This window comes from Nuphar pumila, chromosome 10, assembly GCF_984573655.1.
Source record: "Nuphar pumila chromosome 10, dmNupPumi1.hap1.1, whole genome shotgun sequence".
NCBI classification, from domain to species: Eukaryota; Viridiplantae; Streptophyta; class Magnoliopsida; order Nymphaeales; family Nymphaeaceae; genus Nuphar; species Nuphar pumila.
In genome coordinates, this window is record NC_143258.1 from 117,354,621 (window position 1) to 117,426,709 (window position 72,089).

The following is a 72,089-nucleotide window of genomic DNA, read 5'->3' on the forward strand; positions in this document are numbered from 1 at the left end:
CTGTTTTCTGACAAAGCTGAAATTTTGTCAGACTTGCTGAAATTTCCCAGCCCAAATCATAAATCATCTGAGTCTAAAAATTTGACCCAAACTTCCTTAGAATCTCTAGTTCAAACCCTCCAAAAATCTTGATTTTATCGTATCTCTGTATGGAGATATAATTTTTGCAAACCGGGCATGTTTTCCCTAAACTCAGTCCAACCTGCAGAAAACCCTATCTCGACCTGAAAGTTGTCCAAATTATTTATCCCAATCTATAGATCCTTTGACCCTGAAATTTAGTTTGTACATTCCTTAAGGTGTATAGATTAATCTCTTAATTTTATGGATTTTTCTGTCACACCATTTGGGCGTACCAGATTTTGTGCCAAACCCTGTCAGACTCGGCCTAATATGTTACATGATTTTGATTTTGACCCAAACTCTAACCTAACCTAACCCACCTAAACCCTAAACCTTGAACCTAGGCCCATAGGAACATGTGAAGTGGTATTGGAGTGAATGATCCTCGTTCCTCTATTTTAAAAAAAATGAATTCCGCAAGCATCCAAGTCGCCAAAGAAAAAAGACAATGCCAAGCTCGTTTGTATAGGAAACCGTATGACAGATGTTGCAGAGAGCTTCCAACATATGTCGAATCTACTGTAGCAAATGCAGGTGGAACTCCAAGTTGCACATCAGCAACTCTGACATGTTGCCTGTGATGGAGATGTCCACAAGAAGTGTGTTGAAATCTCGATACGTGAATAGATAGAGTGATCTTGCCATTATCACCAAGGTGAAGAAGGTGCAAGAACCCATTTATGGATTGCGATTAGATAAGCATGAAAATGACAAGTGCATGCAAATTGGTGTCACTCTGCTACCGAGGATGGTAAAAACTTATGCTCCCATTCTCATGGAAAGGAACTCACATGATGAGACATAAGGCCTAAAAGCCAAATGCAAACCAAGTGAATCCCTCTGAACTTAGACTAGGGTGCGCCAAGGAATTTCTCAATGAAGAAGTTTTAAGGTGGGACCAGTGGCACGAAAAATGCCATGGGATGCCTATTAGGCTTAATCTAGAAAAAGAATGCTAAGAGAGTTTGGACCCTCAATTTACAAAGACCCATATATCGAGAGCGATGACTGGTCCAAAACCACCCCAATAAAAGCGTTAGTTGGAGGAACTAGGGAAGAAGTACGAGTCAAGCTCATGGCTTGAGACTCCCAAACTCTAGAGGAAGATTTCGTTAAGGCTGAGATTGAGGAGGAATGATTGAAAAGTCATCCTTCATAAGGAGACCTAGTCGACCCTCTGATTGACCAAAAGACCGCAAATCGAATAAGGGGGAAGAAGCCAATCTAAAGGCCGACTTTAAGGTGAAACCCAAATTTACTTAGAGGATCCAAATGGCTGGAAGCGATGAAGTAGAATCGAATAAAGCTCTTGGAATCTCTAGAGCTACACAAGAGGACCTATCTTGAGTAATCAAGACAAGGAGTCAAGTGGGTGCCAAAGAAGTTGTGGTGGTTCTTCCCAAAACAAATAATATTCTCATCAGGTTTGGAAAAATGTTTGATTACCTCCTCAAGATACCCAAGATACTCGTAACCTCTTTGAGGAGCGCAAATTCATGACCTTATGGACCTTCTGCAAATTAAGACACTCTATAATGTTCTATCATGACTATGTTGCGAACAAACGAGGCAAAGGTGTGAATCTTGAGAAGATCGAGGCCATGGCCTCTTGGCCTAAGCCCACACCCTTCGAGGCTTGAAGAAGGTTCATTGGACCCATCGTGGAGGGTCAAGAATGTGAAGTGGACAATGGAAACAATGTTGCCCCCTTGGAAGCAAGGATAAAAGGGGACATCATCGTTTGATTGGAAGGATTCAGACTCACCCTCATGGCACTCAAGCAAGCCATATGCAAGGCTTCCTTGCTCACCGTGCCAAAAGTCTCCAAGGTGTTGGTTGTGGAGTCTGATGTGTGTATCATCGGGAGTCGAGCCCATTTAATGTTAGAAGACCATTAAATGGCTTCAGTAACCCTCGTCAACAGTGCCAAAACCTTGTTGATGTACGTGAAAAAAGTGATCAATTTGACACTTGAAAGAATGAGATCGTATCTTCTAGGAAAGCACTTTGTGGTCCGCACCGACCACAAGAGCATTAAGCATCCCATGAAGTAAGGTGTTACGACTCCTTGTCAGCATAACTGGTTCGCCAAGATGATGGCGAACAAATTTGAATTCCAATACGAGAAGGGCCCAAGAATTTGTGTCACCAATGCCTTACCCTAACGAATTGAGAAAGCCGACTTGAATATAATTTTTGTAAATTGTAATTTGGGAAGCAAGGCATATAAGAGGAACTATAGAGAACAAGTAGAAGAGCGGAAGAGGACCATTGAGGAGGGTCCAAAAGCCTACCCCCATTGCCAAGTGTTAGGTGAAAAGAGTTTCCATACAAGAAGATTCTTCCTAGCAATGTCGAGATTGCCACCTATCTCCTCCACCACTCGTCCCTTTTGAGTAGTCTCGAAGTGGGTCCCAAGACCCTACAAGGAGCCAAGGGTGAGTTCAGCTAGCCCAAGAAGGTATTTTGGGTCATAGACCCCAACTCAAATTAGCATGAGTTGCACAAAGGTGAGGACTTGTCTCAAATTGATGCCCGAAAGATCGTTAAGGGTCGTGTGATGGTGAATGCGTCCAAAGCTCTAAAAAGCTTGGAGTAATGGGTGGTATGAGAAATAACTCAAAAATATGAGAAAATGAGGATGGTAATAAGAGAACGATTCAATCATGGCCTCCTCCACTTGGGCAAGCACACATCAAAACACAAGTTCATATCTCAATCAAAGCACCAACAAGAAAACGGTCAATTGTATTATGAGAACGTAGCTCCTAGTATTTGGAATGGATCCATACACTAGTTTTTATCCTGGTAGAAGCCAATAACGGATTCACCACCGGCGAAGTGAGCTCTCTCCTGTAGAGGCTCACATGTGCAAATGGGAGCCGAGTGGTGCTAAAGGCAGGAAGACAACCTACCAACCAATGCGAAAGATCGCACCAACAATGGAGATGGACCGCAACCTTCGTGCTGAAACCTTGCCTAGTGAGATAGGTAAATCTCAAGGGAGAGGGGTTGATCCAGATCCAAATTTTGAAGACCTTGTTTTGGATCCATTGCCCTAAATACTATATGCTAATCAAGTTGTGAGAGACCCAAATCCGGCTCCAAGGGTGCAAATCTTGTCAAAGGATCCAAGTGAGACCAATCCGGATGCGAGATTCGAGCTCCAAATGCTCTAAGTCACCTCAGCCAAGTGAGACCCGCCAAGAAGTTTTCATATCAACCTTGTGGGACCCACCCTTAGGTGCCCTCTTGTTTTATGAGTGCATTGAATGCAAGTGAGACCCACATTGGACATCCCCTCTAGAAGACACCATGGAAGGATGTGTGGCCCCACTTCCCTTGGCACCCCAAGGTATTTAAGTCCTCTAAGGGACTCATGCAAACTTCTTGGGGTCTCTCCTTAATGAAACTTGAGGAAGCCAAGTGAACGTTATGAATTGGGCTGAATATGAATGAGCAAAGGGAGGTTCCATCTAAGGAGTTTTCTAAATTAATATGCTTTGTATATATATAAGGGGCTCATTTTGTAGTGTGTAGGATACAAAAAATTGAATTGAAATTTTTCTCTCAAATTCATCTCCCACTCTCGCTTTTCTCTTTCTTTGGTTCATGTCCCCCTCGGTGGACTCTCTCTCTCTCTCTCTCTCTCTCTCTCTCTCTCTCTCTCTCTCTCTCTCTCCTCCTTGCAAGTCCTTGCCCCGACTCGTCTCACCCTTTCTAAGGGCTCTTTTTGACGATTGAAGGTGTTTAGATCCTCATTAGTTCTGAATAGACTAATGACCAAGAACAAGCAACCAACCAACTTCATTCAATGCGTGCGGACTGCATCAACTACTTAGAGGATTCAACCATGCCCAGCCTAAACCGCAAAACCCCAGCCAACCCTTAACGATCTAGACCTTCGCCAGCCTTAGCATACCTGGACCAAGTCTTGTAAGTCGTTAGAACCTCATGCTTAAGCCTTTCCTAAGTTCGGAACCGCCTAAACTCAAGTTTGTCCATAACCTGGCTGAAATTTTGTCAGACTTGCCAAAGTCGCCCAGCCTAAACTGTAAATCATCCGGGTTTGAAATTTTGACCCAAACTTAGGATCCCTAGTTCAGACCCTCCAAAAATCTCAATTTTATCATATCTCTGTACAGAGATATAAATTTCACAAACTGGGTCTATTTTTCCTAAACTCAGTCCAGCCTGTAAGAAACCCCATTCCGACCTGAAACTTGTCCGAATTAATTCTCCCAATCTACAAAGCCTTTGACCCTGAAATTTGGTTTTTACATTCACTAAGATGTATAGATTAATCTTGTAATTTTTAGATTTTTTCTGTCACACAATTTGAACATACCAGATTTTTTTTACCAAACCTTATCAGACCAGACCTAAACCTAAATTACTACCTGATTTTGACTTTGACTTAAACTCTAACCTAACCTAACACACCTAAGCCCTAAACATTGAACCTAGGCCCATTGGAACGCATTATCTTCAGGCAGAGAGGTAGAAGAAAAAGAGGATTAGTCAAGGAAACAAGCATTGGTAGTCCATGCAGTTTCTTAGCTTTCAGGTAGATGGAAACGAGGACACTTGCACAATCATTTACAGGTCATAAATACAAGATAACAATCTAAAAAAACAACTTTAAGTGTGATCAGTAAAGCATTTGTTCTAAAGGCAAGAATACAATGCAAAAACAGCAACAATGAGAAACAGTTGCAGAACATCTGCAGGTATAATACATGGCTTTCAAAGGAGGTGCATAAGTTCAGATGTGGTCCTTCATCTTCTGCAAGACTTTCCAGTACCTCAAGCACGATGGATTCAAATGTATAGCATGGAGGATCCATTTATATGGAGCTCGAGCTGACTCGGGTCCAGATGCTTCTTTAGACTGTCTTGCAAGTAAATACATTTGAAAATACAGCTCTGCAGGCCTAATTTCTGTTGAATGAGTCAGAAAAAAGAAATTAGAAAAGAAAAAATCACACTTGCATGGGCCTAGCTTGAGATTGAACGACTGTAAGCCAAATTCCAACCAGGTCCAACATCATAGATTATGCCAGATAGCACTACCAACCTGCAGGCCAAGAGTACCATTCCAAACGCAGGTCCCTCTCCCACTTAGTTTTGGCACCTAGGCTGGCCTCTGCCTGGGCTAACAAGGCTGAAACGATGGGCAAGGGGAAACTGTTCACCTCTTGAGCCCTGGAAAGACTATCTACAGCACGGGATAAGAAGTGTGAGCCTGACTGCTTCTTTGCAAGCTCCATGCAGATCACACCTGTCAAAATCCATGCAATCAGCAAGTTACAGGATCGTGAACACATGATGTTTAGGTCATGTGGATACTCCATTTTGATTTCCGTTCCTTTATCCCCTTGTATACCAGTCATATTAGAAATTTAATAAAAATGGAAGTATCCCCCGCTCAGCAGCTGCATCCATGTGACATAGATTGATGTCCTTGAAAAGTAAAATGGTGGTGGTGCCAGAAACTGGGGTATGATAGACAAGGAATGTGAAATTGACAACCCAGCTTCCCGAGGGGGATGTGGGTTTAAGAATATCTTGTACATGAGTTTTCCAAATATTTTAGTTAGCATTGCTTAAATAAGAAACAAAAATCCAATCTATCTAAAAGTTCATTCAGTATCCCCAAATCAACTAATAGTGTCACTAGTCTTTCCTAGTATGCTGGATGTAAATACAATGATAAATTAGTTGCATAGCAGTAACAAAAGGGACCTTATCTTACATTTATTATGATTGCATATCATCAATGACTTGAAGTAATATGACAGGGAAACTCTTGAAATGTGTATGTGTGTGTGCATGCACGCGCTTGTATGCATCCAGTGTCCACATTTGTGACAAGTGTACGTGTTTATGAAAGGTATGAAACCCATTGGCTCCATTATTTTCTAGCATTCTGCACCATGGCTAGAATGATGACACTCTAATATGCACATTAAAAAGAAAATTTGATTGTCAATGACATATTACGTAGGAATCAGGATATGATCGTCTGCAAGTCATAGGACCACATCCTACAGAAAAGTTGCTAAACACTAACCAAAAACTGCCTAATGTGAAATAATAAACAAAATGAAGCAAAGAATAACAAGCTACGGAACAACTTAGCCAAACACTTTTGCACCATGGAAGACAGAAGTAAAGATGGAGGACAATGAAGAAAGGAAAAGAAAATACGCAAGTTAAATTTATTCATTCTAATATTCCTTTATTGTCTACATTATTATTTTTAGTATATTCTTAGAATAGTCTTCCTTTTCAATTTTTCATGAATCAAATAAAAGAGCAAGAGAAAAACCAACTTGAACTTCTCATGAAAGATTTTCTAGCTGTTGCCATTTAAAACTCTTAGCCACTGACGGCATAGAGATCCTAATCTACAAAGTGTGTATATATATGGAAAAGTGGTAGCTGCCTCTCACTTTTCTGGCCTACCGCAAGCGAATAGGTGTTTTGGAGTTGTTTTTCGCAAATCTGGCCCTGCAAATGTGTTCGGCATGGTTGATTTGCTAAGAAACAACACTTGGATCATGTTTTTTCGATTAAAAAAACATGAATTTTTAAGCCTTCAATATTTATAAGAATCTTATACCGTCAATTTGTAAACCTTATAAAAAACTACCTCCATGTCGAATTCAAACTATCCAAGAGTTTATTCCTATATGTAGAACACATCTATACAGTCAGATTTAAGGAGAACATGGAAACCGCTTAAAAAAACGGTAGGCCAGAAAAGTGGTACGTAGCTACCACCTACTCTCTCTCTCTCTCTCTCTCTCTCTCTCTCTCTCTCTCTCTATATATATATATATATATATATATATAATCAAAAAAGAAAAAAAATATAGGGTAATGTTACAGTAATAGCGTTATTACGTACAAATGTCTCTGGATCCATGTGCGGGTTGTTTTGATCCAATCCAACCTCATGGATGGATTAAGCATGTTGAAAATAGTGGGAACCAGATCATGTTTTTTCGATGAAAAAGCATGATTTTATGACCTGGGAAAGTATCGCACATTGTCAGCTGTTGATTTTTAAAGCCCTACAAAAAACCCGCCGACGTGTCGTAATAGGCTGATTCAAAAGCCAATTCCCACTAAACAAAACATGTAGATCACATTTGTAAGGTTGGTTTCATGAAAAACAACCAAAAAATTTAAAAAATTGAAAAAGATGGTGTTTGCAGGTAATGGCGACAGTAGCAATATATATATGTATATACAGCACAGACTCTTCTAAGAGGGCAATGCACCCACACCGATGCAGGTGCGACACTTGGACACAGCTACCTTTGTGTCAAGTGAAGTCAACTACACCAAGGCCTATTTTTGTCCAAAAATATATTCGGTTAACCCTAATCAAGTCCAGTTTTATCTAAATATTATATATAATAAATACATAAAAACATACACATACACGTATATATATATATAAACCATTTCAATTTTGGAGTGATAACTACGAACCCCAAACTCTACCCACAGCTTTCATGAATCTATATTCCCTGTTAACCATCTATTTCTCTCTACTAGCATGTCACCGTGTTAGCTTAAGCCATTCACTTCCATTTTCGGATTGGATAAGCAGTAAGATGCCTTGCAGCTGATCTACTGTAAAACATATTTATATGAAACAAAGGCAATGACATCCTTCTAGTCTTTTCAACTGCAGGAAGTAAACTCAGATTCATAAAACAATTAGACAAGGAAAAAAAAACTTTTCTTGTTGGCAGATTCTAATAGTACATCTAGAGAAAGATCAATATATGAAATTCATCACTTAAAGCACATACCATGAATGAGAAAAAGGCAACTATCAGCATTCCAAGATGAACAAGCACGAGCTAAAGCAGCTTCTGCAAGGGGAAAATCCTGATCTGTAAGAAGGCTCTGGCCACGCACTAGATCAAGAAGAGACATCCACATGTCCCAGCAGCTCCCCTTTTCCCTCAGACAAGCCTCAAAACTCAGATCAATTGTGCTAGAATCACACTGTAGTCTGAATCTACACTCAAGGAACTTGAGTAACAACCAACCAATTTCATAGTCTGTGCCAATCTGCAGGCATTTCTGATAATGAACTTGAAGTGAGTCCAAATCACCATTAGATGCATAGGCACGACATAACTGCAAATGTGCAAAGAAAAGAACACCATTCGGAACAGAAAGTTCTAATGCATCTGCAGCATTGCCAAGACAACCAGAAATGTCTCCACATTGAAGACAGATCTCAGAAGCACAAAGGAGAAGCAGAAACTTCTGATATTGAAAAGGCTGGCAGTTTTGAGCATAACTCTCACATGAGAGAGAAGACAGAACTAGGCGTTTAAGCATGTAACAAATATGATGAGGAAATTTCTTTTCACGGGCTTTCTGATAAAAAGTTAGTACAAGTGAATATTGTGCCTTATGGTTCCATGGCTCTTGACGATACCACCTGGGAAAAGTTTAGAAAGTTAACATCAATAGCAGAAACAACATGAACCTAAACTCGTGGAAAAATAAAATCAGCAACTTAAATGAAAGAATCTATATACTTCTGCAACTTGTGTATTGCTCTTATGCCATATGTATGCTGATCTTCACATGTAGAGAAAGACGTACTTCTAGAACAGCAGGCATAGCATGCAACTGCTGCAGATCCAAGACTCTCGTATGCAGGTTTTGAAACTTTAGATACAAGGTCCACATGTGTGCCCATGTCAATGCATTTTGTTACAGAATGAGCAGCTTTCCAGTTTTTATCACGCAACAAAAGCGAACTAAGTTGGTTCCTGTTATGTATTTCTGATCAGAAACAAGAGATAATACAACCAAAAAGAAGAAGAGGGAAATCTATTTGTGCAAAAATAAGATTTACAGAAGCACTTAAATAAATGTTAACCCAATCAAACCTGAATTACAAACATAGGATCATTGAAATAGTCTGCAGACTGAATGGTAAATATGAAAAAGATTGCAGTAAAGAGGCAAATGAAACAAGCTAAATATCACACCTGTGTAAGCATGTGACTATCACTTGGCATATGACAATTGATGACAGAAGTCACTTCATGAATACCCATGGGTCTCAACAATTTCAGTTTTTAGACCATGGAGCCAACTGCATATGAAGCAGCAACAATATCCATCACATTAAGCATGCCTACTTTTGGAGAGTAAGAGTTCATTCATAAAACTCTACTGGCATTGAGTAAGGTTTTACCTTTCACACAGAAGTGGTCAAAGACTCTAAAACTATATACAAATATTATCAAGAATAATGAAGTATTCACCAACTTGTTGGAACTAAAACTCTACTCTTTCCTGCAGTGAAACTTTATTGATAGGGTGCCTGTAGATGCCTAACTAATTGTCATGTATATAGACTTATCTAGCTAACAAAATGCACATCTGAATAGATGGACTGATGAAGCTAAAGAGAGACTTTATTTTCACCCGTTTAAGAACGTCTATGGTGAAGAAAGCCCCGAAACTCAAGGATTTGAAATATGCTAGCTTTCAGAATGTCACCATGAGCCGAATGTTACCTTATCAAAACACTATGAGGATAAATGTGAAGGACCTTCTTCAGATATTCTATCGCATAGGAGATCCCCAATTGTCTATTTGATCCACATGAAAGCTGACAATCCAAAAGATAATAAATTTTAAACACCAATGCAAATGCATTAACAGTTGATCAAAATTAATGGTATACCTGTTTCCCCATGGCAACCAAAGAATGCAGTTCAGAAGCCTGTTCGAGACACACCACAGACCGAATGCCAGTCAAAACAAATGCTTCAAGATTCTCAGTGTAGTCAAGTGCATTAATTGAAGCAACAAGAAAAATATTTCTTGGGCTCCGTAATAGAGTCTCATTTTTTTTCAAAATCACAGCTTGGACATATTTCTGGCCAGAAATGTGATAGAGCAATTTGCAAATGAACCCTAAGGCATCAGCAGCAATTTTCTGATCCAAACTTGATGCAATGGCAGCTGAACGCTTTGCAACGGAGAGAGCTTGATCACTTCTACCAAGTTGCCACAGCACAACCGCATATATCTGCAAGCCTCTGTAATCCAGGCAACCTAGAAAACCGATGCTACATCAACACTATCATCATATATGACTACTGTGCAACAAACATGACACAATTCATAAATCTGCACTTAGACCACAATTCAAACATAAATTTCCCCTAAGGCCAGAAAGTTTGTGACACATAGGGGCGTCTATTGAATAAATGCAATGAATGGTAAGCTGTGGTTGTATTGGTAAACTTGCAGAAGGTTATCCCAGGAAACTAATATTTTCTTTCTATGCATCTAATACAATGCAATTTAAGCAAAATACAACACACAAATAAAAAAATACCAAAGACTAATGGGCTCCTATGTCACAGGGACTCGGCATAGAGGCTGCGGCACCCGCGTCGATGCAACGCGATGCGGGTCCGCGTGCAGGTGCGGCACCAGATGCGCTCAACGTGACCCTGGGTGCGGTCAACCCACACCCAGGATTATTTAAAAATATTTAGAATTTTGTCCCAGCATCAACCATGCATTTTACAAAGTTTTTGAAACGTTATGCAATATATGCTTTGAGCCGCGTACATTTTTTTATTGTTTTTACAAAGCTTTGCCATAAAAAGCTGAGTCATATACATTCTTTTATACTTTTTACAGAGAGTTATAAAAGATGCTTCACTTTAAAAATGTCCCAGCATCACTTAAAAATGTTGTGCATTAAATGCTCTGAGCCATGTACATTATTTTACTGTTTTTACACAGCTTTGTCATAAAAAGTTGAACCATGTACATTCTTTTATACTTTTTACAGACCTTTGTCATAAGTGCATTAATAAAAAAAATAAAAACTGCATTGGAATGGATTTCTACATTAAATGGGGAGAGGTCTGCTCTAATTTCAAGCAATTATTTTATTGTTGAATGGCTGAATCTACTGGTAACCCGATTAACTAATCGGATCCTGATTCGTTATGAATTTTCTGCATCTGAATTTGGATTCTAATTTTTATTATTTCTGGTGAAAAACAGATTTTTTCATTGGGATCTTGCTTTATATATATATATATATTAAAAAAATTATATATATACCCTCCCGCACCCAAGTTTTTTTAAAGTGCTGCATAGCTACACCCGCACCTCTATGACATAGATGGGCTCCCATTCATGGCAAGCTATGTCACATAGGTGTGGATGCAGCGATGGGACACTTTAAAAAAACTTGGGTGTGGGGAGGGTATGTATATAATTTTTAAGAGTTTTAGGTTAACACTACGTGTATGTGTGTGCATTTATGTATTCATATATATATAATATAGATAAAACTGGACTTGGTTAGGGTTAACTGAATCTACTTTTGGACAGAAATGGATCTCACTGTAGTTAACTTCACCTGACACAAAGGAAGGTGTGTCCAAGTGTCGCACCTGCATGAGTGTGGGTGCAGTGCCCCTGTTAGAAGAGTCTGTGTTACATAGATGGCAAGAGATTGTTGATATTCTCACTTATAGAAGTGATGGCACCAAACTACTGCACCTTTCAATAGAAATTTTCACACATTTAGAAACACCTGATAAGGAAAGACAGCAATGATTTTAGAGAGCGGATCCTGTCAAATGCTGGGTGAGTTCAGCAATGTCACCCAGTGTTTACAACCACAAACCCCACACCTATTTACTGTAGTTCAGTACAAGTGGGACCCACAGAGGGGTGGGGTTTGTGGTGGTGAATGCTGGGTGACATTGCTAATCTCACCCAGCTTTTGACAGGATCCACTCTCATGATTTTATAGGCTCGCTCTGGCAAAAAGACAGCCATTGACATATGCCTGATTCTTGTCCTATGTCCTAGCGCAGGTCTTAAATTAGCCACACCTAAAGAAGAGAGCAACATGTCTAGGTCCCTTTTTCCCCCACCCACTAGGAACAGCTACAAGAAAAGATTTAACAGTCAGACGACTTCAACTTCTCAAAAAAAATTTAACGAAAGATTGATATCCTAAATGGATAGGTCCAGTTGCAAAGGTTTACACAAATAAAGCCTTGACGACCAGTTCCAATCTTCCACCACAAGAGGGAAAACAAGAGAGAGAGAGAGATGCAGGCAAACATATGCTCTGCACTCTGCACTGTTCTAAAGGATTTGGGAGTAACATAATGCTTTATTGAGTTTGTGGTTTGCACTAGTAACCATTCTACTGTTGTTAAACAATGCGCCCCACGAGAGTCAAGTATAGGAGATTATGAGCAAAGCTTCAAGTAATTGTAAAGTGTTCAACATAGAGAAGCACCAAGAGACATCGCATATCAAAATACATATTCCTAGTAAGCAAAGATGCAGGCCCAGAGTCCTGTATGTACCTTCTTTTTCCAAAACTTTGCATTCGTGTGCAGCATCAAGCATATGTCTAGCCTGCATCAAGCAATAGCTGTGAGATAAAAAAACACAACAAACAAATGACAAATAAAAAATTTATAATTATTGAAGATATAATGCACAATAAGCAACTATAATCTTTAAAAAGGTTCAAGAATCTTGATATTGGACCAGAAGTCATCACCTTATATGGTTAACCAAGAAAACACAAGAAACAATAGAAGAATATCACCTTGATTGACAAAAAACTACCTGACAAAAAGACCTTGCAAGATTAACTGTTATGTCAGATATGCAAGAACTAGGTGCTGTCCTCATAAAAACATTGACAGCACATCTTGCACGCCTATAAGCAGCAATTGCAGACTGAAAATCAGATCTGGCTTCACAAATTAGCCCATACAAATTATGGCCCTCAGGATAGTAGGGTGCACGCTGAACTGCCTGCACAATTGCTGCAAGTACCTACATAACCAGAAAGACAATGGTTTTAAACAATACTGAAGGAAGTCAACTTTAATAAGCATTGAAAGTAAAATACATAATTAAATAGTAAGTTTGACAAGAATATGTCCCCCATAGACAATGATGAAAACAATAGCATACATAAATTTAACTAATCATAGGTTATATTCATCTGCTGTCATCGTACTTTCACATGCTTCTCAAGATGAATATAGGCTGAGACAGCATATCTGGCTAATGGATATAGCTTTAGAGTAATTTTTTCAAGCTTGATACCTTGCAACAAATAAAGCAGGAACAACCCAAATAGAGGTTGTTGATGCTGTTGGATTTCACGTCACTGCTTTCACAATCCAGTTACTAAAGATTAATTTGTTCAGCCATTACAGAAAGTTCAAGGTGCTGAAAAACATAGGTATATCTGCAATCTTTTTTATATCAATGCCACTAATTGATCATTTTTTTAGCACTCAACTCTTGCCACAATCAATTATGTGGATGCAGCACTCCATTGAGATCCAAACATGTGATTTTCAACATCTGAATATACATCTAGTGCTTAGACCAAAATGCCTTCCAACCTGCACTTCATTTAACATGCATCCCATGCCAACACAACACAAGAACCAAATATGTAATATCGTGTATTTTCACACTTAGTTAAATTTGGGATTTTTCAAAAATTTGGCTAAGTATAGAAGAAAAATCATTTAATTCTCGATTTTAGGCCGATGCTTTGAAGTCTAGGCTTGGCCCAGGTCTCATTGTCAAGGCCTAAACGAGCCACTCAAAACGTGAGAAAAGTTTTATTATCGACGTTTAAATTCATGCGAAATTTGAGTGAAATTCCGGTTATTTTTCGAGCGAGTTTTGGAAGCAAAATTCGATTTATATATCGTTGGATGCGTCTTAAAAATCTGTGTAACGATATTTTATTTTCCTTGATTCGGGCCACGGTTGGCCCGAAAATCACATTTAAAAAAAATGAGCAATTTGTCGGTTCACATCCGGATTTGGATCAGACCAGATCTGATGGATTTGATTTAAATTAATATGGATTCCATCCAAGACCCATATTAATTTGGATTTGATCCAACTCAAGACCTATTTGGATTTTTGAGATGGATTTGAATCTTAGATTCGAATCCAGATCCAAATCCATGCCCAATGATTTTCCAACTTTAATTTCATCAGAAACCTTTAAATTAGAGTTACTTACTGTTAAGAAGCCTCCCAAATTAATTTGATAATTTTTGAAAGCTTCTAAAAATTTATTTATTATTTAATATTAAATAAATAAATAATGTAATTCCAAAAATTTAATTTGATAATTGTTAAAGACTCTAAGTAGAGCCCTTAAACCCATATAAAATCTTTTTAGAAGTGTTCTAGTTCAATAATATAATTTTTGAAAGCTTTTAGGTATTTATTTATTAATAAATAATAAATAAATAAATACTTTTAATTAATTCCGAGATTTATTTTTAGAGAGTTTAGGACTCTTTATAGAGCCCTTGTTCATGCCTTAGAAGCTTTAAGAAAGATTTTTTTTTTAAATAATACTCAAATTTGAAAAGTCAACACTTGAAGAGTTTCAAAATTTTCGAAACTCTAAGAGAGAAGAGAGTTTCAGCTAGGGCTGCACTCTTTTCTCCAGCCCATCTAGAGCTCTAAAAAATAGATCAAAAAAGCGGAAAGAAAGAAAAAGATAAGGAAAAAGAGAGGAAGAGAGAGAAAATTAGAAAAATAGGAAGAAGGTCACCTTCTTCAATCATCTATCGTTTTTCACCATTAATCTTGTTTCTTTTTCGATCTACGGTAAAGGTACGGGTCTTTCTTTTGATTCGAATAGGGAAAAGAGCTTAAATCTGATTTAGGTGATATTTTTTTTAAAGGAACCATGAATATGATCTGGTTTCCTATGTATGAAATAGAGAAAAACCGAAATATTCATGGTTGCTAGGTATATTTCAGATTTAGGATTGAATTTCGCATTGAAAGCATATTTTATTCAAGCATGCAAGCATGCATGTGTGTATATGTGTGTGTGTGTGGGGGGGGGGGGCATACATACAAAGGTATGGGCAGGTACACCGATTTGTTTACAAATAAATATGTCTTTTTTTAATGAGCCTATTCGCGTGTATAGGGTTGTGTTTATAAATGTGTTGATCCATGTGTGTCATGAATCTGCATATTTATATGAATAGGTAAGTCCATACTGCAGTGTAATTTACAAGAATTGATTTTTTTTCTATTAAATGATCTAGCATTAATTACTTAACAGTCAAGATGTGTTTGTCATGTCTCTTCCAATCTGTCGGAAGTGGAAAACTAAAAGAATGCTTATCATTGATTTGAATAAACTAGTGATGTGATGTGATTTCCTCAGTGAAAATCATTAGAAATGTTTTCAATCCATTTTCACTCTTATAGTGTTCTTTTGGCCATTCCTTAATAGACGTTTTCACATCCTTAAGAGATTTGGACGTACTGCATCTTTATATCCTTTCTTTGTGTCACAGTTCTTGGTCTTTTCAGTTTCCTTTTGAAAAGTTGATCCTAATCTGTGTTGAATGCTCTTATCTGTTTGCTTAGTTACTTAATTTGCTTGATGTTTCTTCTACTCTTTTACAAAGTTAACTGAATGTAGAGACTAAGTTGAGGCTATTTGTATAGTATTAGATTACTGATCTAGATTTTTTTTTTTAAACTTTCTTTCCTCAAACATTGCACATGCTCTATTCAGCCTTTCATTCTCTTTCACGGTCTCTCACCTCCATCATCTATTGCTTTAATGTGCTAAGAGAGCCTTGAGCTAGAAAAGGGAAACACAATCATTATGCAAGTAGCCCTTATACTGTCATAAGGGAGAAGCATTGAAGAAAAGAATGAGAGCTTTACCAGAAAGGGCATCAATTACAATTGGTACCATGAAGTGGAGGATTTGTTGTTTATTGTTCTTAGTTTTTCAATGAAAGGAAAGAAAAAAAGGAAAGTTTTGTTTTCACAAAAACAAAAAAAGGAGCTTTAGTCATGGGGCAGTGGGGGACTGATCCAACCGACTGGGTCGGCTGGGAGGGTTTGGTCGTGTGCAAGATCCAGCCGACTGGGTCATATGCTTACAAAAAAAAGATTTGTTTAAGCACAAAAATTTTTAAAGAAAAGGGTTTTTATGAATGTTGGAATATCCAGATTTTTTTTATGCTTGCAAGATCAGTTATGAAAGGATGATTTCAGATTTTTGTTTATAATAAGTTTCTTTCCATGTACACTAGTTGCGCTCAATTGAGCTTGAATAAAAAGTTTCAGCAGGCATGATAAATTTCAGAATCTTTCTATTGGTAAAGGATTTGAATTTATGCATGTAAAAGAATGAGATATTCACATGCTTATACTTAGAAGATCATGCTTTAAAAAAAAAGAGTTTATGCAGTCTTGGCATGAATAATTCCAAAAATTTTCTCTATTGAAATTAGACTTGGTTATGCATGCACATGAGCAATAGTTTGCACATGTTTAAGATTCGTTATGTCATGTATAATCAAAGTATTATTGCATAATTGTCTCATGTACATGTGTGCACTTGAAATGATATGTTCTTGCATGTAATAAATGCATGAGTGTGAGTGTGAATTGGAGCATGCACATGAGCAATAGTTTGATTCATAAATGGGAGCATGCATTTGACATGAATATGTGCATTGAATGAAAGCATGCATTTAATGTGAGTGTGAATTCATGCTCATACATATGAATATTATTGTTTCATTCACACCTCTGAAATTTGCATATATGAATGTGCATTGAGAAGCATTAGAAAGTAATGAATAGTGGTATGTTATTCATGATTTTTGCATATGGATGCATTGATGATCAAAAGTTGATCATCGTAGGCCGTAAGAGCCTTGAGCATGTGTTGCTTCTTGTTTACTTGTATATGCATGGTAAAAATCAAATGTAATATTTGTTAAAATGTATATCTTATATATATATATATATAATAGGGGTATTTTTGTAATTTTACATAGTTGTTTTAGAAAACAACTATTTTTGATTTTTTATAAAATGTAATTTTTCTTTTTTATTTTTACAATTCTTTTTTTGTTATTTTTGAGGACCAAAAGGGGCTCCAACTATAGAGTCGTTGGATGGGGGCTCCCAACGACTCTATGGGAGCCCCCTTTTGGGCTCTCCTTTTTAGGCCTTTGGCCTCTCCTTCTCTCCTCCCCCTCTTGTATAAATAGGGGTGAACCCCTTGTATATTTTTTCATTCCGGAGAGCTTTCTCTCTTCTCAATAAGAGGCTTTTTATATTGTTGCCTTCTTAAAGGCTTGTGCTTGTATTGTCCCTTTGTGGACTTGTGATATTGTCTCTTTTATTCATTGTTGTAAGTGCTTGTATGCACTCTTTATATTTCCGCAATATCTCATTACAATATTATTGTTCTTATTGCAATGTTCTGTTGCCACGGGATGTGGTCCCGTGAAAAGCTTCGCATATTGATTTACAAGCTTGTGTTATTAATTCTGCATGTTGAATTATAAATTAAAGAAGATTAATTGATAACATGATAAAAGAAATTAAAGAACAGTGTAATCTACACTTCCTTGATGTCCCTTCGATAGTGTGGGAATCTTGGACATTACGATTTTGAAGAAACCGTGAGGATACTAAAACTCTGTGTGCATTGTTGTTGCCCCAGAACCCGATATTGAGGTTCTTCTCCTAGTCACGGTTTTAAGAAGAATCCGTCACTTTGCCTGGGGATGGTGTGTAGACACATATATTGTTTTAGTATACCAAAACAGTGTCACTTGTGAATGTTGATATCCCGACATTAGTGTTAGAAAATAATACATATATGTACATTTTAATTCTGTAATTTTTCTTTTTTATTTTGTATGTAATCGGTCATCAGCTGAACATTGTCAGCTAATGAGAGAGTGTGTGCAGCACAGTCTGTCAATAGCTGACATATTGTGTGCAGCACAGTCTGTCAATAGCTAATTACAGAGACGTTGGGACTGTACCCAACGACTCCCTCTCTTTCACCCATCTATAAATAAGGGCCTCCCAGCCTATTGTATTATTATTCAAGAAGGGTTTTTATTCCCTTGTGCTTGTTAATAAAATAGTGCATTTTATGCACTTTCTTGCTTTTATAGTGTGTAACATTTGAGTGCAACTTTGTGCTAGCTTGTGTTTGAAATGTCAAGTTATTGTTTGTAAGGCTCTTTACATGGTATCAGAGCTAGGTGTATGATCAACGGTGCATCGGTGGGCTGCCTCGTAAATTGTGCTTGTTCTATTTCGTGGTGGTGATTTCTTTTCCTCCTTTAATTCACCATGGGTGAATCTTTTTCACATAATACAAGCAATTCCAACTTTATTCCGCCGTTCAAACTTGAAGAAAGCAACTATAATATTTGGGCGGGACACTTGGAGACATTCATGAAAGGTCAAGGTTTGTAGGGATTCGTAAGAGGTACTATTCTTGAACCCACTCCCAAAATTTCATTAGGTGAAAATGAAGTTGAGACTAGTCTTGAAGAAAGAAACAAAGCCATGGAAGAATACTACAAGAAATTAAATGAATGGGAAATGAGAAATGCAAAAATTCTTTCATGGATGCTAAGTGGAGTTGAGACAAAAATCGCCTTAAATCTATTATGCTACAAAAAGACAAATGAAGTGTGAGAATATCTTAAAGGTATGTTTACCGAAAAAGATATGGCTCACAAGTATTATCTTCAAGAAAAGGTTAGAAATATCAAACAAGGAGATAAAAATGTAAGAGATTACTTTATGGAGTTATTTTCAATTTGGACCCATCTGGTCCAATTTGAACCCAAATGGGGAGGTAAGTGTATAAAAATGCAAAGAGTTCAAGTTGAAGAAGATAGACTCTTTGCCTTCCTCTATGGTTTGAGACCCGAATTTTAACAAACAAGGGCCTCACTGCTATCATCTTCAACACCCCCTCTTATTCATGAGATTCTCACTAAACTTAGTGGAGAAGAAACTAGGCTAAACATGAGTAAAAATGTTAGTGTTCTTGCTACTTCTATCAATGGTCAAGAAGAGCACTGCGCTCTTGCCACATCAAAACCAGGACATTATATTAAGCCATATAAATCACCCCACTTCAATAGGAATAAAGGTGAATCAAAAATCATTTGCCATAACTGTAATGAGCCCGATCACATTAGGCCTCAATGTCCTAAATACAAATATAGGCCTCAAGAAAAACGTGTTTCCACTGCACCATCAAAACAAGATGAAGATACTCTGAACCTCAAGGACCTCACCAAATCATTATCTCAACTGACGGAGGCATTATAACCATTGCTTAAAGGATCTACGTCAGGAGCGGCCATTGCATCATCTTCTACTCCTGGTATGTGTTATTGGCTTCTAGGTTCAGGAGCTTCTTTTCATATGACTCCACATAAGTCTATATTATCTGAATGTCAATCTAATTCAAATACATCATTTGTTTCCTCAGCTGATGGTACTGCTTTAGAAATAGAAGGTGTTGAAACTTTTAAAAATAATAGCAAATTTTATATTCCAAAAATAAGATTTATACCTAAACTACATCTTAACCTACTCTCAGTTTCGCAAATCTAGAATCATGGATGTGATGTCATTTTCTCATCGAATAAATGTTGGGTGCAGGATCGCCAGTCTCAAAAATTGATTAAGGAAGGTTCTAGGCAAGGAGATCTCTATTATATGGATTTCCTTTGTATTTCAAAGGAATCATTTTGTAATATTGCCCAAACAAAAGATATACGGACTTGGCATCATAGACTTGGGCATCCAAATATAAAGAAATTAAATTTTGTACCAGTTACCAAAAATATTTGTAAGGAAATTTTTGAATGTAAAGAATGTTTACTTGGTAAAATGACAGCCTTGCCTTATGGTCAAAGAACTTTTTATTCTTCAATGTCTTTTGAATTAGTTCATTCAGATGTATGGGGTCCTGCACCCGTAGCTTCTAAAGGAGGATTCTCCTACTATGTTGTATTTATTAATGATTTCACTAGATATTGCTGGATTTACTTTCTTAAGTTTAAATCCGATGTATTCGAAATCTTCAAAACATTCCATAACATGATTAAAAATCAATTTGAAAGTAAACTCAAAATCCTTAGAACTGACTCTGGAGGAGAAATTCTACATCAAAGATCGTGTCCTAAAACTCCACAACAAAACGAAATTTCAGAAAGAAAACACAGGCACATTATGGAAACTACAAGGACTCTTCTTATTGCTAAAAATGTTCCAAAAAATCTTTGGGCAGAAGCTGCATTAACTTCAGTATATCTTATAAATAGGATGCCTTCAAAAACATTGTCCAACGAAATTCCCTTTGAAAAATTATTTAAATATCAACCTGACTATCAAATACTGAAAATCTTTGGTTGCAAATGTTATGTTTAAAATGATAAACTATCCTCTAAGGCTATTCCTTGCGCGTTCACTGACTATTCAGAAACACAAAAGGGATTCAAATGTTATGATATAAAAATGATAAACTTCTCGTATCAAGGAATGTCAATTTTGTTGAAAATGAAAGTGGATTTGAAGAAAACATGTCGGAAGACATAAATTCTGATTATTCATTCTTATTTAAACTGCTGTCTAATGATGAAAATATTTATGTAGAACCTCCTATTGAGAATATAACAACAGCTAAACCAATAGTATACACTAGAAGGAATCGAAATGCAACCAATGAAGGTGTAAATCAAAGTAATCATGAAGCTTTAGAAATTGCCTTACAACAATCAACTATTCGTAGATCTGAACGAACCTCAAGGATCCCAAATAAATTTATGTCTTATGACTCATTCTCTCCTAAACATAGAGCATGTCTTATAGCCATTCATTCCTACTTTGAACCTTCATGTTACAATGAAGCAAAAAATTTACCTGAATGGATAAAAGCTACGCATATAGAATTAGATGCTCTTAAAGAAGCTAATACTTGAGAAATTCTAAATTTACCCATCAGAAAGAAGACCATAGGTTGTAGATGGGTTTTTAAGGTAAAAACCAAAAGTGATGAATCCTTGAAAAGACATAAAGTCAGGCTAGCTGCCAAAGGATATTCTCAAGAATACGGAGTTGATTATGAAGAAACTTTTGCTCTCGTTGCCAGAATGACCACTGTTCGGATGCTTGTAGCTATTTCAGCTATTAAAAATTAGAATATATTTCAAATGGATGTTAAAAATGCCTTTTTGAATGGGCATCTTAATGAGGAAGTATATATGGATGTTCCACCTGGATTGATAATTCCTTTAGGTAAAGTGCTTAAATTGAAAAAGGCATTGTATGGTCTCAAACAGGCACCTAAAGCTTGGCTTGATACTTTTAATGACGTTATTACAAGATATGGTTTTAAACCATGTTATATTGATACAACTTTATTTATTAAGAATTCTCCTGCAGGTATTATAATTTTACTTTTGTATGTGGATGATATGTTGATTAAGGTAGTGACAAAGAAGGAATCGAAATGCAACCAATGAAGGTGTAAATCAAAGTAATCATGAAGATTTAGACATTCCCTCACAACAATCAACTATTCGTAGATCTGAATGAACCTCAAGGATCCCAAATAAATTTGTGTCTTATGACTCATTCTCTCCTAAACATAGCATGTCTTATAGCCATTCATTCTTACTTTGAACCTTCATATTACAATGAAGCAAAAAATTTACATGAATGGATAAAAGTTATGCATATAGAATTAGATGCTCTTAAAGAAGCTAATACTTAGGAAATTCTAAATTTACTCATCGAAAAAAAGACCATAGGTTGTAGATGGGTTTTTAAGGTAAAAACCAAAAGTGATGGATCCTTGGAAAGACATAAAGTCAGGCTAGTTGCCAAAGGATATTCTCAAGAATACGAAGTTGATTATGAAGAAACTTTTGCTCCCGTTGCCAGAAGGACCATTGTTCGGATGTTTGTAGCTATTTCAGCTATTAAAAATTTGAATATATTTCAAATGGATGTTAAAAATGCCTTTTTGAATGGGCATCTTAATGAGAAAGTATATATAGATGTTCCACCTAGATTGATAATTCCTTTAGGTAAAGTGCTTAAATTGAAAAAGGCATTGTATGGTCTCAAACAAGCACCTAAAGCTTGGTTTGATACTTTTAACGACGTTATTACAAGATATGGTTTTAAACCATGTTATACTGATACAACTTTATTTATTAAGAATTCTCCTGCAGGTATTATAATTTTACTTTTGTATGTGGATGATATGTTGATTACAGGTAGTGACAAAGAAGGAATCAAGAAAGTAAAACAACAACAACAAACAACAACAACAACTACGCCTTCATCCCAAAACAATTGGAGTCGGCGATATGAACCAACAAAGAAAATTATTCTGTGTCTTCCACATAAATCATTCTCCTCCAATCATTTCTATCCAATGCCATGTCCTCGGTGAGGTTCAAAGCATTCATATCCTTTCCTATCATCTCCATCCAAGTCTTCCTAGGCCTACCCCGACCTCTTTTAACTAATATATTTTCCCATTTCTCCATCCTTCTAACTGGAGCATCATTAGGCATTCGCTGAATATGTCCAAACCACCATAAACGATTCTCTCTCATCTTATTTTTAATGGATGCAATGCCTACCTTCTTACGTATCTCCTTGTTCTGAATCTTATCTTTTATTGTATTTCCACACATCCATCTAAGCATACGCATCTCAGCTACACTCATTTTTTGAATATGATGTCTCTTGGCACCCCAGCATTCCGTACCATATAGTAAAGCAGGCCTAATAGTCGTCCTATAAAACTTTTCCTTCAACCGCAATGGCATTCTACGATCGCACAGTAGTCCAATTGCACTTTTCATTTCATCCACCCAACCTTTATCCTATAATTTACATCTCCATCAATTTCTCCATCCTTTTGAATGATAGATCCCAAATATTTGAAACAGTCATCCACCGGTATTTCTTGTTCACCAAGCTTCACTACACTCTCATCACTACTTCGTTGTGTACTAAACCGACATTCCATATATTTTGTCTTACTCTTACTCAACGCAAAACCTCTTGCTTCCAATGTCTGTCTCCATAATTCTAACTTAGCATTAACCCCAGCTCTAGACTCATCAATCAAAACAATATCGTCAACAAACAACATACACCAAGGCACATTTTCTTGAATTGATCTCGTAAGCTCATCCATCTCTATAGCAAATAGGAAAGGGCTTAATGCAGATCCTTGATGTAACGCAACCGTTATAGGAAAATTGGTTGTCACCCCTCCACAAGTGCAGACATTGGTTATTACTTCGTACATATCTTTAATTATACTAATGTACTTGAGAGAAAGAACTTTCTTCATCATTGTCCACCAGAGAACGTCCCTAGGTACTCTATCGTATGCCTTCTCCAAATCAATAAAAACCATATGCAAATCTTTGTTCCTCTTTCTATTTCTCTCAATAAGTTGTCTAAGAAGATGTATAGCTTTCATAGTTGATCTTCCAGGCATAAAACCAAATTGATTCTCCGATATCATGACAACCTTCCTCAACCTAGACTCAATCACCCTCTCCCAAAGTTTCATAGTATGACTCATGAGTTTTATACCACGATAGTTTGTGCAATCTTGTATATCACCCTTATTCTTATATAGAGGCACCAAAGTACTTTTCCTCCACTCATTAGGCATCTTATTTGTCCGCCAAATCTTGTTAAAAAGATTTGTCAACCATTCTAAACCTTTCTCTCCCAAGCATTTCCAAGCCTCGATAGGTATACCATCTAGGCCAACTGCCCTTCTTGATTTCATTTTCTTCAAATCCTCTGCAATTTCTTTCTTTTGAATCTTGCGCATGAAGTCACGATTCATCTCATAAAAAAGAATGGACAAGTCTCCAAGATCCTGAGCATGACTTCCATTAAAAGCTTATCAAAATAATCTTTTCATCTCTCTTTAATCTCCTCATCTTTGACTAAAACCCTTTGCGTTTCATCTTTGATACATCTAACCATACTCAGATCCCTCGATTTCCTATCTCTCATCTTAGCAGGCCTATAAATATCCTTTTCGCCCTCTTTGCTATTCAACTTGTCATAAACCTCCTTATATACCTTATCCCTCGCGTTTCGAAATACTTTTTTAGATTCCTTCTTTGCTATAATATACTTCTCCAAATTCTCATTATCACGACTCTTAGATTTTCATAACACTCTCTTTTAACCTTAATAGCTAATTTGACATCCTCGTTCCACCATAATGTATCCTTACCTAGCGGTGCACCGCCTTTAGACTCACCCAATACCTCCTTAGCCACCTTTCTCGTGCAACCCGCTATCTTATTCCACATTGATTCTGAATCCTCCTCGAGATACCAATAACTTCCTTAAATACCTGCTCTACAAACATTCCTTGTTTAGCTCCTTTCAGTGCCCCCCACTTAATTCTAGGATCTATCCTATGTCTATCCCTTTTGCGGCATTTTTTAAATCTAAGATCTAAAATTAAGACTCTATGTTGTGTAGCTACACTTTCTCCCGGTATAACCTTACAATCAATGCAACATCCCCTATCTCTCTTTCTAAGTAGGAAAAAATTTATCTGACTCGTACTCGTATTAACCCCACTTTTAAATGTTACTAGGTGAGACTCCCTCTTCCTAAACCAAGTGTCGGCTAAGATCATATCATAGAACAAACCAAAATCTAAATCCTTTCTCCACTTCGTTTCTTTCTCCTATACCATAGCCTCGATGGATACTCTCAAATTCATCCCTACTAATGCCTACATGTCCATTAAGGTCACCGCCGATGAAAAGCTTTTCTCCGTAAGATATCCCTTGTAATACTCCATCTAAATCTTCCCAAAATTGAATCATCTAAACCTACTTGAGGTGCATAAACACTAATAATATTAATAATATCCGTACTTAATACTAATTTAATAAGTAAAATCCTATCACCCTTCCTACGGACCTCAACTACATTTTCATAAATGTTAAGGCTCATAAAAATTGTATTTTTTCATCAAAACAACATGATCTAACAAAAGATTCCTAGCAAATGGATCACGTTGAACACATTTTTGGGGTCATAGTTGCAAAGCATAGCTTGGAACATCCAAAATTAGCACGGTCAATACCATATGGAAGTAGGGATCCAATTCCTCACATACATACCTACATATGTATATATAGATATATATATATATATATATAATAACAATAGGGTGCTCCTGGAGCATCTATTCCCACCTAATAGAAGCTTTAAATTTTTATAATTCTTGAGCTTTTTGTGTTAATCAAACCGTATAGATATGAACTGCATGCATTTTTTAGTTGAAAATAGAGCCTTTTGTGTTGGCTTTGTTTCTTCTTCAGACGTTGCTTCAGGTTTCAAGGCTCCTTCCGTTTTTTATACTCCTGCGGAGTGTCTATTGTTGTTTTCCTACAATGGAAGTATGGGTGCCCCTAAGAACATCTTTAGTGCAGGTTTGAAGAGAATTTGGTCTCCATGGATCTCCATGTTTCGGTCCCCTTGTTTGAATTTCATGGTCAACTTCTAGAAATCCCACTAAATTGCACACAGGTTTTGCAGCCACTGCATCCTTAATATGAGATCAGCTCCCTTGACAGGAAGCACAAAGGCATCCAAGTTGAGAGTGGTGCCTTGGACGTTGATTTTCAAATTGGGGCATATCGCTTGACACTGCAACTTGCTCTTGTTTCCTACTACTACTTTGAACGGGTTGTGGTTGGACACTTGATCTTTCTAGCAACTTGAGTACAAATGAAGTTGTGTGTGCTTCCTGTATCTACGAGGACGGATATCGAGGTGCCCTAGAGAATGCCACGTACTCTCATGGATCGGGTCATGTCCACCCCTATGAGGGTGTGGAGTGAGATTTCTCTCATTTTCGAGTAGAACCTCATCCCCAAAAATTGTTTCCTCTCCTTCCTCTCCCTCACTATTTTCATTATCACTATTTACAAGATACAGATGCATGGTTTTCAATACATGGTCAGGGCGCCAAACCTCATCACAATGGTAACACAACCCCTTCTTTCGCCGCTCAACCATGGCATCATTAGAGAGCTTTTGCATTGGAAGAATTAAAAGGAGGGTTTAAAGTGGGTTTGGATCCACTAGTATCAGTTGCTACATTGGATCCGTCTAACCCGCTTTGGAAAGGAGGATCATTTTGACTGTTCTAGGATCTAGATTTGAACCCGCTCGAGTGCCTTTGGATTCTAGTTTCTGCAACTTCTCTTCTGTCAAACGTGCTTGCTGAAAGCACTCTAGAATGATAGTGGGCCGGCTGGCATGCACCTCAATCTGAAGCTCGTAATAAAGGCCCACTATAAAAGTCCCAATGAGAGCTTCCTGATACCAATCGACCATCAAATTGTTGAGCCTTTCAAACTCGGCCTAGTACTCCATCAAGTTGTCGGTTTGTTAGAGTTTGGACAACATTACATTGTGGTTCACGTACGGCGAAAGACCAAACTGTAGTACCAGTGGACGTGCGAAAGCTTCCCAAGTAGGTACACCCAGGTTCATTTCGAACCAGTGATAACAATGCATCTTCCTCCAAATAAATGAAGGCAATGGAGACCTCCACTTCTGGGTCAGCATCTCTCAGAAGTAATGCTCAGCCTTGAAGATCCAACTTGAATCCTTGTCGGCGAAGGTGGGAAACTTGATACAGGGTTGCTTCATATGGTTTCCCCCATTGGCCTCACCGGACTGATGGTAAGGGAATTCGGGTCCGTGTTGGTTGGACCCCCCGATATAGCAACCCCTTGGTTGGTCATGAACTCCTGCATCATGGTTGCTAAGTTGTCGATCTTATTGTTCACCTCACCCAACTGGTGTTGGGTCTCAACCCATAATGTTAAAATATGCAATCTCATATAATATCTCATATGTAATCTCATAGACATGTAATGTTTTATCTCCTTTCTAGTTAGGATTTTTCGTTTAATTAATTCTAGTTAAAATACAACTAGAATTAGCCAAACCAGTCCATCATTGGACTTATTTGGCCTTTACCTTTTTGACTAGTCAAAAAGGTACCTTTTTGACCAAGTCAAAAAGGTAAATCCAAAAAGAGTTGTTGAACTCCCCAACAGCTCTATTAGAGTCGTTGGAGAGTCCAACATCTCTCTTTTAAGGCTTCTCTCTACCTCTCTATAAATATGGGGTTATTCCCCTTGTAAATACTCACTCTTGTTTGGGTTTTTATCTCAAATCAATAAAATTGTTTATTTTTCATTTTTATACCCGTTTCGGGTTGTGTGTATTCTTAAGTTCTTTTTGTGAACCTTTGTGGTTCTTATGATGTATTTGTGAGAACTTGTTGAGAGACATTTGTTGTAGCGTATTTTTCACTTTCTTACACTTGGTTGGTCATGAACTTCTGCATCATGGTTGCTAAGTTGTCGATCTTATTGTTCACCTCACCCAACTGGTGTTGGGTCTCAACCCATAATGTGTCTACAAGCTCTTGGGCTCCACGAGTCACCATGACTCTATGCAATATGTTGTCTGCCTGTTGGACAGAATTCTGTCGGTCCGGGGAATGGGTTGGTGGAGAGGTTTAAGCTAGGTTTTAGGCTGGCTCTAGGTCTGGCCTTACGATCAGAGGTATCAGGTATGTAAAACTATTTTTTTAGATTTTTCAGAGTTTTTAAAAGGTCGAAATTAATTTATTTCTGGGACAGGCCAAGGCGTTACAGGTTCACTTTGGTTTTCATGGTTCGGACAGGGCTCAAAGATCGAACCAGATCTCAACAATCAAAACCAATTTTTGAGATCTGCAAGTTGGGTTTAAAAGCTAATGGATGTTGTTACCTGGGATAAAATTTCAGGATTTTATGGCATAGGATCAAACCTAGGGAATTTTTTGAGGTTTAAAAACATTAGGTCATCAGGATCCAAACGTTGGATCTGACAGGTTTTGGTAAAACAGAGATATCTACAGATCAGGATCTGATTTCTTCGATTTATAAATTAGGTTCGATCTAGGACGAGTAGGGCTAACTACAGTGATTTTTTGAGACTTTTTTTGGATTGTTAGAGGGACAACACGAATTTTCGAAGACCGAAATAATAAGCAAGCCAGTGTTGATCCTTCCTAAAATATAAGCAAAATAAAGCCCGACTTCCGAAGGTCGGATCGAAGTCACCAGAGACCGGATTCTAACGATTCTAAACTCAAACTTGAAGTATATGAATCGAAGAATCTGATACCTTCGTGTAGATGCATATTTGATTTCTTTAGCACGATCAGAAGAGAAAGACCCGAATGCAGCTAGTAGCGGTGGGTGCAGATAACCTTTGGCTGCGGTTGAATCGGATGGACGGATACGTGAAGTGCTTGGGCCCTTGCTAGAGGAGTTGAGAGATGTTTTTGGGGTCCCGAGTCAAACCTGCTTTGATACCAAATGATAGCTACCCAAGGGGGGGGGGGAGCTAGACAAGGTTCAGAGGATGCAAAATCACAGAGAATCGACCTAGGAAATCGTGAGAGGAGGGGGCATGAGAGAGAGACGACTGAGGTGGACTCTCTTGATCACTCAAGAGCCTTCTCCTTCTAGGAAGGAGACGTATCCAAACAAGACAATTGGCCAAGAAAGGATGAAACCTGTCAAAATCAAATGAGATTACGGAAGAGATTCCCTCGCCTTTTCCTTCACATTTTCCCCTGATAGGGCACCATCCCTGAAGAAAGACCCCTTGAAAACTCGATAAGTCATAAAAAGTGCTTTTTCTGCCCCCTGCATATCCTCTGAATTGCCTTTGTTGGCCTTATTTACAAAAGACCAAATTATCCCTAATCCTAACCCCAATTTCCACTTACACCCATATGGATCAGCACACCCATTTATCTAACAAGGATATCTAAATCCAATTGCCTATTTTATTCTGGTCGGGATGCTATCTGCTGCATTCCAAAGTGAGGATGAATTGATTGCATGTAAATCCATATGTTCAAGATCCAATTCTGATCACCCCATTGTCGATACTCTTGATTCCTTTATTTGATTAACGGATTCAGGTGCTTCATGTCATGTGACAACAAATGAGTCTATACTTGACTTTATTCTTGTTTCATACTATACTCAAACAGCTAATGGCAATGTTTTGCATGAAACAAAATTTGGTAAAATGACTGAGTATTCTTATTTTTCAGGTAGGTTGTTCTAGTCCCAATGTATGCCTTGTTCCACATTTGGCTACGAACCACATATTAGTTGGCAAGCTTATCAGTTCTAACTGCAAAGCCCTCTTTACATCTACTAGTTGTTATGTGCAGGACAGAGATGCCAAGGATTTTATCCGACATCTGACCTGAATCCAAATCCGATTAGTTGGATCCGGTAGCCAAAGTCAGATCCTCAATTAATAATCGGATTCAAACTCAATATTGAGATTTGCATCTAAATTTTAAGTTAGTCTGATCTGGATTCGGCTTTAGCTGACCCCATCTGACTCCGAATTCCGATTAAGTCAAATCCAATTAGGTCGGACTTGGTATTGCCTAGATCCAACCCCAAGCTGACCCGCTTACATCCCTAGAGTAAGATTTGGCTTTAGGAAAATTAATCAGTATAGGCCACGAAAAGGGTGGTCTCTATTATCTAGATTAATTGTACTTGTCATCACCTTCTATCCATCCTCGTGTTACAGACTTCTTGTCATAAATGAGTTATCATAATTATGGCATTATAGGCGAGGTCAAGTATCTTCTTCAAGACTCAAGTATATGATATCATCTGGATCGCTAGAACCTAGCTTGAAGGTTTCTAATAGAATTGTGCTTTCTGAGGATTGCCAGCTTCAAAAAGCCATGCTTTCCCATTTAGTAGGAGCAAGACATTGTCATCATCGCCTTTCAATATCATTCATTTAAATGTGTGGGGCCCTGCACTATTGCCTCAAGGTAATTTCTCTGCAAGGGTTTTTCTTGGTGATATTTTCAAAAAGTGATTTTTCTCAAAAAGATCTCAGAAGCTTTAAAAGTTGAAAAAATATATTTTTTGAAAATCTCAGGAATATCTCGGGAAAATCTCACGATATTTTCAAAATATCAATGATATCAGTTACTATATATAGAGTTTTTTTAGATATATAAATATATATATGTTTGTGTAGATTTTATTAAGTCTTATACAATTATATATTATTGTAAATTTTGTGTTTCCTTAATCTTTTTTGGGTCCTGACTAGGATGACTGTTAAAATGTATCTCCAAAAATCCTTGTTGTAAGTATAAATATATATACTTATATACATAGAGATACATATACATATAATATATTATATGTATATGTATCTCTATATATATAAATATATATATTTATATACCTATTTTATTTTCTTACCCAAAAAGGGTATTCTTGTAATTTCCTATCTTGCGCATATTCCATTTGGAATATGTTGTAATTTTCCCTTTTATTTTCTTTTGTACTTCTTTTTTATTTTTTCATTTATTTTTTATTTCTTAAAGGTGCATTGGGGGTCCCCCAATAGAGTCATTGGGGACGACTCCTTTGGGAGCCCCCCCTTTGCACCTCTTGGCTCTTGTATAAATAGGGGTGTTCCCCTTGTTATTCTTAAGCTTGAGAGTCTCAAGCATTTGATCTTTTTATGAAATACATGCACTAGTGCATGTTTGCTACTTTTACGCATTTTGCGTATTTTGTTCAAGTGTTGTGAGAGTGTCTTCGTGCACTTCTTTTATAAAGTATTTATGCTTGTATGCGTATTGTCTCTTCATAGACAATTTCACATGGTATCAGAGTTCGGTTGGTGATAGAGGATCGTGGGATTCTTTTCTTTTCGAGTGCCTCGAAAAGTGTGCCTTCAGATCTTTGGAGGTTGAAGTGGTGGATCTTGCTTCTCAAATATTTTAGAAGGATCTTGCGCAAGTTAGAATTTGAAATAGTGTGTTGGTACACCCTTTCTCTCTTCCTCTTTACTTCATAATGGGCGAAAAAGAGTCTCATTTTACTCTTGGCTTCAAATTAAATGGGTCCAACTATAAGGCTCACTAAAAAGGGAAGGGGCTATGGGAATACGTGCAAGGCACAATTCCGGAACTGAAACCCAAAATAACTGTGATAAACGGAAGTGAAATCAAGATTCTTGAAGGAGAAGAAAGGGTCAAAGCTCTTGAAGAGTATTCTAAGAAGCACGATGAATGGGAAATGAAGAATTTCAAGATTCTTTCTTGGTTCTTTTCATCCGTTGAAACTAAGATTAATGCCAACATTATTAAGTTCAAAAAGGCATCGGAAGCTTGACACTATCTTGAGAAAAAATGTATACATCGAGGGATCTATCTCATAAGTATTATCTTCAAAAGAAGGCTTTTTCTCTTACTCAAGGTGAAATGACTATTAGGGAATATTTTGTCGATCTTTCCTCCATTTGGGATGAGTTTGCCATGCTTGAACCAAAATGGAGTGGAGAGACAATTGAACTCCGTCACAAACAACTTGAAGAAGATCGGTTCTTCAATTTTTTAAATGGGCTAAGACCTGAATTTGAGCAAATAAGGTCTTCTCTTCTAACCTCATTTACTCCTCCCTCTCTTGAAGATGTACTCACCAAATTGAGTGGTGAGGAGACTCGTATGAGTTTATGTAAACAAGGATCAAGTGTTCTTATGGTTCCTTGTAATTATGAAGAAAACAATGAGGTCAATGCCGTATCAAGACCCGGGAATAATGTAAAAACCTATCGCCCCCCTCATTTTAAACCATAAAATCAAGGTGAAAATGGTGGGCAAAGAGGAAAAAGAGACTATAGCAAAATTATTTGTCATTTTTGTAAAGAACCCAGACATATCAAACCCATATGTCCCAAATGGAAAAAGTTTCTCGCAATGGCTACCACCGGTGTACCACAAAAGGAGGAGACATCATCAAGTGGGTCACTCTCTATAAATCAAATAGTGGAAGCTCTTCAACCTCTCCTCAAGGGAGCTACCTCTGATGCCGCCGTGTCTACTTCATCCTTTCCAGGTAAAGTCTCTTGGCTTTTGGACTCCGGTGCATCTTTTCATATGTCCCCAAACATGTTTTCGCTTTTCGGTTACTCAAAAAATGTTTCTCCCTCTTTTGTTTCTACTGCGGATGGAATCTCTCTTGAAATTAAAGGAATAGGTAATTTTGAAACTCAAGACTTTTTTATTCCAAAAATTAGATTTATACCTAAACTAAACTTAAACCTTCTCTCTGTTTCTCAACTCTCGGACCATGGTTGCGATATTAAATTCTCTTGTGATAAATGTTTAATACAGGATCGTCGGTCCGGGAAATTGATTGGGGAAGGCTTTAGAAAAGGAGACTTATACTATATGAAATCTCTTCAAGTTCCAAAATCTTTTTGTAATGTTGCCCAAAACAAAGATATAAATGTGGCACAAAAGACTTGGTCATCCTAATATCACCAAGTTGTCTTATTTACATTTTGCAAAAGACCTATGTAAAAGTTCATTTTCTTGTAATGATTGTATTCTCGGAAAAATGCAAAGTTTACCTTTTGAGCAAAGAACTATGTTCTCTTCTAAAACTTTTGAAATTGTTCATTCAGATGTTTGGGGATCCACACTTGTTGCTTCAAAATGAGGCTTTTCTTACTATGTCATTTTTGTGGATGATTTTTCCAGATATTCGTGGATCTATTTTCTTAAGTTCAAATATGAAGTTTTTTCGTGTTTTAAAACCTTTCATTCAATGATCAAGAATCAATTCAACAGTAACATAAAGATATTTAGAAGTGATTCTGGAGGAGAATATCTCTCCAATCAATTTAAAGAATATCTTGAGGATCATGGAATTGTCCACCAAAGGTCTTGTCCTAAAACTCCTCAACAGAATGGGTTGGCCGAAAGAAAACATAGGCACATCATTGAGACCACTAGGACCCTTCTTATTTCCCAAAACATTCCTAAAAACTTTTGGGCAGAAGCAGCTCTTGCTTCTGTTTATCTGATAAATCGTTTACCATCTAGGATATTAGAAAAAATATCCCCTTTTGAGATACTATATAAGCTTGAACCTGATTATAATAGGTTACGGGTTTTTGGGTGTAAGTGTTTTATACTTACGGATAAGAATGACAAACTCTCTCCCAAGGCTATCCTTTGCGCCTTTCTTGGATATTCCGAAACTCAAAAAGGGTTTCGTTGTTATGATATTCGAAATGATAAGTTGTATGTCTCTAGAAATGTAACTTTTTTAGAAAATGAAAGTGGCTTTGAAAAAAATGTTTCTCAACAAGAAAATTTTGATTATTCCTTCCTATTTGACTTATTGTCTAGCAATGATGATATATCTAGTGATGATGATGTTGTAATGAAATATGCGGAAAAGCAAAGAGTGCACTAAGCACTTACAACATTTACTAATGAACAAACAAAGAGGGGCTAATACCCAACCCACAAGAGACAACACAACATAAAAATATAAATGCCTCTTATTGAAAGAGAGAGAGCTCTCAAGAGTAAGAAATACAAGAGGGGAGCACCCCTATTTATACACAAGAGAGGGAGAGGGAGAGGGCCAAGAGGCCTTAAAAGGAGAGCCACCTAGGGGGCTCCCCATGTAGTCGTTGGGAGCCCCCAACGGTCACTAATGTGACCGTTGGAGGCCCCATCGACTACATGGTGGGGCCCCTTTTGAGTGAGCAAAAAACAAAAAATAAAAAATACATTTTACAAAAAATAAAGAGAAAAATAAACTAAGAAAAACAAGTACCCCTATCGGGTACTTGTGAAATGACAAAAATACCCCTATCGGGTATTATATATATATATATAAATATATATATATGAGTTACATATATTTTAACACCCTCCCTCAAGCTTTACGGGGATATAACCGAAAGCTTGTTAAGGAGAAACAAAAACCGAGGAGCCGCAAGAGCCTTAGTGAAGAAGTCTGCCAACTGGTACTCTGATGTGACGTAAGGTAGTGCTATAGTTCCTCTTAGGAATTCATCCTGAACGTAATGGCAGTCCATCTCAATATGTTTAGTACGCTCATGGAAGGTGTGATTGCTTGCAATATAGATTGCGCTTTTGTTGTCACAACACATCTTCGAAGAAGTAGAGATGACAATGCCCATATCACTGAGGAGGCTTCTTAGCCACACAAGTTCCATGGTTGTAGTGGTCATAGCACGATATTCTGCTTCCGTCGAGGACAATGATACTTTGTGTTGCTTCTTGCATCTTCACGAAATCATAGAGTCACCTAAGAAAACACAAAAACCGGTAGTTGAGACACGGTCATTGGGATTTCCTCCCCAATCTGCATCAGTATAAGCAATTAAATCAAGTGACGAGGCAGAAGAAAGAAAAACTCCCTTAGTTATGGTATTTTTGATATATCTGACAATCCTTAAGACTGCACTCATGTGCACGGTTGTAGGTGCATGTTGAAACTGACTGACAGAGTGGACGGCATGAGCAATGTCTGGCCGTGTGATGGATAGGTAGGTTAGAGACCCAACAAGTTGCCGGTAGGGAGTAGGATCCTCAAGAGGTGTTCCATCTTCCAACCTTAATTTTCCATTGATGACTTTTGGGGTTTCTGTCTTCTTGTCATCGGAGATACCCGATTTGGAACAGATGTCAGCAGCAAGTTTCATCTGAGAGAGAATGTACCCTCGAGGAGAGTACGCCACTTCAATTCCTAAAAAATATCTTAAGAAACCAAGGTCAGACATATCAAAATTTTCTTTCAAAACCTTTTTAATATCATTAATGCCTTGCTCATCACTTCCTGTGATGATCATATCATCAACATAAAGTAGTAAAATAACTACAGAAGACCCTGCACTTTTCACAAACAAAGCAGTGTCAGTATAACATGAACGAAAATTTAAACTTGTCATTACATTACTAAATCTATCATGCCAAGCCTTTGGAGCTTGTTTTAAACCATATAATGCCTTTTTAAGTTTAAGAATTTTATTTTTACCAATACATACTCCTGGTGGGGGATCCATGTAAACTTCTTCATTTAATTCGCCATTTAGAAATGCATTCTTAACATCAAGTTGATAGATAGGCCATTTTTTTACAGACGCAATAGCAATAAGAGTCCTAACACTAGTCATTCTAGCAACAGGTGCGAAGGTTTCTTCATAATGTATACCATATTCCTGAGCATATCCTTTAGCTACTAATCGTGCTTTATAACGTTCTAATAAACCATCACAATTGGTTTTAATTTTGAAGACCCATCTACATCCTATTGATTTCTTTCCAGTGGGTAACGAAGTTATTTCCCAAGTTTTTGCTTTTTCAAGGGCACTAAGCTCTAAGTTCATGGCTTCAACCCATTGGGAAATATTTTTGGCCTCATTATAGTGTGAAGGTTCATGAAATGAATGTAATGCAATTAGACATGCTCTATATCTAGGAGTTAGGGACTCATAGGAAACAAACCTATTTGGAGGATTGGAGATCCGACTGGATCTCCTTAAAGATGTTTCTTCAATGTCGGATCCTTGAGAGTATTTTTCTAAGGCACTTATCTGAGTTTGTTGACCACGCCTAACATATGTTTGGATTGGTCTATTATTCTCATCTACAGCATTATCAAGAGGGATTTCCTCTAGGTCATTCAAAGACTCATTAGAGATTTCCTCTTCTTGAGGAGTCTCATCTTCTTGAGATAGAAGATCAAATAAAAAAGTATATTCACTTTCGTCAATATCTTTAGTTTTCACAAAACCATTTTCATTTTCCAAAAATGTTACATCTTTGGATACATAGAGTTTGTTATTTTTCAAGTCAAAACATCTAAAACCCTTTTGATTTTCTCCATAACCCAAGAAAACGCATTCAATAGCTTTAGGAGATAATTTGTCCCGTTTATGAGTAAGGACAAAACATTTACATCCAAAAACTCTTAATCTATTGAAGTCAGGTGTTCTTTCAAATAGTTTTTCGTATGGAGATGTATTTTGTAAGGATGAAGATATCATTCTATTTATTAAATAAGTTGAGGTTAAGGTCGCTTCGGCCCAAAAATTCTTTGGAATTTCTTTGGAAATAAGGAGTGTCTTAGTGGTTTCCATGATATGTCTATGCTTTCTTTCGGCCAAGCCGTTTTGTTGAGGAGTCCTAGGACACGATCTTTGATGACAAAATCTCATTCACTTCTAAATAGTTTTGAAATTCATTTAATAAATATTCTTCACCCGAATCGGATCTAAGAGTAGAGATATTACTTGAAAATTGATTTTTAACTATCATATGAAATTTTTTAAAAAACTCAAAGACTTCGGATTTTAAATTGAGAAAGTAGATCCATACATACCTAGTATAGTCATCGATGAAAGTGACATAATAGGAGTACCCTCCTTTAGACATGACAGGGGAAGGACCCCAAACGTCCGAATGGACTAACTCAAAAGGTCTTTTGGATACAAAAGTCCGGTTTGGAAAAGGAGTAGATTTCATTTTGCCAAAAATACAATTCTTGCACACAAAATGTTTCTCATTACAAAATTTCTTTCCAAATGGAAAGGAGTACATTTTTGAGAAACTTGGATGTCCAAGTCTTTGATGCCAAATATCAATATTTTTATCTTGGACATGGTTACAAAAAGAGTTTATGGGGAGTTTCAAGTTGCTCATGTAATAGAGATCTCCCCTTCTATGGCCTTGCCCAATCAGCTTCCCGGACCGGAGATCCTGTATAGAGCAATCCTTAGTTGAGAAGGAGATTTTACATCCATGATCGCATATTTGAGCAACAGAGAGGAGATTTAAATTAAGTTGAGGTACAACTCTCACGTTTGGCACAAAGAAGTCTTTTGAAAAGTTTAAGGTTCCAAGACTTTTAACTTGTAAAGATGTACCATCGGCAGTTGAAACATAGGAGTTTTTAAAGTTATTACATAAATCGGAAAGCTCATTTTCAAGGGGGGTCATATGAAAGGAAGCTCCAGAGTCAAGGATCCAAAACGACATACCTGGAGGAGAGGAGGAAGCTACGGCGGCACCCGAAGTTGATGGAATCTTGAGTAGAGTTTGTAGTGCCTCCGATAGTTGAGCAAGAGAAAAAGAGTCCGTTCCTTTGATTGCTTCCTCTTTCTTTTGAGTAGCTTCTTCAACGGAAGCAACTTTATTTTTTGGTGCTTCATTCAACTTAGGGCAATTAGGTCTTATATGACCCGGTTCTTGACAATGATGGCAAATGGCTTTTCTGTAGTTGCCATTATAGTTATTTTGTCTTCCAAAATGTGGAGGTTTGTAGGTTTTCATATGGTTGCCGGGTTTGGATACGGCCAAGACATCATTTCCTCCTTTAATCATGCCAAGACGGGTTTCTTCTTGGCATATTTCGGCTATGGCATCTTCCAAGGGAAGAGGCTTTGATCTATGTAGGAGGGAGGATCTCACTTGTTCATATTCGGGCCTAAGCCCATGTAAAAATTGGAAAAAGTGTTCTTTTTCCATTTGTTCTCTCCTTAATTCCACATCTATACTAGAAACCCATTTTGGTTCTAGTAAGGATAGCTCATCCCATAGAGGGCCAAGAGTGCTAAAGTAATCCCTAACACTCATTTCTCCTTGCTTGATAGTCCGGATTTTTTCTTGAAGAAAGAATTGACGAGCAAGGTCTTTTTGTGTAAACATACCTTTCATGAAGAACCATGCTTCATTTGCCATCCTAAATTTGGCAATGTTGGCGCAAATCTTGAGCTCCACATTATTCATGAACCAAGCAAGAATCTTGGCATGCTTACTCTCCCAATCTTCTATTTTAGATTGGTGATCTTCAATGGCCTTTATGCGGGCATCTCCTTCAAGAGCTTTTTCTTGATCGCCTTCCATCTTAGTTAGTTGGAGTTGTGGTTCCGGAATGGTGCCCATAACGTATCTCCAAAGCTTTTTCCCTTTGAGGTTGTTTTCCATGGCGGCGGCCCACATCATGTAGTTGGAACCATTGAGCTTGAAGGAGAGATCAATCTTTTGTTCTCCTTCCATAACAACCACTTACAAGAGAATATCAAGGAGAGAGAAACAAAGAAAACAAATATAGCTACACCACTAGCTATATTAAAAAGAAGAGCATACACAAGGCTCTGATACCATGTAATGAAATATGCGGAAAAGCAAAGAGTGCACTAAGCACTTACAACATTTACTAATGAACAAACAAAGAGGGGCTAATACCCAACCCACAAGAGACAACACAACATAAAAATATAAATGCCTCTTATTGAAAGAGAGAGAGCTCTCAAGAGTAAGAAATACAAGAGGGGAGCACCCCTATTTATACACAAGAGAGGGAGAGGGAGAAGGCCAAGAGGCCTTAAAAGGAGAGCCACCTAGGGGGCTCCCCATGTAGTCGTTGGGAGCCCCCAACGGTCACTAATGTGACCGTTGGAGGCCCCATCGACTACATGGTGGGGCCCCTTTTGAGTGAGCAAAAAACAAAAAATAAAAAATACATTTTACAAAAAATAAAGAGAAAAATAAACTAAGAAAAACAAGTACCCCTATCGGGTACTTGTGAAATGACAAAAATACCCCTATCGGGTATTATATATATATATATATATATATATATATATATATATATATATATATGAGTTACATATATTTTAACAGATGTATCATCAAACCATGATGAGGAAAATGATGGTGATATTGGTGAACATAGCTCACTCAATGAACAAGAAAGTAGAATTTCAAGTGATCCAATAACCTACTCTCGTAGAAATCAAGACACCTTTAGGAGTGTTATTGACCAATATAGTGAGTTTGTTCCTACTCTTGATCACCGAAGATCTGAAAGGAATAGGAGACCTCCAACTCGTTTCGTTTCTTTTGATTCTTTCTCACCCCGATATAGGGCTTGTCTTAGTGTCATTCACTCTTGTTTTGAACCAAAGAATTTTGAAGAAGCTAAAAAATGTATAGAATGGCAAGAAGCTATGCAAAATGAACTCAATGCCCTTAGAAAGGCTGAAACTTGGGATTTTCAAACTCTACTCATAGGAAAGAAAACTATAGGTTGTCGATGGGTTTTTAAGGTTAAAACTAAGAGTGACGGATCTCTATAAAAGTATAAAGCTCGCTTAGTTGCAAAAGGGTATGGGCAAGAGTATGAAATTGATTATGAAGAAACCTTTGCTCCTGTAGCCCAAATGGTTACAGTTAGATGTCTTATTACTATTGCATTTATTAAAAATTGGAATATTTTTCAAATGGATGTGAAAAATGTTTTTTTAAATGGTGATCTTAACGAAGAAGTATACATGGATGCCCCACCAGGCATGAAGATTCCTAAAGATAAAGTTCTTCGTCTTCGAAAGGCCCTCTATGGTTTGAAACAGGCCCCCAAAGCCTGGTATGACAGGTTTACCAGTGTAATGTTGGAAAATGGTTTTTCCTCATGTTATACTGACACTGCTCTATTTACTAGAAAATCTAATGCAGGGATTGTGATACTATTACTCTATGTTGATGACATGTTAATTACAGGTGATAATATTCAAGGAGTCAAGGGTATTAACTATTAAGTCCGTCTTGACTTCAAAATTTGAGATGTCAGACTGGGGTTTTCTGACATATTTTCTTGGAATTGAGGTTGCCTATTCGCAACGTGGTTATTTCCTATCTCAGTCTAAACTTGCTTGTGAGATTATTGACAGATCAGGAATTTATGATGACAAAGTATGCGAAACTCCTGAAGTGGTGGGATCAAAAATGAAGATTGACGACGGTGTTCCTCTAATTGATCTTACTCCTTACAGGCAGTTGGTGGGTTCTTTAATGTACCTTAGCATTACTCGACCCGATTTGTCACATGCTATACACATCGCCAGTTAGTTTCAGCACGCTCCTACAACCGTTCATATGAATGTTGTCCTTCGCATCATCAGATATTTGAAGGGGACAATGAATAAGGGAGTATTTCTATCTTCTTCTTCTGAATTAAAACTACTTGCTTATACTGACTCAGATTGGGGAGGTGACCCTAGTAACCGTCACTCCACCACTGGCTTTTGTGTTTTCTTAGGTGAGTCTTTGATCTCATGGCGATGTAAAAAACAACAGAAGGTATCTCTGTCATCCACTGAAGCCGAATATAGAGCCATGTCATCTACCACCATGGAAATTGTATGGATTCGTCGCCTTTTGGAAGATATGAGAGTGTTTATCAGATAACCAACAAAGCTATGCTGTGACAATAAAAGTGCAATTTATATTGCTGAGAACCACACCTTTCACGAGCGAACAAAGCAGATAGAGATAGACTGCATTATGTCAGAGAAGAATACTTGAAGAAGGTCATTAATCTACCATATGTGACATCTGAGTATCAACTTGCAGACTTCTTCACAAAAGCTCTATGTTCGCCCAGATTTCATTTCCTTCTTGACAAACTTGCGGTTATCGCACCGTAAGTTTGAGGGGGGTGTTAAAATGTATCTCCAAAAATCCTTGTTGTAAGTATAAATATATATACTTATATACATAGAGATACATATACATATAATATATTATATGTATATGTATATCTATATATATATATAAATATATATATTTATATACCTATTTTATTTTATTACCCAAAAAGGGTATTCTTGTAATTTCCTATCTTGCGCATATTCCATTTGGAATATGTTGTAATTTTCTCTTTTATTTTCTTTTGTACTTCTTTTTTATTTTTTCATTTATTTTTTATTTCTTTAAAGGTGCATTGGGGTCCCCCAATAGAGTCGTTGGGGGGGGGGGGGGGGGGGGGCAACGGTCACAAATGTGACCGTTGGGGGCTCCCCAACGACTCCTTTGGGAGCCCCCCTTTTGCACCTCTTGGCTCTTGTATAAATAGGGGTGTTCCCCCTTGTTATTCTTAAGCTTGAGAGTCTCAAGCATTTGATCTTTTTATGAAATACATGCACTAGTGCATGTTTGCTACTTTTACGCATTTTGCGTATTTTGTTCAAGTGTTGTGAGAGTGTCTTCGTGCACTTCTTTTATAAAGTATTTATGCTTGTATGTGTATTGTCTCTTCATACTCCCGCACCCCGTTAGACATCTGCCGCCTAGGCACCAACTAGCACTTTGGACTACACAACATATATGGCAATTGTTTTGCATACTATTTAATATGTTTGAGCTACTATGAATTATGCCTTTCTTCCTTGGCACTCTACACTGGAGCTGAGAGCCTATTACTTAAGAGTTGGACTTTGCAAAATTTCATAACGATAGGCAAACTGCTATTGGATTTTCTATTTTTCTTGAGGTTTCCATGATTGCATGGAAAAGCAAAAAATAGCAACGAATAGCTTTATCCACTATTTAGGTAGAGTATAGACCCATAGCACAAGCTGCTATTGAAATTGTTTGGCACTTTTAGATAACATGGGGATTGTTAGTCCTAGGCCTACCCCCATGTATTGACAATAAGAGTGCTAAAGATATTGCAAAAAATCCAGAATTTCATCAAAGACACCTATTTCAAAAAAGTGTCAACAGGTGAACAGAATCTGGCAAAATCCAAGAAACCAAAATTGCTTGATGCTATGTGTATAAAAGATCATGCTGCAGCAAGTACAAGAGATGCCTTTGAAAAAGTAAAATGACAAAAATGCCAAATGTCAGTAAAATGCATGCATGCCAATAAAAGAACATTTATAGCACCAAATGCATCCAAATGTTTCACGAAGACCAACAGAAAACAACATCATGGCCTTCCAAAGAAAAAGCTTCATACGAACTGAGCACCATCATTTCCCAAATTTTATCCATGCACAAGTGCAACCTGCAGTTTATTTAAAACACTTTCAACTGTTAAAGTCACAGCATCAACCTACCTGTGAAGATTGCAGATGACCAGAAACAACAGCAAGCTTTGCAAGACCAAGTTGGAATTCTGCTAGCTGGCAACAAAAGATTTACCGATCATATGGCTTGCTACAAATGGGAAAACCAGTAAGCACCTTTTCTCAAGGTTCATGCTAATTTAAGTAATCTACTTACATTACAGTAACTGACATATGAGAGAAAGAAGGCCAATAGTTTAACCAAATATAACCAATACCAAACATATAATTCCAAAGCAAAGTCATAGTGGATAAAATCTTTTGTCATCCAAGATACACATAAAGATAAGTCATAATGAATGAAACAGAAAATACAAATGCAGCCAAAACATCGAGTCTATGACACTAGTTGGTCAGTCAAAGATTTCCAAACCTTTTTCTTTATTGATTTATTTTTTATTGATAAAGATACGAATTCTAAAAATATAGAAAACTGGTTAAGCACATTAATATTTACTTATATTTGTATGGACAGGGTCTAATGTGATAGCTGAATTCATAGACTCAGGGTCTTAAGTAAGACGTTTCAGATTAAAAAAAAATCCCCTTGTGGATGCTATTCCTCATATTGCCTATGGATCCAGAATACTATTCATAACCATAGACAAAAGACCAGAAGTACCATTTATAGATGTAAAGGCAATGAATTAACATGCAATAAAAGGTATAGGATTTTACAGGCAATAACTGAACAGCATGAAGACAGCATTCAAAAGCCTCATCTGGTAGAACGTCACTGAAAAAGGAACATTAAACACTTTTTGAGTTTACATGTTGACATATATCTCACATTCAAGGACCAAACAACTACAACCAACAAATCATAACAATAATAAAAAATAAGAAAAATATTTTACCCAGTATAAGAGTTAGTCGACATGGCAGCCCATGGTAAGGCAAGTGAGGGATCTATGCTTCTAGCACGATCAAATGCCTGCTTTGACATGACTCCTTGTCCCTCTTTACGATAGAGCTGCTTCATAATGACACATTCAGATGTTAATGCAAGACCAGATTTTTACCATCAAAAGGTACTTCAACGTTAAAACATTTTTACAATTGTTTTATAATTTGACTGTTTTTTTGCACCATATTTTTTCACTTTTTTCATGTTAAAATAGCATCCCATTTGGAAGATGCTCAAAATAAAGTTTTGGAACCACTTTTTCCTGAAACTTCTTGAATGTGTTTGCCTGATATTTGCCATAAAAATGCATTTTGAAAATGCTTTTTTTTTAAATCCAAAAACCATGTTATGAAAGAACAGCTAGAACCCTTTTTTTCTTTTCTTTTCTTTTTTAATGTAGGTTAGATTTTGAGGTGTTCCTCTTACTCACTTTCTCAACCTTTCCTGGCCCTCCCCATCTCCCTCATCCTCCCAACCTTTGTGGAGGTGTGAAGGTGAGGAGAGGATCAAGAAAATAAACCTCAAGGAGTTTCCAACAAAGATGGTTTCTGCACCATTGCTGAAGTCAGTAGCGACAGGTTCTGCATAGCTGTGTTCTGGGATGAGGGGCAAGAAAATCACTGGTGGTGGTAGCCATGGCTTTTGCACCACCCCTCTGGGTTCAATGGTGAGGGACAAGGCCAGGGGTTCTGCCCTAGCTGCTGATGGTGGATTTTGCACCAACATAGCTGTGATCAGTGGTAGTGGCAGGCAAGATGAAGTGCTCCATAAGAGGCTTGGGTTTGAAGGAGGGCCACAACAAGACAGCAAAGGGTTGGGACAGATGATGGCTGCAAGGTGAGTAAGGTTTTGAAGGGCAGTAATGCGTGCCGTGGCAGAAGAAAAAAAGAGGGAAGAGGTTTAAATTGTCATCCAAATACCATTAGAATCATCAACATAAAAAATCAAGTTATAAAAATTTGTTCTTCAGTAAATTCATTTTCAGAAACTAATGTATAAGAATTAATTTGTCAAAAATGTCAACCAAATGCGGCCTAAAAAGTGAAAATATATTCAGGCATCAATCCTGGATGGTTAAGGCCCATTGAATTGGTTGATAATTATGCTTATTCCCTTACCTTTCCAAGATAAGCCCATGTTGCAGCATGAGACACATCCAACTGCAGTGCCCTAATAAGAGTGTGTTGCTGCAATGCTTTACTATTGGCCAAACACCCTAAAACTACCCAAAACTCATTGTTGCCACCCTCAAGCATCAACCCACCAAGTGACATCTTCTCAGCCAGCTGCCTGATAAATGAATTATCAATTTAGTCAATAAATGTTATCTCAAACTCGCAAAAGCTTTGTGAAAGATTGCCATAAAAAACAACATACCAGTCGGTGTGATCCTCTGATTTGATCTTTTTCAAGGAGCAAATGTAGTCTAAAGAGATCGCGATGTCAGTATAGATATTGGCTTGCCACGGAGTCAAATGCAATGCTTTTTGATAAGAACGATTTCCAGTAATTGCCATCGATTGACACTTTTCTTTCCATGATAGGATGGAAGCTGCAAAAGCTGCCTCATCAATTTCAGAGCATCCACTTTCTGGTGGTGACCATGGCAAACACCTTGCATATGCAATCTGAAAGAGGAAGCAACTTGCTTTAAAGCACTCCACACATTAATTCAACAATATTGTAAACTGTGATAAACTTAAGAGCAGCAAAACTGGTGCAGAAGCTGGTAATTATTGTCTTTTTGCGCAATGAGACACTAAATCAGCAAATAGTATTGCTTGCACACCACCAAAGATGACACACGCACATACACATTTTATAATAACAGAGTGATATACACACGCGCATACATATATATATATATATAGAGATATGGGCCTTCTAAAAAATCCAATGCACTTATTTGCTAGGAAATGTCATACCCACCTGCACTTTTTCATGCAATAACAACTTTTTTTTTGGAAATTTAATAAATTTAACAAGAGAAAAATAAATGGTGACGAGTGGTCAGCAAATACACAAGTCAAAGAAATAAGACATTTTCATGACTTTATGGTTGTGAAATCCTGTAAATATTGGTTGTAATTAGAAATATGCTAAGCAACCAGACCAATTATTTGGCACTAATCTTAGTTGTCAAAACAAATAGTTAGAGCTTAGGCGGAAGACCCTTAAAAGGACTAGTCGAGGCCTAGGCGGGACTAGTCGGCCTAAGCAAGACCAAAAAAATAAAACATCAAGAAAAATAAAAAAATTACAATAAATAGTTAAATTTAGTAACAAAACTATGGATCAAGTGTGTAATTCAGTGTAACATGTTGCAAAATTCATGAAATTCCATAATATTGAACATACATCAAAACTTAGGGCACACCATTAGATTACTCTATATACATCATAGTCACAAATATCAGTATCGGCTATCTCAGGAAAATATAAGGGCTTAAAAAATATAAAAAATAACAAAAAAAGTAAGAAAATATCATGTTTAGAAAAAAAATACATAAATAATAAAAGAAATAAGTAAAAAATGTAAAAGAAAGAAGAAAAACATATTTAAAATGTAAAAAAAAAGAGAAAATATTTGATATTGTCCCGATATTATCGTGATATATATAAATTCCCGATATTTTGAAAATATCGTGATATTTTACCTTTAATATCGTTTTGTCATTGTATCGCAGAAATATTGCAATATTTTCAAAATATCAGCAATATTTGTGATGTTCCCTACTGAGCGACGCGTTGTACTCTATAGGCCCGGAGGCAGTGATAAATGGGCAAGGGTTGCTAGGTCGTCGCCCGGAAGCGACGCGTCACACCGGCGCCCGGGTGTGGTGTCAAATAGGCAAGGGTTCCCTCACTTTGTTGGACGGGTGGGGGTAAAGAAGTTAGTCCAAGACCATAAAATTAGGTTAGCCACTTGGAACATAAGGTCTTTAACTGGTAAGTTGGTAGAGTTAGTAGATGTTATGTGTAGGAGAAAGATTGATATTTTATGTCTACAAGAGACCAAATGGGTAGGTGAGAAAGCAAAAGTGATGGAACCTTGGGGATATAAGATTTGGTATACAGGAATAAATAGGAATAGGAATGGAGTAGGGATTGTTATGAGTCGTGAGTTTATAGATAATGTAGTTGAGGTCCGTAGGAAGGGTGATAGGATTTTACTTATTAAATTAGTATTAGGTACGGATATTATTAATATTATTAGTGTTTATGCACCTCAAGTAGATTCAGATGATTCCACTAAGCGTCAATTTTGGGAAGATTTAGATGGAGTAGTACAAGGGATATTTTATGGAGAAAGGCTTTTCATCGGCGGTGACCTTAATGAGCATGTAGGCATTAGTAGGGATGGATTTGAGAGTATCCATGGAGGCTATGGTATAGGAGAAAGAAACGATAGTGGAGAAAGGATTTTAGATTTTGGTTTGTCCTATGATATGATCTTAGCAAACACTTGGTTTAAGAAGAGGGAGTCTCACCTCGTAACATTTAAAAGTGGGGTTAATAAGAGTCAGATAAATTTTTTCCTACTTAGAAAGAGAGATAGGGGTTGTTGCATCGATTGTAAGGTTATACCGGGAGAAAGTGTAGCTACACAACATAGAGTCTTAATTTTAGATCTTAGAATTAGACAATGCCGCAAAAGGGATAGACATAGGATAGATCCTAGAATTAAGTGGTGGGTACTGAAAGGAGCTAAACAAGAAATGTTTGTAGAGCGGGTAGTTAAGAAAGTTGATTGGTGTCTCGAGGAGGATTCAGAATCTATGTGGAATAAGATAGCGGGTGGCATGAGAAAGGTGGCTAAGGAGGTATTGGGTGAGTCTAAAGGCGGTGCACCGCTAGGTAAGGATACATCGTGGTGGAACGAGGATGACAAATTAGCTATTAAGGTTAAAAGAGACAACAACAACAACAACAACAACAACTACGCCTTCATCCCAAAACAATTGGGGTCAGCGATATGAACCAAAAAAGAAATTCATTTTGGGTCCTCCACATGAATCCTTTTCCTCCAATCATTTCTATCCAACGCCATGTCCTCGGTGAGGTTCAAAGCATTCATATCCTTTCCTATCATCTCCATCCAAGTCTTCCTAGGCCTACCCCTACCTCTTTTAACTAATATATTTTCCCATTTCTCCAACCTTCTAACTGGAGCATCATTAGGCCTTCGCCGAATATGTCCAAACCACCGTAAACGATTCTCTCGCATCTTATTCTCAATGGGTGCAACACCTACCTTCTTACGTATCTCTTATTTCCGAATCTTATCTTTTATTGTATTTCCACACATCCATCTAAGCATCCGCATCTCAGCTACACTCATTTTTTGAATATGATGTCTCTTGGCAGCCCAACATTCCGTACCATATAGTAAAGCGGGTCTAATAGTCGTCCTATAAAACTTTCCCTTCAACCGCAATGGCATTCTACGATCGCACAGCACTCCAGTAGCACTTTTCCATTTCATCCACCCAACCTTTATCCTATGATTTACATCTCCATCAATTTCTCCATACTTTTGAATGATAGATCCCAAATATTTGAAATAATCATTCACCGGTATATCTTGCTCACCAAGCTTCACTACACTCTCATCACTACTTCGTTGCTTACTAAACCGACATTCCATATATTCAGTCTTACTCTTACTCAACTTAAAACCTCTAGCTTCCAATGTCAGTCTCCATAATTCTAACTTAGCATTAACCCCAGCTCTAGACTCATCAATCAAAACAATATCATCAGCAAACAACATACACCACGGTACATTTTCTTGAATTGATCTCGTAAGCTCATCCATCACTATCGCAAATAGGAAAGGGCTTAAAGCAGATCCTTGATGTAACCCAACCGTTATCGGAAAATTGGTTGTCACCCCTCCACAAGTGCGGACATTGGTTACTAATCCTTCATACATATCTTTAATTATACTAATGTACTTGAGAGAAACACCTTTCTTCATCATTGTCCACCAGAGAACGTCCCTAGGTACTCTATCGTATGCCTTCTCTAAATCAATAAAAACCATATGCAAATCTTTGTTCCTCTCTCTATATCTTTCAATAAGTTGTCTAAGAAGATGTATAGCTTCCATAGTTGATCTTCCAGGCATAAAACCAAATTGATTCTCCGATATCATGACAACCTTCCTCAACCTAGACTCAATCACCCTCTCCCAAAGTTTCATAATATGACTCATGAGTTTTATACCACGATAGTTTGTGCAATCTTGTATATCACCCTTATTCTTATATAAAGGCACCAAAGTACTCTTCCTCCACCAAAGGTTAAAAGAGAGTGTTATAAAAATCTAAGTAAAAGTCGTGATAATGAGAATTTGGAGAAGTATATGATAGCAAAGAAGGAAGCTAAAAAAGTAGTTCGGAACGCGAGGGATAAGGTATATAAGGAGGTTTATGACAAGTTGGATACCAAAGAGGGTGAGAAAGATATTTATAGGATTGCAAAAATGAGAGATAGGAAATCGAGGGATCTGGGTATGGTTAGATGTATCAAAGATGAAACGAAAAGGGTTTTAGTCAAAGATGAGGAGAATAAGGAGAGATGGAAAGATTATTTTGATAAGCTATTTAATGAAAGTCATGCTCAAGATCTTGGAGACTTTTCCATTCCTTTTCATGAGATGAATCGTGACTTCATGCGCAAGATTCAAAAGAAAGAAATTGCAGAGGCTTTGAAGAAAATGAAATCAAGAAAGGCACTTGGCCCAGATGGTATACCTATCGAAGCTTGGAAATGCTTGGGAGAGAAAGGTTTAGAATGGTTGACAAATCTTTTTAACAAGATTTGGCGGACAAATAAGATGCCTAATGAGTGGAGGAAGAGTACTTTGGTGCCTCTATATAAGAATAAGGGTGATATACAAGATTGCACAAACTATCGTGGTATAAAACTCATGAGTCATACTATGAAACTTTGGGAGAGGGTGATTGAGTCTAGGTTGAGGAAGGTTGTCATGATATCGGAGAATCAATTTGGTTTTATACCTGGAAGATCTACTATGGAAGCTATACATCTTCTTAGACAACTTATTGAGAGAAATAGAGAGAGGAACAAAGATTTGCATATGGTTTTTATTGATTTGGAGAAGGCTTACGATAGAGTACCTAGGGACGTTCTCTGGTGGACAATGATGAAGAAAGGTGTTTCTCTCAAGTACATTAGTATAATTAAAGATATGTATGAAGGAGTAGTAACCAATGTCCGCACTTGTAGAGGGGTGACAACCAATTTTCCTATAACGATTGGGTTACATCAAGGATCTGCTTTAAGCCCTTTCTTATTTGCTATAGTGATGGATGAACTTACGAGATCAATTCAAGAAAATGTGTCGTGGTGTATGTTGTTTGCTGATGATATTGTTTTGATTGATGAGTCTAGAGCTGGGGTTAATGCTAAGTTAGAATTATGGAGACAGACATTGGAAGCAAGAGGTTTTAAGTTAAGTAAGAGTAAGACAGAATACATGGAATGTCGATTTAGTAAGCAACGAAATAGAGATGGGAGTGTAGTGAAGCTTGGTGAGCAAGAAATACCGGTGGATGATTCTTTCAAATATTTGGGATCTATCATTCAAAAGTATAGAGAAATTGATGGAGATGTAAATCATAGGATAAAGGTTGGGTGGATGAAATGGAAGAGTGCAACTCTTCTTTTTAGCTTTATTATTATTTTACTTGCTTATGTCTCAGACTCTATGCATTTTAATAAATAAAGTATGGTTTGGTCTAATTTGAAAGATGAGTATAAGATCCCTTGTGGTGGTGGTTGTATTTAACTGTAAAGGCCCAAGGTTTCTGAAAATGTTTCCGCACTTGTTTAAAAAAAAATCCATTTTTTCATAGGTACGAGTTGGGGTCGTTACAACTAACGCACCGAGAAGTGCATGTTGATGCAAACGAATGCTAGGGTTGGACAGTTCATGCATGAGGCACACTAGGAACAATTTCTTCTAAGATGATTACACTCCGTCAATGTCACGTGTTATACCGTTTTAGTGTCGGTGGTGACACGAGCTGGACACACTATGAGCCGATGACAAGAGTCTAACACATACAAAGATTATTTTCATATTTTGATAGTTTTTAGTATTTTTAATAATATTTTAATAAAAATCATTATATATATAAAAATATCAAAAAATTTATTTATTAAAATTTTAAAAATCTATGTCATCATATTCTATTTTTCAAAAAAAAATCGAACTTGCATGCCAAACTCAACTCACCTATCATGTCATACCAGAGCGGCAAATTGAGGAAGCGGGAGCGAAAAGCGATTCGGGAAACGGGAAGCGCGGGACGACTTAGAAGCAAATTGGGAATCGTCTCGAAAGCGAGAAGAGAAGCAAATCAGAAGCAACCTAAGAATCGAAGAGGAAACGAAGAAGGAAGCGACCTAGAATTTGAGTGGGAAGCCAATAGGAATAGAGTTTTTCCGATATTGGGCAAAATTTTTTGTTAAAGGCTCCAAGCCCCTAAAAAAAGAAAAATCACTTCCTGATATTGAGGAGTGAGTGGGAAGCGAGCTTCCCATTTAAAAGGGTCAATTCCCTGTGCATTTCAAAAGCGACGCATTTCGCACTTCCTCGAGTCCTATAGCATTTCCGGTAACTCTGGGTCATACATGTATCTCTGTAACATAGCACTCCATATAGCAGACCAGGTTCACTAATGGAAGCTCAATATTTGAACAGCACATGACAATAAAATAGCACTAAAGCATCAGCTCATGGTTTTTGCAGGATCATTCATGAATAATATATACCACAGGTAGCAAGCGTCTTTGAAGTTATACTCCATACCTGGATGTCCCCAAGCAACTTCCAAAGAGATGAGATATTTCCTACAATGAAGGAACTTGCTTTGATAATGACAGATGCTTCCTGCAATATCAGCAATATCGAATTGAATTTCAAGCACAAAATGAATATTAAGTTGGTCGCTAACATCACCTAGAGAACAGACCTCTAATAGAGAAGCTCCCCACCCAAATGCACCAGAATTAATGCAATCCCTTGACAATCCAAGAAGAGCAGAAGCAAGCCCATAATGTGCAGCCACATTATGAGGTGCAATCTTTACAGCATCACGAAACTGATCAACTGCCTACAAAAAGGAGGAATTGCATGTTAATATTTCGCTCTCCTATCCTATGAAGAACAACATGAAAATATGGTTAGGCATAAGTTCCGAAATTAAAACATATAACAATACTATGTGCCCAAACTCCAGTGTTGCTTAGTGTCAAGAGAATTTTTTTTAAAGAATTTGATTCACCTCATACAGGTTAAAAGATAGGCCTCCACTGCTTCAAGATAAATAGATATATAAGCATATGAATGAATAAACTGGTTTTCAAGACCTCAAGGAACATACACTTTGGAGGAAAATTTTACCTTCCTGTAAGAACCAAGCATCATCAAAACATTCCCACTCTCAAGCAATGCAAACACTCTAGTATTATCCAGCTCAGAAGCACGTCCATACGACTGTCACATTCATCTTGGTGACAAAGGATCCTTTATCCACAAACAAAATAAGAATACAATATCATTACAGCAAAATGCACCTTTAACGCTGCAGTGAACATGCCCAAGCGCTGATATCCAAGACCTAAAGCCTAAAAACGTAAGCATGTTATGCAGAGTTCAAATTTCATAAAGCAAGAACTGCCACATAAAAATGGAAACATCATAATGGATAATCCACAGAATTCACATACCTCCCACAAATCTGGACATGTTGGATAGCCTCGAATTGCATGTTGAAGGCTCTGAACTGCATCTGGCCATTTCTTTAGAGTAACCTGCAAATAAGAGCATAATGCACCCATATACATTATTGTTACACTTCAATGTATCTTTTTTGGGGGGAAGCAAATAAAATATTTGATTAAAACAATGAAGATGAAACAGGTGACGAAAAGTGATATTACAAGGAATCTGCAGGTACATAGGTAAATCCAGTGTGCAAACTAAAGATTAATTTAGCCCCAAGGGGTTTGGCGCAGTGGAGGGGGCCTTGGCCACTAGACTGGTGGTCAGGGTTCCATTCCCATGAATGTCAAACCGCTTGAATTAATAAAGGCAAGGCATAAGCCCTTGCTCAACCGAAGCTGGACGACTAACTGGGGGAAAAGGGTATGCCACGGTTTTACACCATCGAGAAGGCGATCGTAAGTATGGCAGGCTGAGCTAGCGCGACTAGGTATCTGATCCCGAGGGTGGTTTCCCCCTCCTTCATGGAAACAACTAAAGATTAATTTGATCACAAGAGGGAATAGCTTCAACTTCTTCCAACTCACATATGTTTTACAACCATCTCACTTAGATCCAATCTAAGCTTCTTAGATAGGTGGGAAGTGCACGATACTCCACATTTTCAAACTTTGATGGGAACCTTAATCTTCCCATATTTCTACTATGTTTCCCCATGCTTCATCCATAATTCCATACATGCTTCCTATATGTTTTTATTGTGTTTCTTTTCATGTTTTTCATGTATTTCCTCTCGTGCTTTCCACTCAAGCCCCCCCCCCAAGTACTTTCTCTAAATTGGTAACCATCATTTCTTGATGTTGACAAAAATTGATTCTTTCCTTCTCGCTTTCTATACATTTTAAAATGCATTGCTTTTCGCTTATACTTCCCATATCATTTCTGACTTCCGCTTCCTAGTTTGGCAACCTTGGTGCTAACAGCCTAGACAAACCCAAAGATGGCAGTTTCTCAGCAGCACAACTCTAACAATTGAAAAACCTGAATACATTGACTAATAGTTCTCCATGCTCACTTTGATCGATCGATCCGATTCACCAGCATATATGCCAAGTTTATCTAGAAGACTTAGAACTTATGTATTCACTACAGTAAGAAATCTTTCCAAGTGGTTTAAAGCCATCAGTAAAAAATACACGGTTTGAACTGATATAGCAGTAACCAGCATCATGCACTTGGCGATGAGGTCATGTTGATGTTTTCAAAAAGTTGCATATTAGCCAGCCAACAATTAATAACAGTCATAAATTGACACTTTATCATTTCGCACAGAGAGAGAGAGAGCTTGTGCATAATAACAAGGGAGAAGAAGGAGTAGAGTGCCGACAATAATCATGAGAAAGTGAGATAGAGGAGACAGAGCATGGGCAGGGGAAAAAAATTTAAATATCTATGTAAAAATATAAAAATATGGACCTATAGAATTTTTTTCATTTGTTTCTTGTTACCTATGATAAGGTCATGATGTCCAAGGATATAGCAAAATAATAAAAACTAGTCATAATCTTTCAAAACAAACTAAAATATATCTTAAGCTTTCTTTTCTGCCAATTTTTCTTTTTATTCATGTGTATTTTTAGATTACAGGTTTTATTGTTTTGTATTTTGCTTCACTTAGTTTTTATATTGGTGATTGATATACTTTTGTTTACGTGTATTGGCATTTGCTTTCTTATTTGATCATTAGGATTTATAAAAAAGAATTAAATTGCATATAACAGTTTTAATATAAAAGATTAATAAGGTTTTGTTAATTAATCATGATTTCTTAGATTTAGTTGATTAATCACAATTAATTGAGGATTTGACCTATCAAGGTTGACCAATTTTTCCTAATTAATTATGATTAACCTAGAACAATCATTTCCCATTAATTACCAAGGACGAGGAGAGCTACTATGGTTACAGCAAACAAAACACTAAATCTCGACAATTTTAACAATCATATAACTGTCATGCAAAAAGATTGAGACTTGGATCAATTTCCTAAAATTAAAAATTAAGTACATTTACTAGAAAAACCATTTTCAGAAATATTTGGATGAAAAATGAAATAAGAGCCGAAATCACTGACAAACACATGGAAAGTGTTAAAATACATGAAACAAACCAATGAGCAGTGGATAGACTTTGACCACAAGAAGTGTGATTTTTTTTAATAATGGTCAGAACAGATAAAAAATTGACCAGTTGGACCTACAAATTAAACAGATTCAACCTTTTTCTAAAGAAATACCAGTCTAGTTAGATGGGATCAGCAGTGTTTGTTTTCTTCATAATACACATATTGATCAGAAATTCAACCTTATAAGAAGGTCATACTAGCCCCTTAATCATAGGATACAAGTTCAGCGTAATGTAAAGGAAGTGCCACTTAGCATGACTAGTCAAGTTGTTTGTCACCACGCTGTCCTCAACCACCTTGGGAAAGGAAGAGCCTCCAAGAAGTTTTGCAACCCACTGTTGGAATTATACGCAATCAAATTTTAAATACAAGAAGTACCAAATCAAGGCTTTCACATAGGACAGACATAATTAAGTTCAGCATTTGTCAGCACTTGAATAGATTTGCTTCTGTGATGCACGCTGCTGTGTTTAGTTGTAAAAGAGAGCTAAAAATTGGATATGTAACTTCGCTGGTGAAATGGGCTAAGAAGCAATAACTCCTAAATGGGGAAAAGATCGCAAGCCAAGAACAGAGAAAGTACTCTAAGGTTTTCAGGCATCTGTATCTAGGTTGGGTTTGCTAGTAGCAAACCGCTTTTGATATGCCATACGCCACGGTGGTATGTAATCATATTACAGAAAGAATTCATGTGATCCAAAACAGAAAAAGATAGGTCGCAATTAATCATATTGGACAAGTACTCAGGCTGTTATGTCTATGCATTTCAAAATCAAGAAACAGGATTCCCTGATGCGATAGGCCATGGACTAGAGAATCATCATAGCACCCAAAAAGGTGTCACTTTCAAAACAAGGCACTATACCATTATAAGTATCTTAAATTTCTGTTTCTGCATTAAGATTTTATGCAACTGACCCCACATAATTTTCAAGGCATCCATCCTGATGCTTCCCAGTTTTATGTAATATTTTGGCTTGCATACTCTCCTTTTGCTTCCCAATTACTAATGCATTAAAAAAATGAATTTTGTTCTGTTTCTTCAGCAGGACGTGGTAATGTCGTTACACTCTTATGGATGGGATTGGTGGATCAAACATGTTAGAAGGAAGGCATGAGTCGTATGTGCCAATAAAAGATTTAAGTTCCAAGTTTCTTCTTTTCGATGAGTGCAGCCATTGTATTGGATTCAAACTCTTGCGAACCATTCTCTCTTTATGAAGGGGGGGGGGGGGGGGGGGGGGGGGGGGGGCGGCGGTGTGGGAGGATAAGGAGAAAAGTGATTGAAGCTAAGCAACAACTAACAGCTGAAAGGAAAGAATAAGTAGCAACCACGAAGATGCAATTCAAAAACCTGCAAGTACCCTAATCTCCGCCACGCCCAGAAAGCTCGCGGCGACTTCTCGGCCGCCTCTTGACAGATGGTGATCTCCAGAGACTCCTTACCTCCTTTGTCCAACAAATCACACAACGCTTCCTACCAAAAAAAGAAAAACACCCGAACCCAAATACATCATCAAAACGAATAGAGACAATAACAACACGAGCATGAACATATCAATAAAGAAGAAACAAGAGGAATCCGAACAAACCCCAGCTTCGCTATCATCAGGGTTAATGGTGATCGCCCTCTGATAGCACTTGGACGCCCTCTGCATATCAACTGATTGGCGGCTGTAGTAGTGCCCGAGGAGGAGGAAAGCGGCGCCGTTGCTAGGGTTTAGCTTAACGGAGAGGACCAAATGCTCGGCTGCTTTCTCCCTCGCTTCTCCTCTCTCCCACAGGAAGTGTGCCTACGGTTTTGCAGAAGAAACGCATCTAAAAATTCCGAAGTGCAGATCAGAGAATACGAAAGAGGAAGATAGCAGGGGGGAAGAACCATGTCGAAATGATGAGAAGGGTTTTGTGGGTCGGATTCCAGCGCTTCCATCAACCGTTTTCTGACGTGCTCTTCAGAAATTTCCTCCTGGGAGGAAGTTCGACGCGAAGACAAAAGAACCAGTTAGGTCCGAGTAGAGGAGATGAGCTCTAGTGTAGAATAAGAGAGGAGTAATGATTACCATTTGCGCTTCTTGTGATTCTCCGCCGAGTCCGCAGAGCGAGAGAGAGAGAGAGAGATGGCCGAAAGGCCCGAGACGTGGTGGCGTCGCCCTATTAACTGTTGTGATCGTGAAACTCGTTATCGGCAGAGTACGAGCGGGAGAGGGGGACGGTAACGAACGAGCAGAGCTCTCTGCTCGCCCTATTAACTGTTGCGAGCCCGAGCTTGCGCGCGTGAGCAATGTTATCAGTGTCAGTGTCGGTGTCGGCCCTGAATCGCTTGGCCACCGATTCATCTGTATCGGCCGATACTGATACTCAACTAAATCGTTCTGTATCAGTCCAAAACTAATAAAAAATATTGTATTAATCATAACGTGACACGTATTGAAACTATTAAAAATAAATTTTAATGTTTTTATATTTATTTTTAAAAAAATTAATTCAGGAGTGAAGCATATCGAATTTTTTCCGATACGCACCAATCCTGATAACATTAATTGCTCGTGAGAAGCCCGACGGCCAAAATCTAACTATGCTCCGAACATGCCGCCTAATTAACTTATTTTACTCTTGGCATAAATGATAAATAAGGGAAGATTTTGGCTACCCTTGAGCATGGTTGGCATTCTCGAAACTCGGCCTAACTCTGATTCGGGTGAGTCAACTAGGTGAGTTGACTCAAGGTTTGTTATTTAATTTATCAAAAATTAATGATGAACATATATTTTATAATTATATAAATTTTTTTTTTAAAATATATCCATTTCAAATATGAATTTCTCATATATATATATATATATATATATATATATATATATATATATATATTATTAAATCTATTATATATTTAACACACCTATATACATACATATATAAATATTTAAATATTTTAGTATTTCATAAAACTTAAAGATATTCTTCTTTAAGAAGGAAAATATTTTATTATCTCCTTAAATATAAATAAATTATTTAATCATCTCAATATCTTATAATATTTTTTGATTGATGGGTTCTATTCTATTTTTTTCCAAGTTAAGAGAGCTTTTAGTTGTTATGATATTTTTAATATAAGATTTTTATTATTCTCATGTCGATGGGAAAGGGTGGAAGACTCATCTAACATGTATTATAAATAGGCTCTCGAAAGTGTGATATTTCTCTTGTCAAGCTAGGCTATCACTTGTTTTCTAACCCAATTGTAATACAATCCTTATGTGTGTGGGGGATTATTTGTTGTATAACCCAATTGTAATATATTACAAATCGATATTAACAAACAAAATAATATCTCACAAATTGATACTAGAAAACACATAATATCTTACAAATCGATATACGACAATTCAACATAATATATTACAAATTGACATTAACAAACAAAACAATATCTCACAAATCGATATACATGTTACTACAACCGCGATTTGCGTTACATTGCATATACTGAGTGAATGGATGATACCGGGTGGGGTAGAGGCCCTTGCTCACATATGTAACCAAGCATTTTTGTCAACAGATCCCACTGCCCTACAAATAGCTTCAAGTTTTCAACCGTCAAAATGATAAAATTTACCTGCAATAACAAAACAATGCCTTAATGACACTCACGACGACATACGTTCTTCAACAATAGCATGATAACATGGAAAGGTACGCACGACGCTTAAATGGCACGTTTTAGAATGTTTATGTGTCATTGCTTTTTTCCATACTGCCTAACGAAAATGAAGAAGAAGAGAAGAGCGTAAAAAGAGATGGCCGACAAATCCCCCTATGACGCCCACCAATGAATATCTCCACGAGGTAGGAACGAACCCGGGAATGTTTTCTATCTAACACAAGGCAGGAACAAGAAGGCAACCATGTAAAACCCGAAAAAAATATATATACAACTTGGATTCGGGTCGGATTCGAACCCAGACCCAATGGAGGCACCGCCTCCCTCGTGCCTTCTAAAGACAGTGAGGTAGGAGAGGGGTTATGAAACAACTTCCCCTCTTTGCTCTCTCACCTCTCTCCCGACCGACCCCCCCTGTCGATCTTGCATTCGACAAGCACGACCACCGGCATCCCACCATCGACGACCCTCCTCCTCTCAGCGACCTTCAGGTATGCACCATTTCCCCTCGTTCTTCATCTCATTTTCCCTCTGTTGTCTCCTCTTCCTCTTTTCTTTTCTTTTCTTCTCCCTTCTGTCGACAGACAAGGGCAAAAGCCCCTTTCTGTCGGTCTTTTACGGCAAGGAAGGGTCGTTTGGCATGGGCTTTAGCCCCTACCAGTTTGTCGACAGGGGTAAAATCCCTGCCACTTGTGAGAAGGGTTCCAGCAGGGGGTTTTGGGGCCCCTGCCTGCCCTTTTGTCTTCACCAATGAGGGTCGAGACCCCTCCCTGTCTCCTTTTTCACAAGGAGGGTTGAGCCCCTCCCTGTTTCCCTATTTAGGTGCGCAGGGGAGGGTTTGACCCTCCTTGCCTCTGTTTATCGCAGGGAGGGGCTCGAGCCTTCCTTGCCTTCGATCTTCACAAGGGAGGGCTCGACTCTCTCTGCCTTCGTAGTACGGATAAGGGGTCGAGCTCCCTCCTTACTTCCTCTGATTTTAGGGAGGGGTCGAGCCCCCTCCCTATTCCATGTGCTCCCTGCGACCAAGGGAAGGGTCAAGCCCCTCCCTGCTCCCCTTTTTACTGCAGGGGAGGGTTCGAGCCTCTCCCTGCTCCCTCTTCTCTGGCGTCAGGCAGGGGCTTCGCCCCCTACCTCTTTTTGTATTCGGCAGGCAGAGACGAAGCCCCTTGCCTCCCCCTTTTTTGATCGATGGGCAGGGGCCTCGCCCCTGCCTCCTTTCATGCTCGATAGACAGGGGCGAAGCCCCCTGCCTCCCCTTTGTCGTTGACAGGCAGGGGGCTTTGCCCCTGCCTCTCTTCTACTTTGTGAGGCAAAGGTGCAGCCCTGCCTGCCCTCGCTTTGTGAAGGCAAGGCCACAACCCTGCCTGCCCTCGCTTTCTGAGGGCAGGGTGCACCCCCTGCCTCCTAGTAGTTTGCTGATGTCAGGTCAGCAAGGGCTCGCAACCCCTGCCCTTGCTTCTTGCGCTTATAGCAGGTGCGCAGAGGCATGATGCCTCTGCCTCTGTTTCCTTTACGTTAGGTCAGCGACATTGCTTCCGACCTTTTGTTTTTGGTGTTAGCTTGCTAAGATTGTCGCTTTTGCAGCTTGTACGATGAATCCCGCTTGTGCCCCGTGACCTGAGCCATCAATCACCTACACCCGCAAACACCAACAAGCTCGCAACTCCCCAAGGTAAGGAAAGATTGCACAGAGAACTTAGATAATTGAATTGAGTTTAATTAATTAAAAAGGACAATTAAATAAATATATATCACATATATTTATACGAGTATACATTTAACTTAAGGATGCGGTTTCTCGATCCATGTCCTTTACTTTCTGTCATGTCTTTCCTTTGTCATTGCGCTTTGTGCCCAAACTCTTGCTTTTACAAATGTTTCGTTATTGCCTTGCCGTTGAAGATGCCACTTATGCTTTTCGCTCATTGCATGTGCTATAAAGGCATAATCATGGATGATGCAAGAGGCATTTACCACTCTTCCTTTTGCGACAAGAGTTGAGTCAAAAGCTTAACGATACATCATCATCTAAGGAGAGGGATCCCTAGCAGGAATCCTATCTTTTCAAGTGAGCAGTCCTGCAAAGTAGACTTGAGATTTTAAGGAGATGCGCAAAAGCATCAAAGACTGCCCAAATTGAAGTATTTGAAAGAATGTGTTTGGTTGGTTTTGTTCGTCTATTTGACATATCTCGGGTAACCCTGAATTGGGGCTTGAGCAAACTTCTTAGGGGGGGTTCTGTTAAGAAACATGTATCTCATTTATCGAGGCCAATATTGAGTCATGCGAGGCATATAGATACCACGATAGCGGATGAGATTCTAGAAAATCGCATGCCAAATATGGCACAAGTTGTTGGTTGTTTCAAAAGATAAAGAATGTCAAAAGTAAAGTTTAAGAAACATTACATCTTTGCGAAACACTTTGGTTGAGGCTCCTATTGAGGAACTATACCCCTTTCGTCCAAGAGTACTTGTAGTCGTGCACTACACGTTAGTACTCCGATGATCGGATGAGACAGTTGTTCGACCTCGAATAGTGCTAAATGCATAATGCTATAAACACATAAAAATGTGATTGTCTTCACAGGTAAGATTCTCATTTGGTCAAAAGACCAGAGCCTATAGAATGAGTCATCAGTTAACTTACCTCTGACACACTCATTTGCTTCTTCTAGTCTGTCAAGAAAGAGGACAAAGCGGTAAACACTCCAATGGAAAAATTGTTAACAACCACCCCGCGGGCAAAGATCTGGCCTGCCCAGTCATTGAAGTTAGGGGAAGGGACTACCATTATCCTAGGTGGTAGATCTCATGGACTTCTGCAGAAATTGGATGCATCTGTTGCCAAGTACCTGCCTTTGTGGAATCCTCTCTCGGCTAAAGTCATACCCTTAGGAGCGGACTCAACTAGCTATTCGGGTTATTAAAAATACATAGAATGACAGACACCTTAACTAGTCTTAGTTGTTTCTATGATTTGTCTGCGTGTACCCGTAGGCATGTAATATCAAAACATAAGTCTGTTTACACCGGTTGATGAGTCATAAGACTTTCGTGTATTTTGGATACATATTTTTTGTCAAGTAAAAGCTTATTGATGAAATTACGTATGACTTTGGTGTCTCCGAGATTCTTATGATTATGATGCTTATGCAGGTAAATGACATGTTACGCCTACATAGTTGTATTGCAGAAGATTGCATTATGATTGTTTGTGTGAATATATCATACTTGTATAACATGATTGATAAGTATCATGAATATTTGATTAAAATGTCTTGAAGATATGTGCGTGAGTTACACGCTAAAAAAGTCGAATGCGATGTGCTTTCAGATAAGAATTGTGAATACATATGATGATGCAATGATTTGAATATGTTCACATATAACTTGAATCCTATGCGATTTGTTTTACCATGTGAAGTGATACGATGCATATTGCTGGTATACATGCTTGTGCCCATATTGGTGGCGACTGATCCCAAGAGCGGTCAATTGTTTAGAGAAGTCGACTGTATTGATGCATATATCACTGAGTATTGTATTTGTTGAGGACCTGATCTCCAAAGGATTAACTGCGAGGGTGTGTATGATCAAGATCAGGTAACTCGGCTAGAGCGTTAGAATCTCTGTGAGGATATACACTGTCCAAGAGCGAGTAGCCGCAAAGACAGTGAACTTCTGTGAGGAAGTGTATTGTCCAAGACCAGGTATACCATCTAGGGCGATAATTCCTTGTGAGTCTATACATTTCCCAGACCAAGTGATCCGGTGTTGATCTTGTTAATTATAATAGTGGCTATCGACCTTGAGAGCGGTCATTTGTGTTGAATCGCAGTCACGTGAATCGCTATCGTCAACACACATATACGACAAATCATTTCCTTTATTGGCATGGTAAGTAACAACTCGATGCATAGTATAAGCAAATAAGAAATCATTGTTGCTTTTATACTGTGATTCATTCAATCGTTTCCTTTACTTGCTTAACCTTATCGGTATCCGTTTAATGCAAAATGATATCTTTCTTATGACATTGGTGAGCTTATCACTTGGTTGCAATGAAGATGATCTATCTCAATCATTGGAAAGTTATGGAGAAGTGAACATGTGCACTAATGATGCATATGATAAGAAGGGTGCAGGCATTTGATTCACTCTTGACTTGAATGTTTCAGCAAAAGAAATGTGATTCGATAATGAGGCAGACGATCATGACAATATACTTGGTAAAGGTACATGCATTGGGAATGAACATGATAGTACACTTGACTCTATTTCTGTAGAAGAAATGTAGTTTAATAATGAGGAAGTTGCATATAAATTTCACAATGATTATGCTTTAAAACTTGGCTTCAGTGTTAGAAGGTATTCTTGGTCAAAAAATGCACAGGGTGTCATGGTTAAAAAGACATGTTTGTTCTAAGGAAGGTTGGAAGAAGTCAAGTCGAAATCCAACAAGGAGCAAGCCAGATTCAAGATGTGCATGTCCAACGAGAATGGTGTTAAAAAGACTTCTGAATAAAAAATATGTAGTTCGTACTTTAATCAGTGATCATAACCATGATGTATCTGCTTCATTTATGACTCCTATGTTTCTGTCCTATTGTCCCTTTCTGTAACGCCAATTCAACTATGCGTCTGGTGGCATCATCTTGGCTCATTACCCACCAGTGACCATTCTGCTGAATCGGGGTCTAACTTATTTAGAGGACCATCTCTTAGAGCTACTTTTGTATAACCTCGAGAGATTGACAGGGGTTGGTATTTGAGCTACACTATCCCTTCCCAACAATCACACTCTTGTTTCGCCTTGATCAAATGCCTACCCAGTTGATTTAGGAGCACAGCAGTTGCAATCATACTTCATAAGAGAGATCTATTTGGATCCAATTTAGTTTAGGGTGGTTTGAGTTTTTTTATTTAGATTTGGATATTTTTTATCATGTAATAGAACGATCTCAAATCCAATCAGGATTAAGGTTTTTGGTGTTCCCTATAAATACTTATTATAGGGATTGTTAGAGGAAGGTTTGATTGATTGATATTTCAGTTATTTCTTTAATTTTTTGAATTAGCTTATTATTGAATTTTCATTATTTTTGTTTTTTGTAGTTGAATTTGCATAGGAGTAGGGTAACAGATTTTTCTACGTCCTCGAATTTGAGAGTGCATTAGTTGGTATGAGAGCGTAGACACCCAATTTTAGACCAAAATGTTTTTCATACAAAATTCTATCTTTCTCCATAGAAAGACAACTTCAATCTGATTTTTTGCCCTAAAAGTAATCGCTTTTGACAAAAGTTAAAGAGGAGATTCTCAACTTTTCAATAAACCAAAAATCAGGTCAATCCGATATCAGGATCAAAAGTTATGGTGAAAAGAACTTTTAAGTCTCTAATGACAACATATGTTGTCGTCAACCCTCTTGAATTGTTGTCATCCTTGCCTTGGTATCACCGTCATCTTGGAATTATCGTCATTGTCCTCAAAGTATCATTAGAGGATCTTCCATTCTAGAAGGATGATGTCATCCACCCTTGACAACACCTTAACTTGTCATCAGGACCACCGCTGATTGTCACCCTGGTAGACTCAAGTCATAGGTTATTGTTAATGACTACCTCTAACGATAACTAAGTTATCATTAAGGCTAGAGTTGTCGTCAGCACCTTTCGACGCCAACTTGTCTTCAGCCGCTATTTTTGCCCACCTTCGGGACAAGATTTGCTTTTTTAGCCTTCTAAAATTGCATTTGAAAACTTTCTCATTCTCAATAGCTCTTTCCTTGAAAAAATATCCCTCTTAGGTAATAAACCTTGGGCGAATTTTAGACTTTCGTTCAAATGCAACCGATTTAGAAGTTGTCCATCGAGATAGATCCTGGATACAACTAAAAAACTATAAATACGAAGGAATCCTCCCTATTTCAGCATATGCAGTTCATTTTTGTCTCCTTCCTCACTGTGTCAGAGTCTTTATTAGGCCTAGCCTAGTTCACATAGCCAAGGCAACCTAGCCTCATTCACATATCCTAGTTGATCAAGTCAAGCCTAGCCTAACTTAGGAACTAGATTCTTTGTCTCACCCCCTTGTTGCAACTCGCACCTAGACGAAGTGTCATCTGCATTGTGCCATACTCGTAAATGATAGAAAGGGATACCTAAGCCCGATGTGAGATTTGGATTTCAATTTTGCTCATATTTTGTGTGTTTTTCTAAGTTTTGATAGCTATAAAGTTCATATGTTATTTGCTTTTGTGGGTTTTATTTTTTATTTTTTTGTAGCCCACCCCATTGAACTCATTTTCTCCTAGGTTTCATATACGATGTACGAATCTCCACAACATCGTTACTTCAAAAACAAAGATCGAGGATTTCTAGTTCGATTGATCCCTGCTTATCGAAAGAAAAAATGCACTTTACCTTAAAGAATGGTCTCTACACTCTCTCAAAGTTCAGATCCAGTTTCAAGTTCATTTCAAAGAAAAAAATATCTTTTATTGGAAAACTCTTTGTTTTTGTTCATCAACATTTGAGAGGAAACAAAATGGTGATCACAATGAGACCGTTTGTTTAACTCCAAGATCCGAGTTTATGAAAAATCAATGTTACAAAGTTAGTAGTTTCGTTGCTTTTGTGATTTTTGGATATTGGATCTACCTCGGATCCAAAATCTTGTTTTTCTGTTTGTTGTTCTATCAAACATCATCAGATTGATAGAGTCATATCTCTTTGTTCATAAGCCAATTTTTTGCATTCTTAGGCTCGTTGGAAAGTAGATGAACGTGGATACGTCTTACTTGTTTGGCGCATTTTTAAATTCTATATTTGAAGCCTATGAAAACAAGCATGAACAGTAAAAAACATTCATTTTAGTGATTGTTTTTCACTGAAAATACCTGCTCTTTTATCTGTATCTCAGCTTTCATGCATCAAAAACTTGCATTTTTAGGCTCATTAAAAAGTTTGGATTTGATTAAAAAGATTGAAAAAACTTCTCTTTATCAGATTGGATTGGATTTTCTTTGGGTTTTGGAGCCTCGTACCCTCTAACCCGTGTCTGCACCTTACTTTTTGTGTTGTGTATAACGTTTGGACTTGGATATACTTTTTGGATAAGGTATATATCCAGATCCAAAGATTTAATCCATCTAGTGTTTGTGTGAAAATTATTTTTTCAAGAACTTTTGTACCTCATGCATTAAGGTTCTCAAGGCAATGTTGGAATTTTCTATTTCTTCTAAAATGAGAGAAGATTTTTCTGGGAGTTCACGGGCTACTCCCTTGCCCTTATCCATTTTTACATGTTGAACTTCGTCCTATTCTTCTTCTTGATATGCTTCCTTAGGATCTATTTCTTTGGGATTCTTTTATCTTCCTTTCAACTGATCCAATTTTGCATTTTTTAGATGACTGAAGAATTCAGACATAAAGGTCCCCCCCCCCCACCCCTCTGTCCTTAGAGCGAACCTCCTCCCAACAAGCATCAGAATTCTTGAGTGACTTTGGGATGTCTTTGTGTGTTCTTAGGTAGAATTATGGTTTTAGACTCAGGTTGGTTAAGGTAACAGGAAAATTGGCCTATTTTAGTGTTCAGGTTCATGGTCGGATTCATAGAATCCTTTTACAAAAACTTGGCTTAGGATTTACGAACAAACAAGAGTCCAAATCAATCAAACAACACACTAATCAAGATTTTGAAAAAAATAAGTTTCTTGGATCACCTAAAAAGCTTCACGAATTTGTGATGTCACTTTAACTGAGGTATAATAGGACAAGCTTTCTATGTACCGAACCTTTTGCAATATACCCGAACTAAGGTTACTAGTATTGCAAGGGGGGTATCGGTCTCCTTTGATCTACCATCGATATACCTAAGTTGATGGCTTCTTGTACTTGGGGGGTTCGAAGATCCAAAAATATAGGACAAGTTGCAGGGTTTTAAAAATCCAGACATCAAAACAATGGCTCTATAATCAAAGTCCTAAGAGAGGATAGATAGGAAAGAACAACCACGAAGAAAGCAATGTCCCAAGCAAGATGATTTTCCTAACTCGTTAGAGGTTGATATTTTCCTATGAAATTCTGTGTCATGCAAATCTTCAACAAGTTTTTTTCTAAGTTACTTTCCTAAGTCTAGAACAAAAAAGCAAACACACAATCTACCTATTTTCTCTACCTCGGAAACAAGAAAAAAATACTATGCTCAATTAAGGTTGTTCAAGCAAAATCATAAATAGAAAGTCTAGAGTGTTCCACCCAAGCAGGTTCGGTCTATCAAAAATCTAAGAGTCGGTGTCACGATCCTGAATCCTAAACCCAATGAGTACGAAGAGTCAGTCCAAAATTTAGAAGAGGAACTCTGAAATGTCACCCATTTGATTAAGTGAGCTAAAGGAGAAAGGGGACCATAAGAGATCCAAGATTTCGTCCCGAGTCAAGATAGTGAACCTTTGGGTTTTACATCCCATAAGTTTATCAATTTCAACATGACAGGGAACCCCTAGACTGATGTCACCATGTTCTTGGATACCTGTTTCGATTGTCTTCACAATGATCGAGCCTTGATCAGATGATTTTTTAGAAGTCTTAAAGGTGAAGCTCTGTCTTGTTTTTCAACTCTAGATGTTCACCATATCGGACAATTTTATCCTCTCATAAACCTATTCATTTAGCAATTTTGGTATAATATAGATGCTTTGCCAAAGATCAGTCAATTGTACAAACTTAGGCAGAAGAAGAATGATAATGCTCAAGACTACATCAACAAGTAAAGATCAGTATATCATCGCATGAAAGACCTGATCCATCATTTTTATGCCATCACCTTCATCATGAACAATTTCATTCAACTCCTCAAGGGCCTCTTGGCTACTATGGTGTGAGACCTTTATGGATTTGATTGATGTTGCCACTTGGATGGAGTTGAACCTTAAAAGAAGAATGTATGATGAAATTTTGGTCAATATTAAGTCTAATATATGTAAAAAAAAAAGAATCACTTGAAAGCCAAGTTAGTATAGCTACTCTTCATAGAGAAAAAAAGTCAAAGTCTCGTAAGCTAAACCCGGGGCAAGTCTAAAATCTAAGATGGTCTAGTGGCAAAGAGTTTATCGAGATCCAACGTACTCAATCTCAAGTTCTAGATATTTTGCTGCAAAATAAAGATTTTGAATTTCCTAAAGCATCAAATCCTCTCCAGATGAAAGGAACAAACCACACCAAATTCTGCAGATATCACCAGGCTCTTGGCCATGATATTGAATAGTATATTCCTTTTAAGCACATAATCTAGGACTAAATTCAGAAATGTGAGCTGATCTTGAAAAACGAAGAAGCTTGGGTAGAACCAAGTTGTGTTCAGAATGAGAAACTTCACATGATTAGCAAAGTTGATCCACTATTTAAAAATATTTTCATAATTCCCAAAGTCTAAGTTAACTTAGATTATCAAAAATGAGCTTCACAATAATTAAAATTGTCATAACTTACCTATCCTTAGGTCCACCGATGTGAGACTCAAGACAAGAAGAAAGATGAGAATGCTTATGTCTAAGTGTCAAAAAAAAATGATTGGGCTTGAGTCATCCACTGAAGTCATCATTATAAAAGAGGAAGAAGAAGTCTCTGTCATGGCTCTGAAAGAATAAAGTCTTGTAAAAGCTCCATAGGAGAAAAGTCCTCCTATGGTTTCAGAAAAAGAAGCTCAAACTATACTTGAATCAACCACTGATTCTCCCATTCTGAAGGAAGAAAATGTGTCTAAGAATCCCATTGAAGAAGAAGATCTTGAATTTATTGATGCAATAGAATATTTTAACTCATCCAACTTAGCAGACGCAGATGATCATGCAAAAATGATTTGTCTAGATTATGACATGGAGATTTCTCAAAAAGTTAAAATTCTTCGTGTCTCCATTGAGGAAGAAAAAAATTCTATTGATGAGATTCCTCAAGGCAACTCAAAATTTGTTGAGAAAAGCTGCAACATTGTCATTCCTATGTCATGTTATTCATCAGTCTTGCACATGGATCTTAAGTAGTGTCCCAGGAAGAACCAACATCTTTACAAGATCAATCTGAGTCTCTTCCATAGATGTTGAAAATGGTGGAGTCACTTGGAATTTGCAGTATACAGAGCAAATTTGTGCGAGGCCACGAGAGCCAAAACGCAAAAAGATATTTTCAATAATATGGAATATCAACATCGTTTGTTATTTTACAGAGACACATATGGGGCAACAATAGAGCAAAAGTCCAAAGATCGGGGTTGGAAAGAAGGTTAGAAGGGAGGAGGACAAAATACAAATATAGAGAAAAATACCATGGACCTATCCTCACAACACTTGTAGTATACTACTAGGGCAGATCCAAAGTGCACCCCGTCCTCTATCCTGCGTCAGAGAGTTACAAAAGGTAAGATTGCACTATCTAAATAAGGTTTGCTTTTTCATATCTCGCAGTCCAAAGCCATTCGTTCATCATTCTCACATCTGTTGAAAATGTGAATAAGTTGTGTGATTGTCTTTATAAATAATTATTTGATTTAAAAAAAATCTTAAAAAAAACAATTTTAATAGGACTGCCTCTTTTGTTGCAAAGGTTTTGTTTTTTAAATGGATTTTGCCCAAAAGTCATTGCATTCATAAGAAATTCACATGAACTTCATCTCACTCATTGCATCATTAGTAGTCATTTTATTTTCCATTATTGTGAAGAGAAAACTTGAAAGTAGAGTCCTTTATAAGAAGACAACATAAAATAAAGAAACTTACGGATAGAATGATAGATCTCTTTGTAAAGCTTGAAAATAACAAAGGATGAATCATATAGTGACATATACAAACACATATTTTATGATTTAATACTATAATGATTCACTTAGAAGAAAAAACTCTTTAAGTTGAAGGATGACAATAATACTCTAGGTTTAGCTTCTCAACCCCTCCTTTGGTCGGTCTTGTGGACTTATCCATCTTATGCTCTGGTATATTTTGCTCTTAATTCTTATTTTCAACATCTTCGAGGAGTAAGCTGGTCGTATCATTGTACAAAGCAAAAACCTACCTATTTAGGCCTTATCTTGGAGCTTTTTATTTTTATGAAGAGGCGCATGAAAAAAAGTTTTTAAAAAATGCCAAAATGCTAAAAAAGGTATTAAAAAATAACATTATTAAAAAAAAGTGAAGAAGCTCCCAAAGTTAAATGCTTTCTCTACAATCGAAAATCTCAATTACGAGATGCCTAGGATTCCTTAACTCATTCCTTAAGCCTCACATAAAAAAATGTTGTGTCCAATATTCATTGGTACCTATTTTTAGTCTTATGATACCTAAAAGTTAAAAAAAAACAAAAAATAAAGTCATTACCATTTCATTTCTTACCATCGGCATTATCATGCACTTTATTTTTCAAAGTACAATAACCTATGTCCTATTTGATTCTTTCAAAACTTTTAAAAAATAATTAGCCACTTTAGAATATTCAATATTGATTAGTTTGATGCAAGCCTTGAAGTGAAGAGATTAATAATGTGTATCAGATTGAAAAGTCAGTCTTTTATGTGATTAAAGCTCTCTTCTTTAAGCTTACATGTTCAAAAAGTCTTGCTCATTTGAAAGTTTTTATAATAGAATCTCAATCTTTGTGAGATTAGACGGACTTATATGACTAGTCACTTGAAAAGTTGAGGGTCAAAGAAAATATTTATTTGAACAAAAAAGAGTAAACTTATTTATTTTATATTGACAGGGAAAAACTTAAAAGTGAAGACAAATCAATATTGACAAAAAATCAAACTTAATTCGATTTCCGCTGTAAGCTTGAAAGCTTTTAGCCCTTGACAACGTGTTTGATACCTCGTTTTTAGCCATCATTATGTATAAAATCTAGGAAAAAAAGGGGGGAATACAACTCCTCTCCGTTACACTACCGTTAAAAATGGTTGATAAACGTTTTCACCCCAACACACTTATGCATACTCCATCATGGAGCACAAACAATACTGATATCCTAACTTGTCCCACTTTTCAGGATAAGCGGGTTCTTCAAACAGGTCCCTAGTGAACTAGATGGACACAGGGAGGGAGGCCCCGCTTTCCTAACAACCAGAACCACGCCTTCCCAATGGAAGAGCGAGTGCGTCGACCACACCCTCGAAGGTCCCAAACCGCGAGCTCACGACGTCCACGCCCACCCCCAACCTCTCCGCGCCGGAGGCGGTGACGGGCCCGTGCGCGGCCACCACAAGGCCGGGCCACATCTCCCTCAGATGTCGCCAGTCGAGCCCTAGCTCCGCCAGCCCCTTGAGCAGCCCCTCCACCTCGGCCGTGCTCGTGAACACGATGGCGTCCACCTCCCGCTCCCCAACCAAAGGCCTCGCGCACCCACCCCGAACCCACCTGGTCACGTAAGCGTCCACCCTCTCCGGAACCCAGTTCCGGAGCTCCAGGGCGACGAGGAATCCCGGAACCACGGGCGGCTCCTCGAGATCGATCACCAGAGGAACCGGACAGAGTATCCTCCGGCCGAGCCCGTCACCGATCTCTCTGGCCAAACCCGAAGGGGTCGGTTCGGAAGGGACGAAGACCCTAACCCTAGAGCTCATCCGGCACAGCCTGAACCCGCTTCTCAGGAGCTCGGAGTCCTTTCCCAGTGCCGCGACGATGAAGGGCTCGCCGTCTTCCGTCAGAGGGTTCTCGGAGATGTCGGCCATGGCGTCGGAGAAGGCGGCGATCCCTGCCCTGGAGGTGAAGGCAATGGCGGAGAACTGCTGCAGAGGGGCGGCGATTTGGGGGTTTTCCGGCCGTTGGAGGTAGAATTTGAGGGCGGACTTGGTGTGGGGGGTGGGCTCGACGGAGATGGTGGGGCACCAGAGCGGGTCCGCTCCTTGTTGGCGGAGGAGGTGGGCGAGGCGGGGGGCGTAGTTGGAAGGCGTGGTGAAGGCGATGCGTTTGTTGCAGAGTTTGGGCGGTGGTGGTGGGTGGCGGTCCTGCAGTGCGACCGGCATCAGCAACGCCATGGCCATTTTGGGATTCGGATTTTAGGCCTCTAGCTTTTATGGAGTAATGTCGGATTCAGTATATCTGTAAGGAACTACTCAGCATTGATATTGGATCATAATTCAGATGTGAAATGATCTGCTTAGAATTTTACGATTTATTGGGTTCATCAATAGTTGCTTGGTTTTATACTACTAGTGGAGTTCACTTACTGTGCACCTGAGTGTAGGAACACAATGAGAGAGAGAATCTTTTCCACTTTGACTTGCACCAGCAAACAAAGGTAAAATTTTTGCTTTTCCATCATCAAATCTATTCAATATTAGAAAAATGTAGTATAAGTTATCATACACTCTTGTCTTGTGTTTGTGTGTGTGAGAGACAGAGTGGGAGAGGGAGCGCCACACTCCAGATTAAAAGAATAACTGAACCCATCACTCCAAACAAATCAAGTAATCCCCATCTTGCCATTATTAAAAAAGAAAAAGAAAAAAACAGAATTAAAAAAAACAAACAAGGAAATCAAGTGGCTAGATTTGGGTAAACTAAAGTACGTCTTCAGCATGCTTGATAAACTTGGTAACCGTGTATTCTTTCTATTGGAGTTGCTGCTGCTATATAAGTATATTAGTGCTCTCTCAAAATAAGCAAGAAAAAAGAGAGGGAGAGAGCTCATTCTCATCGTGAAAGTAGGCTTCTATAGCCGAATTAAGTTAAATCGTCTCTTACACCATTAACTCTATATCCTAAATCACCACTCCCCCACTTTTTTCTCTTTTTACTTCTTTTCCCATCCTCACCATTGCCATGCTCTCTCTCTCTCTCCAAATCGCCTTGCCCATTTCTTCTACCTCTTCCTCTTCATACCCAACACGTGAAGAGAACATATATGAAACAAACCATCCCCTTCTCTCCTATGTTGACAACCATAAATGTAATAACCGAAAAATTTTCGTGTATTTTCCCTTTATAAAACAATGCGAAATGTGCGAATGGGCCTAGGATCCGTATTTTGGATCCAGGACCCATAAGGGGGCGTATATATAATTAATATCATATATATATAAGAAATAATAAATAAAAACAAAAAAAAAAATTAGTGTGGGGATCCGCAGTTGGATCCAACTTGTGGATCCACATTTCAGGTAAGACCCGGATCCACACCGCAATGGGGTGTTGCGGGTCCAGGCTGCGTCTGGATCTCGGGCCTCGGTCTTGGACCCGGGCCGCGCCTCCCCCGTAGCAGGTAAGTAACAAAAAAAAGAAAAAAGAAGGGGAACTCTTGGACCCGGGTCAGACCCGACCCAGATCCATAACCCGGTAGGGTTTTAAAACCCTGCCCGAGTGCTTCCCTTTCCTCCCTGTAGCCGCCTCGCACGAGAGGGGCTCCCCGTAACCGACGGAGCCACGACCTTCTCCACCTCTATGCCTTCCCTTTTAAGCAACATAGAGGGAGAGGAGGCCCTCACGGCATCCCCCCTTCTCCTGTCCTTTCCCTTGCGTGCGACAATCACCAACGCCGGCACAAAAATCCCCTCCACGGCGCCGGAGCAGTCGAGGCCGGTGGAATCGTTCTCCTCGCGATAGCCGCAACCCTCAAACGTTGATTTTGAGGTACGAGTTCTCTGTTGATTTCAAATAAGAATGTGAACAT

General features: G+C 38.0%; 2 protein-coding genes across 4 annotated transcripts; both read right to left on the bottom strand.

The window, feature by feature from the left end:
- Nucleotides 1-4,736: 4,736 nt before the first annotated feature.
- On the bottom strand, nt 4,737-56,019 carry LOC149828052 (Tetratricopeptide repeat (TPR)-like superfamily protein). 3 transcript variants are annotated; one of them, XM_090019841.1, is made up of 22 exons: nt 55,830-56,019; nt 55,649-55,735; nt 55,362-55,562; nt 55,124-55,246; nt 51,590-51,673; nt 51,437-51,487; nt 51,264-51,356; nt 50,833-50,973; nt 50,670-50,750; nt 44,204-44,454; nt 43,945-44,116; nt 42,777-42,892; nt 42,598-42,655; nt 41,911-41,976; nt 12,799-13,011; nt 12,531-12,582; nt 9,860-10,233; nt 9,690-9,784; nt 8,697-8,933; nt 7,953-8,596; nt 5,201-5,404; nt 4,737-5,064 (listed from the first exon to the last, which is right to left on the bottom strand). In XM_090019841.1, exons 1-22 carry the CDS (start codon nt 55,830-55,832, stop codon nt 4,889-4,891), a joined length of 3,522 nt encoding a protein of 1,173 aa, XP_089875967.1. In that variant the 5' UTR covers nt 55,833-56,019; the 3' UTR covers nt 4,737-4,888. The 3 variants fall into 3 exon arrangements, with proteins under 3 accessions (XP_089875967.1, XP_089875968.1, XP_089875969.1); XM_090019842.1 differs by having other exon boundaries at nt 42,777-42,895; nt 55,830-55,997; XM_090019843.1 differs by lacking the exons at nt 55,362-55,562; nt 55,649-55,735; nt 55,830-56,019 and having other exon boundaries at nt 42,777-42,895; nt 55,134-55,197.
- A 13,320-nt stretch (nt 56,020-69,339) lies between these two features.
- On the bottom strand, nt 69,340-70,578 carry LOC149828053 (uncharacterized). Its single transcript, XM_090019844.1, has one exon. It carries the CDS (start codon nt 70,459-70,461, stop codon nt 69,535-69,537), a length of 927 nt encoding a protein of 308 aa, XP_089875970.1. The 5' UTR covers nt 70,462-70,578; the 3' UTR covers nt 69,340-69,534.
- Nucleotides 70,579-72,089: the final 1,511 nt, after the last annotated feature.

Coding starts and splice junctions, on each gene's coding strand:
- LOC149828052 (XM_090019842.1), bottom strand. Junction 10,234..12,530: donor CAAAGTTTTGGAAAAAGAAG/GTACATACAGGA, acceptor TCGGTTTTCTAG/GTTGCCTGGATTACAGAGGC. Junction 8,934..9,689: donor CCTCATAGTGTTTTGATAAG/GTAACATTCGGC, acceptor AATACATAACAG/GAACCAACTTAGTTCGCTTT.
- LOC149828053 (XM_090019844.1), bottom strand. CDS start 70,461: ATGGCCATGGCGTTGCTGATGCCGGTCGCACTGCAGGACCGCCACCCA.